The sequence below is a fragment of the Mauremys reevesii genome, linkage group 1, assembly GCF_016161935.1.
Source record: "Mauremys reevesii isolate NIE-2019 linkage group 1, ASM1616193v1, whole genome shotgun sequence".
Classification (NCBI taxonomy): Eukaryota; Metazoa; Chordata; order Testudines; family Geoemydidae; genus Mauremys; species Mauremys reevesii.
Genome location: NC_052623.1, coordinates 79,527,538 through 79,599,626, shown reverse-complemented (window position 1 = coordinate 79,599,626; position 72,089 = coordinate 79,527,538). Strand labels below are relative to the sequence as shown.

The window sequence follows — 72,089 nt, the reverse complement described above, 5'->3', positions numbered from 1 at the left end:
ATGCACTGGGGAGGTTTTAGTTGGGGGCTGAAGGTGATGGCTAGTGGCGTTCTGTTACTTTCTTTGTTAGGCCTGTCCTGGAGTAGGTGACTTCTGGGTACTCTTCTGGTTCTGTCAATCTGTTTCTTCACTTCAGCAGGTGGGTATTGTAGTTTTAAGAACACTTGATAGAGATCTTGTAGGTGTTTGTCTCTGTCTGAGGCATTGGAGCAAATGTGGTTGTATCTTAGAGCTTGGCTGTAGACAACAGATCATGTGATGTGGTCTGGATGAAAGCTGGAGGCATGTAGGAAAGTATAGCGGTTGGATGGATCATTACACAAAGTAAAAACTATTTTCCCATGCTAATTTTCCCCTACTGTTACTCATACCTTCTTATCAACTGTTGGAAATGGGCCATCCTGATTATCACTATAATTTTTTTTTCTCTTGCTGATAATAGCCCACCTTAATTGATTAGTCTTGTTATAGTTGGTAAGGCAACACCCATTTTTTCATGTTCTCTGTGTATATATATTTTCCTACTGAATCCGATGAAGTGGGTTTTAGACCATGAAAGCTTATGCTCAAATAAATTTGTTAGTCTCTAAGGTGCCACAAGTATTCCTCGTTCTTTTTGCTGATACAGACTAATACGGCTACCACTCTGAAACCTGTCACCATTTTAATGTTAAATTCCTTAGCTCCTCAGTAGACATTTGCAGACAGTTGCCAGCCAATAAACAGCTATCAGATGATAACTTTTTTCCAGAAGTGGACAGGAAGAGGTAACTGGCTTTCTGTGTCCTGTATTAAGGTTCATAACCTCATCTCTAACAAGCATTTCAAACAGGTCAACTTGGACTGTAATTTCAGCAGCACTACTCTGAAGTGAATGGCTTTTCTTCCAGTGGACGAGCTGCTTCTCATAGTAATGAAAGGTCAAGCTAATATTTCCATTCTCAGCTCTGTGTTCTTAGTCTTACATGCCCTCAATCTACAATATTGCCACAATTCTAACTTTGTTACTGCTATCTACCAAATCTGATTTGCTTTTCTTTCTCAGTTTTACCTTTTGACTTTTTTGCCTGTATCAGCACTCTTTCTTTTTCGATCTTTACTTTATCCATGATCTCTCTCTCTCTCATTTTTCCTGTGATAATGCATCCTGACATCCATTCATGACTGTTTTACAAAACAGACTTATTCACACTTCTGCGCATAAGTTCCTGCCCAACAACCATGTTCACCTGTGAGCAGTAATTTGCTGCAGAAAGATCACTGTTTTTTTGTTTTGATTTTTTTTCCACTGAGAGGTCCTTCAGGTTAACTAAAAGTTGCTATCTCAGAATATTTCACAAATTATTTTCAGTAGTCTTTTACATGTGTGTAACAAAGCTATATTTTAAACAGCTATAAATCTTGTTTTATGCATTTTCTCTTGCCTGTGATTTGCTGTGACGGGTTTTATCATAGTAGTTTTTTATCATAGAAGTGACTTGTAATAAAAAAATCTAATTGAGTGTCATCTCTTGGTAAGAGTTGACTTTTTATTCTTGTGTTGTAGCTAATGAAATATTTGTGTTCCAAACCTACAGGATAATTCATGCATGTAAGTAAACTGTTTATAATTAATGTATATGTTTTTCTATTCAACATTGGTACTCTGATTAATGTAAGTCTTTACAAATAGGGATAAACATTGTTCTTTCTTGTTTGCACCCATGCATCACCACCGAAGTTAGTGGAGATTCACAGGTATAAATGAAAGCAGAATTAAGCTCTTGATTACTATATTGTGATGTACAATGGTAATTAATATGGAATTTGACACATTTAGCTTTTGAATTCTCTCTCTTTCTCTTATACCTCTTTATTCCATTCAAAACATAGGGCCTTCACTACTGTCTTCTATCTTTGCCAATCTCCTGCTGCAATCTTAACGTCTTCACATGTCATTTTGACAGCTTTCAATTCTGTTTCTATTGTGCATTTCCATGTTATCTTTGGTCTAGCTCGTTTCCTTCTACACTGGGGGCTCCAGTCAACGCTTGTCTTGTTATGTTATTTGGGTCTTTCCCCCATGAATGTGCTAGTCATGTCCATTTTTGTTCTGTAATTTCCTGTTCTAGCCATTCCTGTTTCATCCTCCTCCAGAGTTCTTTGTTTGTGATTATTTCTGGCCATCTGATACTGAGGATTTGTCTGTTTATGAAAACTTGGAGTTTGATAGTAAGGTCTTGATAAGTCTCCAAGTTTTAGTGCTATGTAGTAAGTCTGACTTTACAATTCACAGGGGAAGAAATTCTTCCTTGTGCAGAGGGCACATTCAAGGCCATTGCACCACTTGCATCCCACTTGAGCCCTTTGCACTGGGGTGAATTTTACCACAGTGATTTAAAAAGCTAAAAATGCCATATACCATATTAATTTTGCTGGTATATCATGATAAGGAACTCTGAGAGCTTTTAAGCAGGACTTAAGTGGTACAGAGGCTTGTGTGGATTATTTGTATGTATGAATTTGGGCAACTAAACACATGCATAAATTATATAATATCTATTTCCTTCTTCCTGGGTATTTTGATTTTCTACTCAACAATTCCTCAAACCTCAGCACTCCAGACTCCAACACGTGCTTTTCATGCTTGCAAACTAGCATAACTACAGCATTGCTATCTTCAGCCATCTCCACTGGTTCCCTATTCACTTCTGCAGTGGTTTCATAACAGCCATTCTTCTTTTTTGCTTATAGACTATTTTTAGTGAAGCTATTAAAAAAAAGAGATGTGCTTTTTACTGTGGGATAATTAACATGCCTTAGTTGTATCACAATCAAAACATAGTGGAGACAAGGCACTTTAGTTTCACTGTGTGGTAAACTAGGTGAGATAAAGCAGAGTCCTGGCTGCAGTGCTCACATCACCTAATTAGATTGTAATAAACACTGCAAGTTCCTTGTCTCCACTTCAGATTTTACAGCAGATAACTATTACACCTTAGAAGCAGCAAAGAATCCTGTGGCACCTTATAGACTAACAGACGTTTTGCAGCATGGAGCTTTCGTGGGTGAATACCCACTTCTTCGGATGCAAGCAGTGGAAATTTCCAGGGGCAGGTGTATATATAAGCAAGCAAGAAGCAAGCTAGAGATAACGAGGTTAGATCAATCAGGGAGGATGAGGCCCTGTTCCAGCAGCTGAGGTGTGAAAACCAAGGGAGGAGAAACTGGTTCTGTAATTGGCAAGCCATTCACAGTCTTTGTTTAGTCCTGAGCTGATGGTGTTAAATTTGCAGATGAACTGGAGCTCAGCAGTTTCTCTTTAAAGTCTGGTCCTAAAGTTTTTTTGCTGTAGGATGGCCACCTTAAAATCTGCTATTGTGTGGCCAGGGAGGTTGAAGTGTTTTCCTACAGGTTTTTGTATATTGCCATTCCTAATGTCTGATTTGTGTCAGGATAAATGGACACAAATCAGACATTAGGAATGGCAATATACAAAAACCTGCTTAATCTTTGCTTAAATCAAAATGCATAGATTTAAGCAATACCATATATAACAACATTTTAATAACAATTTCAACACGTCTATAACTTTGCATACATTATCCATACAAACATACCTGTACATAGTGTGTACCACACAGTAACAGTAATGTTCAGTGAGTTATGAGTTTTCCAGTGATACATTACATGCCACCCTTTGGAGAAATATCATGACAACTGCATGCCAGTTGGCTTTCGGGTGCTCTTAAGGTCACAGCCCTCAAAGAGACAGGATACACACCTATGGTTTTTTTTCCCTATGTGTTTCCCTATTGATTTCACATCTCTTCATTAACATTTTGACTTTGTATGTAAATGAGAATCCATGGTGTTATCTTACAATGCTTAATTTGCATTCCTATAGTGATATGCCTTTCTTCCCTCCTGTCTGGAAGAAATGCCCTGTCGTTAATCTTTGCTGGTGACTACTACTTGATGCAGGCTCCAAGAATATATTTTCAGTATATATACATAACTCCTTAGATCGTATTTGTGCATACATTTCACAATGACATTAATGATTACTGTCAACCCAGCTTTCATTTAAAACGTCACATGACTTTCTTTGTTGAGCCAGATTGTAGATACCAGAATCAGGACATCCCTATAATCCCTTTGCCAGCTGGCATTAAGAGGTTCTTGGATCACACTTCTTTAAAATATTTCTCCTAAGTTTTGATCCTATTAAATGTCTAGTTTTCAGATGCATATAGAGATCTTTGTGTGGGATAAGCAATAGTTAGTGCAAATGTAGGCAAAGGTACTTTACAGTTTGTCCTTTAAGATAAAATGTTTACACCAATCTGAAAATGTGCTAGATGAAGACAATCCTTTTCTCTGGTTATATAATGCTAGACTGTCAACTCTGTGCCTCTTTATAAAGATTGTGATGGTTATCAGCAAAAGAGCTATGGCATTGTAAATATTACTTCAAATATTACTTGAAATAAATCTGTGAAGAAGTGTAGTTATGTGTGTTTAAAAGAGGCATATCCCTCAGTGCTCTGGTAAGCTAATGTACATTATAATCAGTCTACCTGGGAATAAAAACATGGAGATAAGAGGTATAATAAGCAAAGAAGAAATAAAGTCCCAATTTAAATGTTAGCATTGAATAGAAACAGCAGGGAATGAACAACTGAAGCTCTCACAAAGTTGAGGAGACTGACAAATTATAATATAGTATCCTTTACTTTGCTTAGGTAAAGGAAACATTCCCAGTAAGAATTGTGTTTTGGCCATTTGTAAGACCTGAAGAAAACTACTGGTTTTGTTTCCTAGAGGAATTCATTTTGGGTATTGTTTTTGGGATGAAGGGATATTACTGGTGTAATCTAGAGGTTCGATTATAGTAGAAGTCAATCAGTACAGATATTCAACTGAGTGTTATCACTAAGATATTTGAAATGCAACAACCTTCAAAGCTCAATTGTACCTGCCATTTTGCTCAGCGTATATGGCACAGGCACACACACACACACACACACACACACAGCCTTGTGGTCAGCTCATCTAGACACACAATAGCATATCTTCAGCATATGGATGAGAGTATATTATTATTTACTCAGTGTTGACAGTGTGTCATTCTGTAGCAAACACAGAGTTGATGTGGTCCCTGCCTCAAGGAGCACATAATCTTAAACACCTGCAACTATAATTTTTTGCCCTGTGAAACCTGAACATTTGTGTCTTGCCATGCAGGACAGCTTGAATGATATGGCCAAATAGACATGTTAGAGCTCCATCATCCTCTAATTTAGGACATTGAAGGACTTGCTTTGGGGAGATGTCATTAACAAATACTTGATGCTGCATCATGGGAGTCTTGCCACTGATTTAAGTGGTGCTAGATCAGAGCCAGTGAAGGTGATCACCCTTTCATAGCCCTAACTTGTTGATGGGATTCATCTGGAGATAATGCTGTTATGTTAAAAAATGCCCTTTCCATTGACATATGTTGGATGTGGTAGAAAAGTGTGCTTTTCCCATTTGCCTAGTCAATAGCACACTGAATTAGAATTCAGGAGGCCTGGTTTCTATTTCACTCTGCCATGGGTCTGCTGGGTGATGATGGGCAAGTCACCTCACCTCTCTGCATCAGTTTCCCTCAGTAAAATGTGGCTAATGATACTGACCTCCTTTGAAAAGCACCTTCAGATCTACCGATGAAAAGTGACATGTAAAAGCTAAGTACTATTATTATTATTTATTGATGCTGTGACTATTTTGCAATTCTTTACAACCTATCACAACTATCTAGCATAATTTTCAGTACAAAGAATAACAAGAAAAACTGTAGAATATTTTTGTTGTCATCTTTTTCAAGTGACAATTTGTAAAAAAAATTCAGTGTGTCACTAAATTATATAATTTTTGAATGGTTTGATAACTTGAATTTTTAGGGGATAAGGAAGTTAGTTAAGAATATTTTTTTGTCCAGCTTCAATGTCCACTGTTAGACCCATATATATATATATATATATATTCCTTTCTTTCTCATTTCTTTCCCCTTTCTCCATTCTCCTATTTTTAATCGATTTGGATTCCATGAATATTCTACTTTTAAAATAAGGCAGCTGCATATTAAAACACTTCCCCTTTATGTATCCAAGTGTGGTGCCTAATTTAAATGCATATAGTTTAACAAGAACACTATCAGAAATATACTGCTGGTAAAGAGCTGGTGTGTGGCTTGACATCACCGCACACAGAGAGTTGAAGAGGTGAGTGCCACAAATCAGTGGATTAGAAAGGATATAGTTACTGTCAAAAAGCTCTTATCAGTAAAGGATTACTGCAGTATGAAGAAGCCTGTATGCATTAAGAAACTGGCCATATGTGATACTGTGTCACATTCCCAGTAGGTGTAAACTGATTTACCTGCTGGAGATCTGGTCCATTATATGTAACATAGACTCAGTGAATTTTGAAAAAAATGATTTTTTCCCCATGTAATCAGAAGTCTCAGGCATGAAATTTTCTGTCTCAGTGCTAACTCAAGAATACAAGATTTTACAGTTCAAACAAGCATCAACAGCAATAAAACAGAAGCCTTTACCCTTGAGACTGTTGACTACAGGGATTAATTTTTTATTTTTTTTTTTACAAAAACCTCTCTCAAACTTCTGAAAAAAAGAGCTAAATGTAACAATGACAAAAGTTTAAATTATTTACAGCATCAAAGTATCTGAGTTTGGTTTGGTTTATGAATGCCGCTCCTTCCCACTAAAAAGATTTGTAACTACGCCCAACAGTAGAATACAGAGTAGCCGCACTTGAAAGTTAATTCCAGATATTACCAGTTCCAGTGATATTCTCCATTCTAATTACAGCCAATATTGCTCATACAGTTAGACTATTTCAAAATGAAATAAATCCTTTAAATGTAACGATGGAAGCCTAGAGGCTAAAGTGGAAGATTGGGAGTCGACAAACCTCAGCACTACTCCATCACCTGACTTTCGGGTGACATTGGACTAGTCACTTATGATCTGATTGTGCTACCCTTTTGACTACTGAGCAGGACCTTTCTTCACAAGTGGTCCTATTGACTTCAGAATTGAAATTTGATAAGGATATAGTCCTCAGGATGCAGAGGTGTGTTTCACTGTCCCCGTGAAAACCTGCCACATTGGTTCAATTTTGGAACCACGGAAAAATCCCCATTCTAACTGTTTAGTAGAACTTGATAGATGTTTGCACTAAATTCTCTGAATGTTCCACTTCACATGATCTTAGTTCCTACTAAGACTCCTTCATCTTTTCCAAATGATAGTACACAGTCAGAGCTCCTGATGGGCCACAGGTAAAATTCTTTCCACTACTTCTGCTGCTTTCCCATACCAAAATATCTTTTGTCTTAGGGGAAGACGCCATGTATTTATCTCACCTGTATATTGGCTAGTGTTCATTTCACAGCCCTTATTAATGAGCAATGACTCATACCCTTACTTTAGGAGGTAGGTAGGTATTATTTCTCCCAGTTTACAGAAGAGATAACTAAGAGGTTGTATAAGGTCACTCTGGCAAACCTGCTGATAAAATCTAGATATGGTAGATTCAGGTCTCATCCACTTAGCCATACTGCCTTTCTGTGACATCCTGTAGCCCATGTTCATTACTTTTATATGGTTATGATATATTTTATACAAAGTATGCCTTATGAGGTATCATTTGAAAACTAATAATCTGCTGAACATCATTGTTCTGTTAAAATGTACGTAACAACACTGTGTGTAAAGTTATGCAATTTTACTATATGTTTGTTACTAAAATATATTGTATTTCTGGGGAACACCCACAAAGGATGTGACCACAAGTATAGAAAACTATTAACTGCTGAAGCAACCATTCGCCAACAGGGGAGACTGTAAACAAACATGTCACCTCTGAGATGGCTCAGACTTCAGATACAAAGAAGGTGTAAGCAAGAAATTTACAATTTACTTAGAAGACATTTAGAATCTCACATACACAGGGGACTGGTTTGTCTACCCTCCAGCTGAGGGTATAACAAAAGTGAAATTGCAATCCACAAATTACCTCTTCCCCCCACATCTCTGCTCACAGCATCTATAATGCTTGAAAGGTACAGCACCAAAAGTAAAATCCCTGCAAGCTTCATGGAAACTTTTTAAAGACACCATAATAGAGGCTCAATTTAAAAGTATACCTCAAATTAAAAAAAAACATAGCAAGAGAACCAAAAAAGAGCCAACATGGCTAAACAACAAAGTAAAAGAAGCAGTGAGAGGCAAAAAAAGGCATTCTTTAAAAAGTGTGAGTTAAATCCTAATGAGGAAAATAGAAAGGAGCATAAACTCTGGCAAATGAAGTATAAAAATATCCAGTGAGGCCACTGGATGATTGAAATCTAAAGGAGTACTCAACAACGATAAGGCCATTGTGGAGAAACTAAATTCATTCTTTGCATTGGTCTTCACGGTTGAGGAGATGAAGGAGATTCCCAAACCTGAGCCATTCTTTTTAGCTGACAAATCTGAGGAACTGTCACAGATTGAGGTGTCATTGAGGAAGTTTTGGAACAAACTGATAAACTAAACAATAATAAGTCACCAGGACTATTTCGTATTTACCCAAGAGTTCTGAAGGAACTCAAACGTGAAATTTGTAGGACTACTATCTGTCGTCTGTAACGTATCATTTAAATCAGCTTCTGTATTAAATGACTGGAGGATAGCTAATGTGATGACAATTTTTAAAAAGAGCTCCAGAGATACCCCAGCAATTACAGGCCAGTAAGCCTGACTTCAGTACTGTGCAAACGTTGAAACTATAGTAAAAAACAAAATTGTCAGACACATAGATGAACATAATCTGTTGGGGAGGAGTCAACATGGTTTTTGTAAAGGGAAATCATGCCTCACCAATCTACTAGAATTCTTTGAGGAGGTCAACAAGCATGTGGACAAGAGGGATTCAGTGGATATAATGTATTTAGATTTTCAGAAAGCCTTTGACAAGGTCCCTCACCAATGCTTTTAAGCAAAGTGAGCAGTCATGGGATAAGAGGGAAGGTTCTCTCATGGACTGGTAACTGGTTAAAAGATTGGAAACAAAGGGTAGAAATAAATGGTTAGTTTTCAGAAGGGAGAGAGGTAAATAGTGGTGTCACCCAGGGGTCTGTACTGGGCCCAGTCCTATTCAACATATTCATAAATTATCTGGAAAAAAAGGGGTTAACAGTGGATATGGGGAAAGTGATTGATGTGACATATCTTGACTTTAGCAATGCTTTTGATATGATCTTCCACAGTATTCTTGCCAGCAAGTTAAAAAAGTATGGATTGGATGAATGGACTATAAGGTGGATAGAAAGATGGCTAGATTGTTGGGCTCAACGGGTAGCGATCAGTGGCTCAATGTCTAGTTGGCAGTGCCCCAGAAGTTGGTCCTGGGGCCGGTCTTGTTCAACATCTTTATCAATGATCGGGATGATGGGATTAATTGCACCTCAGCAAGATCTCAGATGACATTAAACTGCAGGGAGAGGTAGATATGCTGGAGGGTAGGGATAAGGTTTAGAGTGACCTAGACAAATTGGAGGACTGGGCCAAAAGAAATCTGATGGGGTTCAACAGGGACAAGTGCAGAGTCCTGCACTTAGGAAGGAAGAGCACCACAACAGGCTGGGGACCGACTCGCTAAGCAGCCATTCTGCAGAAAAGGACCTGGGGACTACAGTGGATGAGAAGCTGGATATGAGTCAGCAGTGTGCCCTCGTTGCCAAGAAGGCCAATGGCATATTGGGCTGTCTTAGTAGGAGCATTGCCAGCAGATCAAGGGAAGTGATTATTCCCCTATATTCGGCACTGGTGAGACCACACCAGGAATATTGCATCCAGTTTTGGTCCCCCCACTACAGAAGGGATGTGGACAAATTGGAGAGAGTCCAGCGAAGGGCAACAAAAATGATTAGGGGGCTGGGGCATATCACTTACGAGGAGAGGCTGAGGGAACTGGAGTTATTTAGTTGACAGAAAAGAAAAGTGAGGGGAGATTTGATAGCAGGCTTCACCTACCTGAAGGTTGGTTCCAAAAAGGATGCAGCTAGGCTGTTCTCAGTGGTGGCAGATGACGGAACAAGAAGCAATGGTCTCAGGTTGCAGTGGGGGAGGTCTATGTTGGATATTAGGAAACACTATTTTACTAGGAGGGTGCTGAAGCACTGGAATGGGTTACCTAGGGAGGTGGTGTGTAGCAGGGTGGTCCCCTGCTCCTGCCCTTTGGGGCTTAAAACTGCCCAGTAGAGGGCTGTGGCTGGGGCAAGAAGCCTGGACTGATTGGGGAAAGTAGGCTCAGCTGTGATCATGTCCCAATCAGTCCCAGCTGGCCCCTATAAGAGGCTGTGAGCCAGAAGCCCAGGGAGTCTCTCTCTAGCTGTAAAGGGAGAAGGGCCTGGCTGCAGGAAGCTAGACACAGGTTACCTGAGTGAAGCAGGGTTGGGGAAAGGCTGAGGAGCCTAGCATTGGGCTAAAAGGTACTGGGGGTTGCAGAGGGCAGCCCAGGGGTAGGCCAAAGCAGCAGGTCCAAACCCTCCTTGCCAGTGATGAGTAGGCTGATACTGCAGTCTGCCCCAGGGTGTGGGGCTAGACGATGACTGTCAGTAGCCTTATACTGAGGTGAGGTGGGAATAGTGAGTGGGGGTTCCCTGGGGAGAGGAGACCCTAAGACTGAGGGGATTACTGCTAGGGAGCAGCACCCCAGGTAAAAGGGGCACCGGGTCCTGGGAGGGACACAGGGGCCAGAGGACAGGTGGATCACCAGCCTTCAGAGGGCGCTCCGAAGCTGGAACGAGCTAATTCCCGGAAGTCACCAGCAGAAGGCACTGCAGGGATGAGTCCGCACGTCTACATGATGGAATCTCCATCCCCAGAGGTCTTTAAGGGCCGGCTTGAAAAAGCCTTGACTGGGATGATTTAGTTCATGTTGGTCCTGCTTTGAGAAGGGGATTTGACTAGATGACCTCCTGAAGACTCTTCCAACCCTAAGATTCTATGATTCTAACAGTGAGGTGGCAAAATTTGAAGATGATACAAAACTACTCATGATAGTTAAGTCCCAGGCAGACTGCGAAGAGCTACAAAAGGATCTCTCATAACTGGCTGACAGGACAACAAAATGGCAGATGAAATTCACTGTTGATAAATGGAAAGTAATGAACATTGGAAAACATAATTCTAACTATACATATAAAATGATGGAGTCTAAATTAGCTGTGACCGCTCAAGAAAGAGATCTTGGAGTCATTGTGGATAGTGCTCTGCAAAGATCCATTCAATCTGCAGCAGCAGTCAAGAAAGTGGACAGAATGTTGGGAATCATTAAGAAAGGGATAGATAATAAGACATAAAATATCATATTGCCTCCATATAAATCCATGGTACACCCACATCTTGAATATTGTGTTCAGATGTGGTCGCCCCATATCGAAAAAGATATATTGGACTTGGAAAAGGTTCAGAAAAGGGCAACAAAAATGATTTGGGGTTTGGAACAGCTGCCATATGAGGAGAGATTAATAAGACTGGGACTTTTCATCTTGGAAAAGAGACGACTAAGGGGGGATATGATAGAGGTCTATAATATCATTACTGGTGTGAAGAAAGTAAATAAGGAAATGTTTACTCCTTCTCAGAACACAATCACTAAGGGCCACCAAATGAAGTTAATAGGCAGCAGGTTTAAAACAAACAAATTGAAGTATTTTTTATCTGTCATCCTGTGGAACTCCTTGCCAGAGGAAGTTGTGAAGGCCAAGACTATAACAGGGTTAAAAAAAGAACTAGATAAATTCATGGAGGATAGGTCCATTAATAGCTATTAGCCAGGATGACCAGGGATGGTGTCCTTAGCCTCTGTTTGCCAGAAGCTGGGAATGGGCAACAGAGGATGGATCACTTGATGATTACCTGTTCTGTTCATTCCCTCTGCGGCACCTGGCATTGATCACTGTTAGAAGACAGGATACTGGGCTAGATGGACCTTTGGTCTGATCCAGTATGGCCGTTCTTATGCTTTTATTGTTTTTTAAAGAACAAAGGAAGATTTTGGAATCCAAGAGAGGGGTCCTAGACTGCTGTTAGCTTTTGGGTCAGAAAAAAAACAACTTTTTGTTTTGTTTTGTTTTCAAGATCACGTAGCCTGGTAAAGTTTAGGAATTAGCTTGCATTCTTATCTTTTTATTCTTTTGTAACCAATTCTGACTATCACTTATAATCATTTAAAATCTTTCTCTAATAAATTTGTTTTACTGTTTTATCTAAATGAGTGTGTTTGATTGAAGTGTTTGGGAAACCTCTACTGAGGTCAACAAGGCTGGTGCATATTCATTACCCATTGTTGGAATGATGGACTAATTATGAACTTGTACTGTCCAGTGGGCTACTGAACAGTAGAAGACACACATTTCTGGGGAGCAAGGTTGGGACTAAGGACTATGCAGGTGTTGTCCAGTATCTATTCATGGATGGCTGGGAGAGCATTCATGTATTCAGCCTGGAATGACTTTAAATACTAGTGGCTGGGAGTGAGCAGAGCCTGGAGGGGTGACAGTAAAACAGTGTAAAAGGCATCCCAGGCTGGAGAGCTAAGGGGACATGGCAGACCAGCAGTTCCAGTTGCACCATAGGGAATGTCACACTCGCAGAAGGAAAATATTATATCTTAGTGTTTAGACTATGCTTTCTATTCAATTGGGTCTAATTCTGCATACTCATCTTCACAAATGCTTCGAGGCCGACAGATGAATAAGCACTATGTAAACTCCAAGTGTTTGGAAGGTGCATAGCTCCTAGGATGGGAAGGTGTTCAGATAGCTAAAAACTGCATTGCAATGCATACAAACATGGAGGAAGAGCTGATGTCATTTTCTAACTTTTGAGTGTTGGTCTTTACAACCTTAATAATGACTTTTTAATGTAGATTATTTTTTTGTAGAGGATAAATAGCAACTATGCAGAAAGCTGTTCACACAATAATGAAAGGGAAATATAAAGCTGCATTGTTGCATGGCACAATGCTATTGGAAAATATAGCGACAAACTGTATTGAAGTAAAAGATAGTTGCATACAAAAAACTGTTATATCTCCAGGGCAAAATGAGAAGACAGACTAGGAATTGTTTATGCATATAAATAGAGACAGTAAAATGCCTAGAACACTGATCACATGGGATTTCAGTTATATGATACTGAAAAGAATGAGGGTTGTGGTGTAACTAAGAATGACAGCTTGTTTCATTTGACTGTTTGTAGTAAAGTTGGCAGAGTCAGAGGCTATTTGGAATACTAAGAAACAAAACAATAGGATACATGAGATAAAATGGTTCTAAGTTTACACTAGACTATGCTCATCAGACTATATTTGTTCCCTGTACAGTCCCCTAAGTCCCTGGGGAATCCATCCAAAAGGGAGGACAGACTGTATTTTTTGCCAAGATCCTACCCAAGTAGCTTCAATTTGTGCCTAGGACTGATCAGTGGAGGCTGTTTGAGAGACACTGAATCAACGCATCCAGGAGTACTGTGGACATAGTCCATTCTCAGCCAGTGTCACGCATTTTGGCAGCTCTGCTGACTAGTTCTAGACCTCCCAGAACAAGACACATTATGGGCACTCCTGCAACACCCCTTCAGACAGATTTTCTGTGGCGGAGGCCCTAATATTAACCATCAGAAACTGACATATCCTTTGACTGAACCAAATATCACATAAATGGGACTAATTTCTAAAATCATAACTGAATCTTTACTCAGGTTTCAATAGGCAGTTTTCTTGACTAATGGTATGTCTAAGGTATGGAGACTATACCAGCATAGCTAGGTTTCCATTGCTGCACCAGCATAACTAATGTATAGCCTACATTGACAAATGGTTTTTTTTTCCATTGGTGTGGGAACATCACCTCCTCGAGTGACAGACAAATTCTTTTATTTATACTTATAGGTATGGCTGCATCTATTACTGAGGTATAGATTGGCATAGGCAAGGTGCTCAGGGATACCGGTGTATATAAAAAGCAACTGTATATGCTTAGGCTACATTCAAAGTCAGTATCTTAACTGACATATTTTAGGAAATGAGAGAGAGAAGCAAAGGTGTCAGCTTTGCACCAAAACAAAAATAAAGTGATCTTGTTCTAAAACTTAGAAAACAGTCAGTAAGACAGTGGTTTGTGAATGATGTGATGTGTCGTGCAGAGAAATACAGATGATCAGTGGAGCATCTCAGTTCAGCTGGCAGCAGCCTAGAGGAGCGAAGTACCTGGCTGTGATAAGCAGCAAGCTTGTTTGTGTAGTTGTAGCTATGTTGGTCCCAGGATATTAGAGATACAAGATTGGTGAGGTAATACCCTTTATTGGACCAATTGCTGTTGCTGAAAGACACATAGAGTGACCAGACAGCAAATGTGAAAAATTGGGACAGGGGGTGGGGGGTAATAGGAGCCCATATAAAAAAAAAGCCCCAAATATCAGGACTGTCCCTATAAAATCAGGACATCTGGTCACCCTAGAGACACAAGCTTTCAAGCCACATAGAGCTGCTCTTCAGGTCACCTGAAGAAGTTAGAGACAGTCACTGTTCTAAAGAATAATAGAATCTTTAAAAAAAATAAATCATTCCTTATGGACTTGATCAAATGCCGCTTACATTCAACAGTCCTTGGTACACTTTCACTGTACAGTAGCTGGGTAACATTTGGAAAGAGACTTCACAACATATTGTGTCAAGCTGGCTCTGCATATGTTTATTAAAGCTGTTGTAAAATTCTTACTAAAATTTAGGTGAAAAAAACTGGCATGCATGTGCAGTAAACCCATTCTTCTCAATGAAATAGTTTTAAATTTCCTGTCTGAAAACCTATTACAGACTAATAGCCTGCAAAAATTCATTTTAAACCCTAAAGCATATGGGAATTATTGGAATTCCAAAAAGCATCGTAGGGCCTGATTTTGCTCTTACTTTACTTAGGCATTACACTAGTATAACTCCATTGACTTCAGTGGAATTACTTTTGATTTATACCACTGTAAGTGGTCCTAGACTCTGATTCTTCTTTGCCCTGCACTTTCTGAGGTCATCTACACTAGTTCAAAGGGTGTGTAATGAGCTACCAAATGCAGCAAACTGGTAGTGCGAAACACCACTTTGTACTGGGGTAGATGACTACATAAAGTGGGGCACAATTTAGAATCAGAGCCCTTTATTTTTTAAAATCTATAATTAAGACAGGCCAAAGCATGTCTTACTCTGGTGTGCATTTGCAAGCTGTTCTTTTAGCAGCAGCATTAGCTATATACTGACATTTTGTACTTCAGTAGTATATTAAGGAGAGACAAGATTTGTACTTGAAATATAATAGCTTTAGAACCCTTAAGCCATTTTGCAAGCATGCACTGACATCTGGTGGATGTTTACAATAGTAACCATAGTAAGAAAATGTGTACCCCACATGCTAGCATCTAATGATAAGGTACTTGCTTTATTTATCTCTGGGCAGATCCTGCCCTCCTGACAGAAATCTAATGGGAAGAGGCCTGAGAGGCAGAAAATTAGGTGAGGTTTCCTTGCACAGATTTTTTGTTGTGTTGAGTTTTGGACCTCCAAACCTGTAGTTATTCTGAGATCTTGTGAATTGTGCTGGAAGTATATGATCATATGCACAAAGTTCAGTGCCTCCACACCAGCCCCTGGGGCCTTTCTCCAGCTCTGGGCAATTTGGTTCCATGACTGCTGCCCCTAAAGGCCTCCTTTGAGTGTTTAGACTGGCATGGAGGGGGCTCTACTTAGGACTAAATACAGACTCTCCAAGCGCACCATATAGAACAGGGGTCAACAACCTGTGGCATGCAGCTCGCCAGGGTAAGCACCGTGGCAGGCTGGGCCAGTTTGTTTACCTGCAGCGTTGGCAGGTTTGGCGGACCACAGCTCCCCTGGCCGCGGTTCACCATCCTAGGCCAATGGGGGCGGCAGGAAGTGTCACGGGTGAGGGATGTGCTGGCCACAACTTCCTGCCACCCCCATTGGCCTGGGATGGTGAACCATGGCCAGTGGGAGCTGCGGTCCGCCGAACCTGCCAACGCGGCAGGTAAACAAACTGACCCAGCTCGCCAGGGTGCTTACCCTGGCAAGCTGCGTGCCACAGGTTGCCGACCCCTGTACTAAAATTAAGTGCTTCAACCTTAGCAAAATTAAACTTTTTTTGTTGTTGTTTAAAATCAGCATTTTCTAATGGAAAACGTCCATCAGAATTTTTTCAACCAACTGTAGTTATATAACCTTCACATCACAGCTAAGTTTAGAGTGCATTGTGGTTATTTTTCTCTCTTGAGAGACATCATCAAGTTAATGAATGAGACAGCTGAAACTGAGTTGCAAGTATGTTAGCCACTGTAATGAATTATTATGTGGTTCTTTACTCGATGAATTCTTTATTCAGGGTTGAACTGAGGAGGGGAAGTGGTAGGACTCTTAAGACAAGTGTCAGTTGCCAAGTTGTCATGTGGCACAACTGCCAGCACTCTTATATTAAGCCTGCTTTTTTCATGTCACTTTTCTGTAGAAACAACAAAGCCAATTCACAATAAACAAAACAATGAGACCTTGATTAAAATTGTATGTGTTACATGAACAAATTAGATTCATCCACCTAATGCCATTTCACACCACCAGTGACATTCAATGTGATTGTCCAAGAGAAGGCTTAAAAATGAGGTCAGTTGGTGTTAAAATTATTTCCCCCTGTGGCTGTGCATACTAAAGGCACCGTTATTAACGAGGGAGTGACTTTTGATTTCAGCTTCTATGTGAAATAGATTGTTTTATTTTTTGGTTCCTATACGTCAGTGTTTCTCAAACTTTTTCTTTGCACTCCCCCACACCCCACTCCCATATGCAATAAAAACTCCAGGGCCCAGCTGTGTCACAACAGATGGTTTTCTACATATAAAAGCCAGGGCTGGCGTTATGGAGCAGCAAGCAGAGCCATTGCCCGTGACCCCACGCCACAGTGGAGCCTGTGAAGCTAAATGGTGTGGGCTTCAACCCCAGTGGGGCTCCAGCTTGGGCTTTCTGCCCTGGGCCGCCCCAGCAACGCTAATGCCAGCCTTGTTTGGAGGCCCCTCTGAAACCTGCTCTCAGCCCTCAGAGGGTCACAAGCCGCCAACTGAGAACCACTGCTATAAAGGGACAATTGTTTGACAAATATGGGAAACGGATCTTTAGGTATTGTACCGAATATGCTAGTACTGCTGCAATGTGGGCTTTTATAGCAACTACAACTATATTTTGAATTAAGTGAAACTTTGACAAAACATTGGACAGATTTGACCACAACTGATTTCTGAAATCTAAAATCTAAAAACTGATTTCTAAAATATTTTGTTTTGTTTTGTTTTGCCAAGTTTGACAAGCTTGGATCCTACAAAATATATAGTTTTTAGATATGTTTAGAAATCTGTGGGGGTGGTGGATAAGTCATATTTCGGAAACAGTCATTGGGCCTGAGAGAGAGTGAGAATGATTCTGTAGCTTGGTGGTTACATTGGTTGGGGGACCCACCTGGGTCCAGTGCCCCTATTCCAATGACCATTTAAGTACTTAGCCACAGTGGCACAGCTTCAACAGCAGAGAATAAGGAAGCTCCACATTGCTGTGTCCCATAGCTCAGTGGTTAGGCCATTCGCTGCAGAGATAGTGTTCAAATCTTTTCTCCCTGGCAGGCAGAGAGAGAATTAAACCTGGGTCTCCCAAATATCAGGTGAGTGCTTTAACCACTGGCTAAACATTATAAGGTGGCAGCATCGCCACCACCACTGGCATTTCTTGCAAGAACTGTTTAGGCACCAAAGCCATCTGTCACAATTCCGAGCAACTGTACTTGTATTCCTCTTCCACAGTCCAATAAGGGCACCCACTTAAAGATTTCTGGCTCATAACCATCAACTTTCTTGGGTAAAGACCTGCATTTCTCTCCCTCCTGACCAGAGAATTTTTCAGGCTGCACAATTCCCTGCCTATTCTGTGATATTCCCAGCAAGCCAGATTGCCTAAGCCAGGGGTTGGCAACCTCTGGCACACGGCTCACCAGGGTAAGTACCCTGGCGAGCCGGGCCAGTTTGTTTACCTGCCGAGTCGGCAGGTTCGGCAGATCACGGCTCCCACTGTCCACGGTTCACAGTCCCAGGCCAATAGGGGCGGCAGAAAGCAGTGCGGGCAAGGGATGTGCTGGCCACGGCTTCCTGCTGCCCCCATTGGCCTGGGACAGCGAACCGCGGCCGGTGGTTGCCGACCTCTGGCCTAAACAGACCAGCCTCTGTTCTTTGCTTTCTTTCCAGAGATTAGGAACTCTGTAATTGCCTTCAGTTGCATGTTACCACACAGCTCTTTATAAACAAACACATGTATTTTTAAGATGAAAGATGAATTACAGAGAAAACATAAAAGCAGCAAAGAGTCCTGTGGCACCTTATAGACTAACAGACGTTTTGGAGCATGAGCTTTTGTGGGTGAATACCCACTTCGTCGGATGCTCACGAAAAGCTCACGCTCCAAAACGTCTGTTAGTTTATAAGGTGCCACAGGACTCTTTGCTGCTTTTACAGATCCAGACTAACACAGCTACCCCTCTGATACTAGAGAAAACATATTAAAGATAAATAACCTATACTCATGGTAAAAAGCTGACCTCAACTCCAACTCTGGGATCTTATAGGTGTCCGTCCTTCAAAACCCACTAATGGGTTTTTCCTGTAGTTACCAGTTAATAAATGTTTCAGATTCAGAACCAGAGCAACCACAAATAGTGCAGTCTTTCCTTTATACAACTTGGGCCGTGAACCTTGGCCTCATGTAACTGTTTATCAGCAGACAATAGACCAATTTTTAGGATGTAGCTTCAAAAAGCTGGGTTTTTGCATAACCAGAGGTGGGGAATTTGCATTTCCTTCTCCCTATATATTCCCCAGGAAAACAAGCTAGCACTTTTTGTTCCAAAGGTCCATTCCTGTCTGGCACATTGTTCAATATATTCCTTTGAACCCCCAGGTCTCACATCTGTCACATCTCTCCATTCAAAAGGATACATGCTATCCTGGCCCACAATAATAGCTAAACCATTAATTTAATATAATGGACCCCCAAAATAGTTAATTTAACTTGTTATTGTCTCCCATGGATGTGGCAGAAAATTGTCATATATGTAATAACACCTAGCTCAGGAAGAGGGGTTCAAAGTTGTGTATTATAAGCAGAAATATATGCCTTCCTGCAGCCCAGACTTAGGTGCATAACTCCATGAGAGGGGCAGAACTTAAACACACCCCTCTCATCAGAATCTCCCATTGGCTGGTGTAGCCTTTCTAACAGGAGTGACTAAACTTATTGATCCTCTGAGCTACATATCTCAATATTCAGAAGTTCGAGACCCGGGGCTGAAGCCCTGAGGAACCCGCTCCACCCTCAGTCCCTGAGGAACCCTGCCCAGTCCGTCCAAAGCCAATGCATGTGGGATATCCCCCTTCCTCCAATTTTTGCCAAGCTTCGCTGGCTCAGTCACATGGTGTCACCGGGCCCCATCCCTAAAGTTGGGAGTTGCAGCCATAGGGAGAGGCAGCAGCAAACAGCTGGGAGCTGCAGGGAGAGCTGATGCTTTTGCTGTTGCCTCTCCCTGTGGAACTAAAACAGCAGCCCCTCCCTGCAGTTCCCAGCTGTTTGCCACTGCCTTTCCTGCTGGGAGGGGCTGCTGAGGGTAAGAGGTGGGGCACACTTGGGGGTGGGGGGCATGACTCAAGCTGTTGGGGGTGCACAAACCTTTAAATTCTGCCCTCCCCACTCTCAACAGGCACCAGTCATCACTGGTAGAAGGCTCGAGCTCCTCCCTGCCCCCAGTCTGGTAGGCAGAGAATCGGGAGGATGGGTGGGTGGGGACTCTGCAAGCTGCACTTTAACTGTAAAAGAGCCGCTTGTGGCTCATGAGCTGCATTTTGGCCACTCCTGCTTTATAATATTGATGGGTTGGTATTACCAAAGGTACCTTAAACCACAGTCACCTCTACCAAAGGTTCATACTCCCTAACAGCTACAATATTAGAATTAGTGGGAGAGAGAATCAATATTAGAAATATCATTAGGTTTCTAAGATCACATGAAGAACAATAGCAATGACCACAACATTCACAGATATCAATCATCATTTTATTAACAATTTCATTAAGCAGATGAACAAAGCCAAAGCTACTGAGACATACACAGAGTAAGACACAAACTATAAGATGTCTAGCTTCAATGATTTCATACTCACAACCTCAAGGATACCATAGAGATGGGTATATCTTTCAACAGGCGGTCATTTGTGGAGGACCTCCTGATGGATTCTTCCTTCCTTATTCATGCTGGGGAACCTCTTTTATCCTGTGTTACACTCACACCTATAACCCTTATGGATATGCATGAGGATTCCAAGCTCCTTTTTCCTTATCTGGACTTCCACACTCCATAAATGTTGGGGTTCTTGGCTTTTCATAGGCTATCCTCTTAGCTCCCCTTATCTTCATTAACATTTACATCAACAAAACCCCATGGTAATTTACGGTCATCACAGAATTTCCCATGTTGTTTCAATCCAGCATTTTGCAGTGGTGATGGGCACATTGTGGCGTGTCTTCACAAACATCTCCAATTAGCACATCTTTTACAATAATCTTGCAACTTTACTGGTACAGGGTTAATCCTGGGTCAACTAGTCATGTCATCTTTCTTCAGACCTAAGGCCCATTATGGTTACGTTGAAATTTGACAGGCCTTGTGGGCCTCCACAGGTCCCGTGGGCCTTGTTTTACAACATATCCCATTCTTACTTATATACCTAAAACACTCTTACCAATAATATATGCTTAACAATCCTATACTATCCTATGTATTCTTACATTTATACCTACAGTTTAAATCTATTAAATATACATTCATTACATATGGATTAACCACAACAATAGATACCATAATTAACTGATTATATAAAATAATTAGCTACACCAGTTTAGGTGGCTCCGGGTCTAGAGTGGATCCCATTCTTAAGTGCCCCATTCATTGCACAGGGAGCCTTTGTGCCTAACTCAGGCTTTCTGGTCCAATTGGTGTTTCAGTGATGTTCTCGGCACCTAAAAATTAGACACGGCAACATTTAATATTACAATGCGTGAGCCCTTTGTGGTGCTGGACTCGAGTTTGATCTGCATTGAAGTTGAGGAGTTTGATCCCCAGTGATAATCATGGTCCCTGTATGCATTTGCAGGCGGGTTTTGAAGAAATTTTCTAAAGGTGAAGACTTATGAATTAGTTCCCTTGTGGTCAGTTGTAGCAGATAGATTAAGTATTGTTTATTAATCAAACTGAGCTATAGTCTCACCCGATTAGTTGTATCACCATATACGAGGGGGACATGGATCATCATTCACATCACACTCCCCGTCAGTAGCCAGCCCGGGCCAGGGAAGCTAATTATTCAACCAGCAGTGAGGACTGGTGAGGAGTCCTGGTCACATGCCACCTGAGGCACATTGTGCATATGCTAAGAAGACCACATAAAACAAGCACAGGGGATGTTTTTGCTGTAGCGGTTCTCACAATACATCAGTTTCCAGTGATCACAAATCTATCCCTCTATCCAAGTATTGCATTAATTTGGTTAACGTATTCCCTGTCTTTGCATCTGGATCCTTTCATCTTATTCAAGGTGTATAGGACCTACAGGACTTGATTTCAGGTGATTCTAGGACTGTACTTATAACAGGGCCTGCATTCCTTGTTTAACAAACAGATTGGTAGATAATCCATTGTGGCTTCAGTGATTATTATTAACTGCTGCCTATTTGGACTGTGTATGATTATTATTTTTCTCTGCATTAGCATGCATTTGCAGGATCTAAACTTATATTAACAAGTCCTGTGACTACTATAACTGGTTACAATGCAGAAACTTTTATGTCCACAAGAGAGAGCTCTTGTAAAATTATATAATGTAGCTTTAAAAAAGGAGCACAGTTTTCATATAGATAATGAAAAAAAATAAGTTTCAGCAATTAGTGTTTAATTTAATTATAGTATTTCACTTTTAAACTCTTTATGTAGAATTGATACATTATTTTTGTTTGATTGAATTCAATAACAAGTAAATAACTTGCAGAATCTAATTTCTTAAATACGGACAAAGTTTTGGCATCTGATTTTATTTCTATTTAATAGTTCCTAAATGATTTTTAGTGATAGAGAAGTGACCCTTGCAAATAACTATGTGTCAATCCAACATGAGATGGAGTGAACAGGCATCATCAATCTTTGTAAAATATATCAGCTTTGTAAAGGAATTTAGTATTTATCTTGGCTCCTCCTGATGTCCTTTAGTCATGCCTATGTCAAAGTTAAAATCAAGACTCACAATTTGTCAGACCACTCTGTTTTTATTAGCAAAGCGCTCCGCCAATAACATTCAGATAATGTGAGTGGCCATGCAAGACCCAAACAGTCTTATTTATACAGATGAAAGAGCGGGAATCAAACAAAGGGACAAAGGAGAAAACAGCAAAATTCACCTGGGGCATAGCATGCATATCCTACTTCCTTACTAACTCCTATCGATCTAAGGCAAATGCTTCACCAATTGCCCTTAAACGGTGCAAATTGTTCTATGTTAATGTCTGTTTTCCTGACACCTGGACTCCAGCATTCCAGCGACTTTCCTTAAAGGTACAGACAGCATTTCTTTAATCCTATCTATTTTGTAACATAATTCATTCTACTTTCACACCTATTAGATACGAACTTGTGCTGGGGTTGGAGACATAAGCGGCGAGTTATATGGGCCCATGCTGCCTGTGTTCCACCAATATTCAGGAACGTGGGCCAGGCTTCACCAGTGCTTGGGCTTATAGTTTCAGAGTCATTCTATCCATAGGACGGACCAGGGCAACTGCTTGGGGGGCGGAGGCAATGCCTCAGGGGGATGCAGGGTCCAGGGCATCCTGGGGGGCTAGCAGGGGACCTGGCACTGGCAGCAGTGAGCCACCTGGCCCCAGGCCACCCCACTCCGCTCCACTCCCCACTCCACCCCTTCCCCCAAGTCCCTGCCTTGACTCTTCCTGCCCCTGCTCCACCCCTCCCCCATTCCACCCCTTCCTCAAGCCCCCACTCCTGCTCTGCCCTCACCCTGCCCCCATTCCACCCCTTCCCCCTAGCCGCCACCTCTTTCCAGCTTCCACCACCGAGTGACGCCAGGAGCTGGGGGAGTGGGGTGGGCTGGGGCCAAGTCGCTCACTTCTGCTGGTGCCAGGCCACCCCTAACCCCCCAAGCTGCCCTGACCCTGTGTCCCCCTGAAGCACAGGACCCCTCCAAAGGGACCCTGCTTGGACCTGTTCTGGGCACCACCAAAAATTATACAAACCTAGCGCCCATGGTTGGGGATGATGCGGAACTGCACTGCATGGTGCAAGCTCTGGGAAACATTGTTGCATAGGTACAGTAGGGACAAAGGAACACGGGCAGTGGACCTGCACCAGCTTTTTCTTAAGAGGGTGCAGCATACATTGCTTATCATGGCTGGCCAACTCTGCTACCCAGCACAGAGGGGTTTGGTTTTTTTTCCTCTATAGTTCTATCTCCTGCTCTCTCCAATCCTTTTGGACTGGCTAGAACGTTTCAGACATCAGTGGGGTGCATTCCTTGATATCATGTGAATAAAATGACTGTATTTGTGGCAAGCTCCACATTCCCTCTTTTCTCCCCTTTGCACACTCAGGCAAAGGCCAGCCACGTTCTGTGTGAAAGCAATTCATAAAGAGGATTTAAAACTACTTTTGGAAGTCCAAAATACCCCTAAAGTGTTTACAGCTGGATGTGTTGTGCACAGTTCTGAGATCAGTGAAAACGAGCACCACTTGTGCACACATCCACTAATGCTTCTGTAACTGGGACTTGGGAGTGTAGCCACTGATTTCCCTGCAGAGTTTCCACAGCTGTTGGCAAGCACTCAGGAAATATTTCTGAATTAGGAGTCACCTTCCAGCAGCATCCCCAAATTTCTGTTCCTGCAGAACACAAGGGAACCAGTTCTGATCCCTTCAGAAATCCAGCAGCTGTTCAAAGCTTCCCTTGATGACTTCCTGCAGGAAGAAGAGAAACACAGACAGCAGTTTCTCCATGAAAATATTCTGTATTCTGTCCACATATCTATTCAAGTGACACCATCATAGGACCTAATCACATCAGTCACGCCATCAGGGGCTCGTTCACCTGCACATCTACCAACGTGATATATGCTATCATGTGCCAGCAATGCCCCTCTGCCATGTACATTGGCCAAGCCAGACAGTCTCTGAGCAAAAGAATAAATGGACACAAATCTGACATCAGGAATCATAACATTCAAAAACCAGTGGGAGAACACTTCAACCTCTCTAACCACTCAGTGACAGACTTGAAGATGGCAATTTTGCAACAAAAAAACTTCAAAAACAGACTCAAAAGAGAGATGGCTGAACTCAAATTAATATGCAAATTAGATACAATTAACTTAGGTTTAAACAGAGACTGGGAATGGTTGGGTCATTACACTAATTGAATCTATTTCCCCATGTTAAGTTCTCCTCACACCTTCTATGGGTCATCTCGATTATCACCTCAAAGGTTTTTTTTCTCCTGCTGCTGATAGTTCATCTCAATTGATTGGCCTCTTAATTGGTATGCATACTTCCACCTTTTCATGTTCTCTGTATGTATAAATACCTTCTGTTTGTGTGTTCCATTCTATGCATCCGAAGAAGTGAGCTGTAGCCCATGAAAGCTTATGCTCAAATAAATTTGTTAGTCTCTAAGGTGCCACAAGTACTCCTATTCTTTTTGTACTAAGGTGGGACAAGGTATATCTGAAGGTTAGAGCAACTGCCCTAGAGTCAGGACTTTTGTGTCACATTCCTGTCCCTGCCATTAAGTAGCTTTATAACTGTGGACAGTCACTTCACTTGTTTTTATGTCTCAATGTACCCATCTGTTAAGCGGATGTAATAATAATATTTCAGAAAGTGGTTTAAAATCATTATATGGCAGATGCTACTGCAGCTCAAAATATAGGGTGATATGGCATGGCATGTCTAAATCATGCAACATAACAATATAAACCAAATTTACTATATTTATTTTGTCTGTGGGCAGAGTTTTCACCCTGCCCAACGAGAGAGTGGGCATAGTGGAGATAGTGAGCCATCAGGACACCAGTTATGTCTTCCTGATCCTGAGCTATTTGGGTCTGGTGCAAGTTAGAGTGAAAGAGTTCTAACTTATGCCAGTGGAGAACTGAATGTATTAGAGCTGTACTAGAGCCAATAAAACTCTGATAAGCCACATTCAACAGAGCTCTCTCCACCAGCATTCTGCCAGTGGAGAGATCCCCTGCACTGGGGGAATTCTTCAGTGGCCATATTCTGCTACTTTAAATCCTCTTTATGCTTACAGAGCTCAAAACAACCTCATTGACGGAGATAATCTGGCCTTCTATATTTACGTACAATTCTCTTTACTTCTGATGCATGTGCTATATTCATTTTGACTCCCAATGATTTTTGACTCCCAGTGAAGTCAAAGGCAGGACTCCAGTGATTTCAAGAGGTGTAGGATCTTGCCTGTTATGTGTTAATTTCTAATCTTTAATTGAAAATTCTATCACCTGCTACATTTTGTATTTATTTAAAAAAATCTGTGTTTTTAAAAATATTTTCATTTTTAATGTCATTACTTTCCCATACTTTCCCAATGTACTTGTCTTGAACTGAATGTGCCAGATGGTATCTAAAATCTAAGCGTCTTTTCTGTAAATTCCCAATTTTAAAGTTGCAATAATATGATAAATATTGAATTAAAATAACAACCTTTCATAGTCACAAAAATAGCTCACCTTTCTAATCTCATTATTTTCTCTCATTCTTCCTCTAAATCTAATAGCTTTCCATCGTTGAGTTGCATTTTTTAAAATATCTATGACTCATTAACTGAAAAACAAGCCCCCCACCACCACTTTGATTCATTAGAAGTGGTGCCTTTCATCGACTGTTCGGTGGCCCAAGATAAGTTAGATTAAAAAGGATTCCTGCTTCTGTCTAGACAGGGGTGATTCTGGGGTATTGCTCTGACTCTCTGGATTAACAAAGAATGTGGTCTGTACTCTGTTCACATTTGATGTAATACAGAGAACGATTTTGCACTTTTATGCTGTAGATTCAGTTCTGCAGATCATTGTACATCTATAGACACAGCATCCCCAATTTAGCAAGGTACTTAATTGGGTGCCTTACTTTAAATGTGTGAGCAATCCTATTGATTTCAGTGTGAATACTCATTTACTTAGACTTATACATGTGCTGAATCAGGGCCTTAACTCTTGGAACATATAGAAGTAGAACAAAGTCTTTACCTTTGTTTTGTTCTTTGAAATGAAGATTCTCCAGGCACATTCTTTACAAAACAAGACAAAACACTATATATAGGACTCTAAATCCCGAGTGTAGGTATTATATCCCCCAGCTTATAACTAACATGATTATTTCTGTATCTCAGACACATATTTCAAAACTTTCAGTCTCAGTTTAGGTGACTCCTCTAATGCTAATTAGCTGGCAAGTAAGGGGAATGTGATATTAAGGAGACTCTATAATGATCAAGAAGAGGAAAAGACAGATATACATAATTTATCCGGGCCAAAAATTCCAAATCTGTGTACAGACATTTAGGCATCTAAATACGTGTTTATGCAATTAAACAGTGGGCTGATTTTCAAAGGTGCTGAAAACCTGCAGCTCTTAATGAAATCAAGGGGAACTCTGTGTACTTAGCATCTCTGTAAAAGAGGTCACTTTTTAAAGTGCTTAGCTACAGATTTAGATACCATTGTTTTGCACTCCAGTTTGGCTATTTTGAACACATAGGCCTGCTCCTCTTGACGTCACTGGTAAAAGCCCCCATTGCTCTTCCAAGCTTGTTCTTCATGATGATATTAACTCTTCAGTTAATTCAGACTGATATATATACTCCAGTTCAGCAAAGCACTTAACCATGTGCTTTAATCCATCCCTATCCAGCAAAGCATGTGTTTAAGTCCTAGTAAGGTAAGCATTCACCCTCTGAAAATCAGGCCCCTTTAAGGTGCCTCAGGTTGGGTACCCAGGGCCGGCTCCAGACCCCAGCGCGCCAAGCGCGTGCTTGGGGCGGCGTCCCGCAGGACAGCGGCAGGCGGCTCCTGGTCCCGCGGCGCTGGTGGACTTCCCGCAGACGTGCCTGCGGAGGGGCCGCTGGTCCCGCGGCTCCGGTGGAGCATCCGCAGGCATGCCTGCGGGAGGTCCACCAGAGCCGCGGGACCAGTGGACCCTCCGCAGGCATGTCTGTGAGAGGTCCACCGGCGCCGCGGGACCGGCGACTGGCAGAGCGCCCCCCATGGCGTGCCACCCTGCTTGGGGTGGCAGAAATCCTAGAGCCGCCCCTGTGGGTACCCAAAATCATTAGCCACTTTTGAAAATCTTGGCCAACATCTTCAGATACAGGAGGTCCCAAGACAGCATTTCAATTTTAGCACCATTTCAGGTTACTGGTAAGGCAGGTGTGTCTACTATGTTTAGGTGCCCACCAGACGGAACAATTTTGAAATACTACTTTTCTTTTAAAATTTACAACCTAACATTCCCACTTTACTGTTTCAGGAAACATCGACTTTTTCAATTTGTAAAGGCACATTGTTTAATGCAACTGGTTAATGATGCCTCAGTATCAAATATTTAAATATTTTTAAATGTACTTGTTCAATATGCATTTCGTGAACATTTGAAAATAGATATCATCCTGTGAGATTTCCCCTGAACATCCTCCAGCTTGCACACCTTATAGTTTCATCCAATTTATTATCTGGAATTCAGATGAAAATATAGAATTTTGAATGTACAGGAAATTGCATATATAATTTGCAATATCTTTGGAAACTATGCAAATAACAAAACCAGAGATGCATATGCAGCAAAAGCCTGGAACCATCACTCAAAAACTTAGGGCAAGCTCGATCCTAGTTTTTTGACTTGCTTCTTTCCTGAGAATGAACCAAATCCAAATCCTGGCTCTGAATAGCAAGACTTTTGAGAAACTTTGGTTCCAGATTCAGTTCTAAGCTGTATGACATGGGCACATCTCTAATAAAAACACTCTCTTTAAATGGAATCACCATTTATTAACAGTCCAGAACAATTCTTAGTTCTCCTCACCTCTTCTCAATGGTTGGATATCAACTCCTCCCTACAATTAGAACTGGTAATTTGAGTTAGACATCATCTTGCAGAAAAGATCTTTTACTAGGTTATTTTGTACATACTCTTGTAAACTGAGGATTATCTCTTGTTTAGTCTCATTTTAAATGACTCAAGTTATAGTACTTCCACTACATCCATTAAGATGTTTCTATCTAATTAATATATTCTCACACTTTGGAAAGTTGTCCTGATTTTCAATCTATATTGCCCAGTTTTATGCCCCTCCTCCTAGTTTTCCCTTTGAATCACCCTCAACAATTCAAGAATAAGAAACTCTAACAAGTACTCCTTGTTCTTCTTGTGGTACCTCTGTTACTAACACAATGTTATAATACATTGCAAACATGACCTCCAGACAAGTGGTAAATACACATGGTGCAAAGGAAGTCCATAAGGTCAGAAGCAGAGTGGAAAGTGAGTCCCATTGTGGCTTCTGTAATTTTGGGACTACTGTAAATTTGTAGCTGCTGCACTCTGCTCTCCCAGTCAGAGGGGATTAGATGATGGATTTGAGTGGTTAACTACAACCTTTCATCACTTGCCCACCTCATTCCAGAAGGACTCCTCCACAGAGTGCAAATGCTATCGATTACCTGCGAGGTCTTCTTAGATCATATTCCCTCATACCCTATCCCATCTTCCAGTTTTGCAGCAGAACTTCAGGAGTTTTATTTACACAGTGATATGGGGATCTGAGGGAAGAATTTTCTAGATGACCTTCCTTCCTATAGATTGCCTCAAATTCAAGCATCCAGGAGCCATTTCTCCTAGACTATAAAACCGGTTAAGTGCTGTTTCAATGTTTGTCGTTTCTTTGGTTTACTGTCTAAACAGCATGAAAACAATATGCCAAGGGGGTGTGAGTGAATGTTTAAGTTACACATCAGGCATAAGTTTGTCAGTAAGTGGGAAAGCAATGTAAATTACACCAATCTGCTGTTATAGGGAGATGAAATTCTGCCCTAGTCTGAGAGTATTACATTAATTCAGTTTGCATTTGCTGACTCCAGGATGCATTTGGCTGAACCTCATTCAAAGTCTGTAACTGCAGGGAGGAAACAGTAAAGCCTGAGTCTCTGATTCAGAGCATTTTGAACCTGTAATATTATGCCGGCACTTACATGTGCATTCTCCAGTACAAAAACTTTGTATATTAGATGTATACATCAGTGGTCTTGATTTTATTGACCATGTATAATTTTGGCCATTTTAATAAGCATCAAAACCTTATCTGAACTATGCTTCCTACACCTCCTGTTGATTTTATATTTTGATATGAGTACTATGAGTCAATGCCCATGAGAAAGTTTGAGTAAGATAACTACTTAGTGAGAAGTAATTCCTTGGAGCAACTCAAAATGTAGTAGTTTCAAAGGCCAGGCATATTTTTTCCACACAGTTAACACAAAAATCATATTTTAATGGATATGCCTTAAGCACGTGTGCACATTATTTAAAGATTCTTTTGGTGAAGGCATAGCTAAGCAAACTTTCTTATGTGGTTTACTTTTATCTTCCCTACCAGCTCTCATAAGAACAGGGAGTTTTTGTACTGCAGAGAATGGTGTATTGGTATGAGCCAGAATGAAATTTATCAGATTATCTGCCAGAATTCCCTCAGAAATGCTCTATCAGTCAGGTTTCACTTTTAGCAGATTCTTAATGCTGTTTATGGTGAGCACTGGGCACAGCTGAGGAGCGAGATACATACAAGATGAATGTTAAATTGAGGTTACTGTTCTGTGTGTACCTGTTCTTACATTGTACTGATACTGAATGAGGTGGTGTGAAACTATCCTTGCTATCATGCTGTCCACTGCCAGAGTGTCCAAATAACTAATCTCCATGATGGTTCTCATAGGGGTGCCTTGGAAGAGTGCTTTATCCTAGGCCCTGAGTACAGAGGCACCCTCCCATTAGCTTGAAGGGGTGCTTGGTGCTGGGATACTGTCAATGTAGCTCTGAGCCACAGGTCTTTCCAATGTATTTAATATTCTGCTTGCTTCTTAATATGCTGTCTGCTATTTCCCCAAATGCATTGTCTTTTTGCCGAGGTGCTCCAGGCCTGGAAACCCAGAAGCTCTTTATGATGGAATGGGTGGAGAGGCAGATACCTTGAGGGTGAGGACATAAACATTTTGTCAGCTAGACTTTCAATTTTCATTTTGCTCTGTTTGTTTTCCTCTCATCCCCACTGTTTACATTCAACCCGGACCCTGCTCTGTGGCCTGTACCTGGGCCTAGTCTTTGTTCTACCTTGCCTCTTGCCCATGCATTTTCTACAGCCAGGCCACTCAGCTTGTAATTGCTAATTTCCTTCTTGTCTGTTGAGTGTCTGTATGCATGTAGCTCTCATGGTCATATGCAAATGAATCATTTACATAAGTATTAAAAGATTAGACATGTTGGACCAATATAGGCATAGGCACCAGAGGTATTTGCATATTTGCTTTTCAAAATTACACATTATTGATCACCTTCTCGTCATTAAGCCCCTTGCTGAATTGAGTGGCTAAGACACAGTAGCATGACAGGGTCTGTGCAATGATGATTGTGCTGTGGTCACTTTGATTTGTGCCGCTTGCTATTGTCTGAGGCCTGAGGAGCAATTGTATATTGGCTTTACAGGACTATCATGCAGATTTCTGACAAGGCAGATGTGTGCAATTCCTGTGCTCTGAGTAACAAATGGCTTCTTTGTAAGAATGGAAGGAGAGAGACAAAGAAACTGAGGATATGTGACAGTATTGCCCAGTGGACTGATTGAATCTTTAGAGGTAAATTGGAGACCTCATGCATTTTATGATATATCAATTAATAATAAATGATGTTTGATTTCTGGTTCCCATAGCCATTATACCCCCTACCTCCCTGCCCCGAAAAAAAATCAGGGACCCTATTTTGGCCTTATTACTTGCCTATTGCTCACATACTCTCAACCCTTGAACAATCTACCCAGCCTTCCCTTCAGAGGTATCTGGCAGACAGCAGATTTGTAAAAGGATCAATTCTGCTGACAATTAATTTAACAGCAGTTTTGTAAGTGGGTATAACTGGATTTTCAACAAAGTCCCTTGACCAGTGTGTCTGTTTGCAAGCAGATGCTATGCTTGGGTGTTTGGCAGTGCTTGACTTGGGGGCTGTTAGTTGGCAAGTGTCAGATATCTCAAATAAATATTCACTTTTCCACCTAATTTTAGCTCAGTCCTTTCTGGTCAGATACACAATTTCTGATATCACCAGGGGGTCAGTAGGTTTTCTGGAGCCCTCCTTTCTCTTTACCTAAGGAAGCTAGTGCTCTGCTTGAATTCTGCCATGATATAAACTAGCATAATAATTTTAAACAGATAGGGTGTTGAATTGATTTATTATGAACTGCGGAATGTGGAATAGAGATCTCTGCAGGTGCTATCCCAGCATATTTTCTCTGTGACTTTAACAATACAAGCATGTAAATCTGGATTGCTCATCTTCAGCTTTGAAAGTTTCCCTGATTTTAGAAGTACACACTAAGCATTCCAATCTCTGCTTTTCATCCTTGGAGATCTTGGGATCGCAAAGAGCTTTTAATGTTGAGTGCTCTACTTACTTCCAGTTACCTTTTTCATCTAAGTAAATTCACAAGATTTCACACTTTTTCTCTATCACTTTAAAAGTCCAGTTAGGTGAGATGGGTGGCATGTGACAATAATTGAGCATCTCAAAAAAAAAAAGATGCTATTTTCTAATATTGATCAATGCACTTAATTAGAATAAGAAAAAAAACAGTATTTTCCATAGAGCCAGTCAGTTTCTCTTTCTCTTCTTCCCTCCTGCCTAGTTTCCTCCTACAGATTTAAAGAAACATTACAGATCTCATTATAATGAGAGCTTAATGTGAGCTTGGAAGCATAAGGTGCTCAGTACCCACTAAGAGATCCTCAGTCTCTGGCAGGACCAGCCCTTTCTATCAGCAATACATTTTGTTCAATATACAGCTCTTAGTAGATATTAGGCTGAAGCTTCATCATCACCACTAGTGCCACAATGGTATTTAATTTTTCACAAGAAATAAACAGCCTGCTTTAAATACTTTTAAATGCTGTTAATCATACTTGAAGTCCCTAATTACACATGATAATTTACTAATGTTTTAAACATAATGTATTTATGGAAGATAATTAATTTCTCTGCATGTAAGTAAATTTAATCTTATTAATATTATAAAGACAAATTAGAATGCCATATTTCTTCATTATTTAAACACATAACCTCAGAATGGAAATAACCCCTCAAGAAATTACAAACCAAATGTTTTCTAAATAGAAAACCATCATCATTGGTATACTGTCTTGCAGGGTTATTATCATGCTCTCTCATCCTGATTAAGTGTGACTATTAATTCTGAAAAGGCTAGTTGCTGATCCCTGTGTTTTGAGTAACCCTAGCTCACTGCCATTTTTTCTCCATTCCACTCTCTGTTTTCATTTAAAAACTAATGACGATGTTGATGATAGAACCAACCTGTTGCCACTTCACAGTCTTTGAGAAGAGGACTTTCACCTCATTTCCTCATCTTACTTATGTATTTATTTTTCGTCTCTCCCCGTGGGATATCAACTGTAAAGTAATGAAATGGATGGTGTCATTGTGCTATGATACAGTGTCATTAACATGTTTGACTGCAAATTCCCATGACTCTGCACCACTGTTCCATTTCTATGCAAACAATAATGGATAGGCACTGGGACCATTGTGAAAACCGGGGACACAACTTGTAGGATAACACATTGGCTGGAAGTTAACACAAGTCACTATCTTTATCTTCCTGTGTTTCACATTATCACTTGTAGCCTGTGCTCTATGCCCTGAGGAAAGGAATTTGGAAATTTTAAAAGGGATATAAAACCTTATGCTTCAGGGGATAAACTAAACCTAACTGTGGAAGTTATGAAGAAATTTCCCCTATGGGCAAGTTATTCCGCTGCTGTCCATTGTAGGTTTCTTACTCTTCCTATAAAGTATCTGGTATTGACTCTTCTCAGAAACAGATTACTGTATAAAATTACTCTAGATTGGAAGAATGGAAAGATGGCAGAGAGTCACCTGTGCTGTTCCTTTACTCTCAGAATTCACAAAATCAAAATTAACTTTCCATGAGCATTTACCAACTTTTCACTCAAAATCACTTTTTTGGCCAACAGTGCTAGAGTATATTTGTGGAAAGCAAATATCAAATAAGGATGTAAGCCTGCTAAAAGCACATTCACCTAAATATTCATATTGTATTCATCCAATTGTAAATAAAATTGAGCCAATTCAATGATATCAATTTTATAAATAAAGCAGGAGTCTGATGCTGCACATTGTGCACCTCCAGTAGGACTTTATTAATTTCTGGGATCAAGAATGTAGATACCCAACTTATTTCAGCACATGTGAACTTTCTAGGTCTTGGCACTGAGCCCAACAGGCTTATCTACATCCAGTTCATCTCCCTTTGTCCATGTTGTTCTTCTTGTCCGCAAACTGGACCATGATCTAATTACAGTTTCAGGTTATTGTCCTCCTGCATAAAGTTCTTCTTTTCTCCTGCTGGAGAGCCTTATCTTCCTAGATGGCCTTATTCCTCTCCATGAAGGATCTTGTTCCATTCTTGGAGGGCTTTGTTCTCCTCATCAAGGGCTTTCTTCTCCTTTTGAAGGGCCTTGTTCTCTTCATGGAGGGCCCTGTTCTCCTCACAAAGGGCAATTTTTTCCTCCTGGAGGGCTTTCCCCTGATTCTGAAGGGCCTTTTCCTCTTCCTGAAGGGCTATCTCATCCTTCTGGAGAGCCTTAATCTGTGCTTGGAAGGCCTTGTTCTCTTCCCATAGGGCCACAGTCTCTTCCTGAAGTGCTTTTTCCTCCATTTCGAAGGCTATTTCCTGTTCTTGGAGAGCCTTGATTTCTTCCCAAAGGGCGTTGTTCTGTTTTCGGAGGGCCTTTTCCTGCTTCTCAAGAACCTTTTTCTCTTCAAAGTAATCCATTTTCCTCTCCTGGAGGATCTTGTTGTCCTCAGAAAGGGCTTGGTTCTCTGCTCGAAGGGCTTGATTATCTTTGTGGAAGACCTTGTTCTCCACACGGAAAGCCTTGTTCTCTTCCCGGAGGACATGATTCTCCTCTTGAAGCAACTGGTTCTCCTTCCAGAGAGCTTGATTAAGCTGCATCTGGTGGGAGGAAGGGTGCAGCAGAGGGAAACAGCTGCTCGTGCCATCATTGAGTTCAAGCATTTTGTCACTTAGCTATACCCTCCAAAGGGTGGGCTGTAGTCTGAACTTTGTTTAGCTTGTTTTATCATCAGATTGAAAATGGAGGTGAAGTCTCAGTAAGCATCTCTGAAGAAGAAGGTCATGAAACACAGAATTAAACATGTAGCATTTAGTTATGGAGTCCAAAGCACAGTAATGGTAAACCTGATTTTCATACCTGACAAATATGGTATATTCTCTTTCAGTAAACGTATATGAGTAAAATTATTTTAGGAGAATAAATTAATTATCTGTTTATTGGGAGTGGGGGAGCTACCACTGTTTGTATAGTGTTTTGATCATTTAAGACCAGATTTTCCTCTGTGACACCAATGTAAGTCCAGAGTAATTCCCCTGAAGTAACAGATTTACACAGATCTAGCTTTAATTTCTGAAATTTGAAGAAACTGACTTTGAATTAAGCTCATCTTTGTTTTTTTTATGCACAAGTTCATATTCCAGTTTTTGAATGACATATAAACCTTTGTGTATTAGAACAACAATTATACAATACCGAAGTAAATAAACTTCATGTCCTATTGCATAAATAAGTTCTGCATTGTGCCTTTAAAATACCATTGTTTGTAACTCACTAATAAATGGCATTGTCATTAAGCAATCACAACACAGACTTTCAAATACATTAAGTTATTAACTTTCCTAATTAAAAGATATGATGTCTGATTCTTATTTCACTTTAGTTTAAAATTGATATAAGTCTCCTGAGTTAAACACAGTCATTTTCAGTTCACTCCAGTGTATGTAAAATAAAACTCAGGCCACATTTTAGACACTAGTGATAAACATATGACACCAATAACAGTGCTTAATTTGTGCCGTGGCTTGCCAGAGCTGAGTCCCAGCACCTCTCTTCTTGGCAGTTCATAGCCCTGGCCCCTCTAGGCTTGCTGCATTAGTTATGAATGTATAAAAAAAAATAGCTTGAGCCCCAGCACCAGCTCTGGCTCCTCCTTCATTATAAATTAAGTGCTTAGATTAATTTCAGTTTTGTCCATTTGAAAAATCCAAAATTTTAAGAAACTTGTTTTATTACTGAATTTCTTGTGATTGCCATTTCAATTAAACACAGAAACTCAAGAGAATCAAAGGAAATGCGTATCTAATCTCTGCCAGAGATTAGCCTGTGGTGCTTGGAATGGAATCCAAATGTCCTCACATATCAAGGCTATTCTGACTGAGATATTTGGTTCAGGACACCTAATCTCTACCCATGTGACAGGTAGGGTCCACAATGTAGTCTCAAAAGGACAGAAGGCAGAGCTGTTTCCATCAATGTCCCAGAACTGCGGCATGTTCTCCCTAGATTTATACCACAGTATAGTCTTTCAAGTGAGATTCAAGACGTTTTTGTTTCCATACTAGCTGTATTTTTTTAAAGAGTTACATATGTTTTGTTTCACATATGTTTGCTTATATGTGTCTTATGCATTTCCTGTTCCTTTTCCCTGGTTACCATGTTGCTTTTTTCTTGATATTACTGTACTTATTTATTATATCATGTTGCCTTTTGGGTATGGGACACCTCACAAATAAATATGTATTAACTAATACATTCCAATTATTATTATTTAATTTGTGAAGGTACCACCAAAAACATAAAATAACAGATTCACAGCTGGTAAATTAAATTAGTGGAGCCACACCAGCAGTTCACACCAGCTGAATATCTGGCCCAAAATTTATAACAAATTTTAGACAGCATACATTACTTACCAATGTACTGTTCTTGATTCAGCTGCCATCTGATGTCATCTGGTGACAAGCACTCAAACAGTAATGATGGGTTATCGATAGTGGTGTCATTTCATAATGGATAACATTAGTGACACAATAATAAGTGACCCTGGTAATCACTGACATTGGTGGCCTTTAGGGTGGGGATGAAAATGTGTAGAGGTCAGGAATCTGAAGTAGGAAGCCACATTGCTTGTATTTTTCAGCCATTCTTCACGTTTATTTCTTCATTATATTGACCTTAAATGTTTTGGCTGACTGGCTGCCTGTGTGGCTGCAGAGCTGAAATATAGAGTGATATGACAACAGTTCCTTCAAAGACCCAGAAGATGGGATTTTTCTCTATCATTCCATAGTATCCATTGTTTCCTATGGAGTTATTCCAGATTTATACCAGTGTAACAAAGAAAATAATTTAGTTCTATATAGACCTTTATACTTTAATTATTAGGCTAGTATTAATATTTTCAAGTTTACAGATGTGAACAAAATAAAGCAAATACTTATGTTAAACTGGTATTGAATAATAAAAGATGTGGTAGTAGTGTACTTGCCATCTTCACTGTTCATACCTATAACCTCCTCGCCTTTCACGATCACCACGTGCACCCTCCCAGCATTCCATGATAATAATTCTTGTCCTATTTACATACCAGTATGAACTTTTAGTAATTCCACTTCTTTAATGGAGCTCTATCAGATTCACACTAGTATTAACTGACAGCAGAATCCAGCCCATTGCCTGCAAACTTTTGGTGGCAAATGAACATTATACAGCAACTGCAGAATAAATCAGTTCCTAATATCTGTCATCTGACTGAGGCAATTAGTATTTTTTCAGACACAATGCCTTTACTGGGAATATATATCTCTTGATATAGATATAGATCCACAGCAAATCATCATGACTGAAAAAATACTGATATCTGTATATATTTATATATCTATATCTATATTTATCTCTCTCTATATAAAGAGGGGTGTATGACACTTTCAAGTCCAATGAGTTTAAAATGAGATTAGGGATTCTGTTTTGAATCAGCAACATACACATCACATCATCTCTTTGTGCTGTCGCTCAGCTCCATTCTTCATATTACCAGGTAGGGGACTGAAATATGTCACATAAAATGACAAATAATCCCTGGAAATTGATATACACCATGCTCATTGAAGTTTTCAAGGATGATCGGCTCTATGAATCCTTAAATCCCCTGTCTGATCATGCAAAGGAAACAGGTAGGCAGAGCATATGGGCAATGTTCAAATCCAAAATATCAAACAAGCTGAACTTTAGGGTTCACTTCTCTCCTCCCACCCCTTCCCTTTGCTTTCTTTCTCTAACTGATCAGGCATAACTTAATATTTCCATCATTATCTGTAAAATAAGTCTGAATATTTACAGCCCAACTGATTTGCTGCTTCTTCTCTCTGCTATTCGCTTCTTTATTGCAGATGCATCTCCCACAGCAAACCTATATTCTGAAGGTAAATAAGTACCAAACAATGAACAGTTCTAAATATTCCATTTAAGAATGTCTGGCTTAAAGAAACACATATCTATTTTGAAATGCAGCCCCCCTCCTTCCCTAACCCCAGAGCATCTACATCAGGAAGATGCTGGCTGCTTCCATGTGTGACAAAAGAAAAAAATGTCTGTGCGCCAGAATCTTTTTTCCAGGAGACAATGAGAGGAGGATTAGTCTGACCTTGGAAAGGAAAGAACTCTAAGGGCCAGATCCTCTGCTGGGATAAAGTAGTGTAACACCACTAAATTCCATACCAGTTTCTAGAGCACTATGTTCCCTAAGCCCAGTCAAAGAAGTGTGGAGATGACTAAACTCGTCTTCAGAAAGAAGAACATTCTGAGTTAGATTTCTCATCATTTCTAAGCTGAATTTCCAACTGAAATCAGTGGGAAATTCTCCTTAAAAATTGGCGGTCTGATGTGGATCACTCAGGCTTCCAGTGCCCACCCCCGAGCATATTAGAAATGGGAGGGAGATAAGATAGATCTGATGGAGGAAAGAACTAATGTGAACATGCTTAATTTTACTACTGTAAGTGATCCCATCAGTGGACACAATGGGTGAAATCAATGGAACTATTCTGTAGCAACTTAAGTATGTTCGTGCTTGCAGGATTGAGGCTTTAAGAATAGCGTTCCCATTGGCGGTTGCATGGAACACTCCAGCTGGGTCTGATTCATTGAGGTCTAGGATTCAGATGGGACATATATGTAAATTCAATGTAATTGTGAACATAATCATATAGTAAGTAAATGAAGGCTTCCAATGTAACTTAAATATTTAGAAAACAAGGTTACAAAAGAGTTAACTTGGCCAGCAAAGGGGAGTTGAACATGCTTAAAGAAATGTACTTTATTACTTTGGTTCTCAGTCAGGGGTCTGAGACCCCTATGGGGTCCGCGAGCAGGTGTCAGGGATCCGCCAAAATAGACAGTAGGGCTGGGGTTAGAGTTTCTGGGGCCCAGGGCAGAAAGCCCAAGCACTGCTGTGCAGGGCTGAAGCCAAAATGTGAGCCTCTTAGCTTTGCAGGGCCCTCTGTGACATTGTGCCTGGGCAATTTCCCTGCTTTCTACCCCCTAATGCCAGTCCTGGCTTTTAATCTACTGGATAGGCAGAAAAACAGTTGTTGTGGCACAAGTGGGCTGTGGAGTTTTTATAGCATGTTGTGTGGGCCTCAAAAAGAAAAAGGGTTCAGAACCCTTGCTATATTGTAAAAGAGTGTTATACTAAGTTTGGAATCGTACGAGTTCCAGAACTTTTTTTTATGCGCACTGACTGATTTTTAGGTAAATCTGAGTTCAGTCTGAAACCTAAAATCCTCACTAGCATATTTGGCCCGTCTGGTGTTTTTACTGTTTTGATGATTTTCTGCTTATGTGGCTTGTTTTTTAGGTCAGTCAAACACACCATTTTCTCTTCCCAGTGGTTAAGAAATTTATGTTGTTGCTTCCAAGAGACTGAAAACCTGGACTAAGACAGATCTTTACTCTACCTGCCATAGATTAGCTGGGTACCACAGAGAGCAAAAGTTGATGGTATCGTACATCTGTGCATTCAACGTTTAGTGGCACTTAGCCACAAGTCTGTTTTCTGCATGACCAACTGACTAATTACCGTACTTGGCCTTTTCCAGTCTCTTCAATTAATGCAATGCACAATTGCACAGAGCAGCAGAGTCACCCATACAGAACAGAATCTGGGCCAGAATTAGGCTCTAAGTCCCAAAAGCACCTGTTACAAATACAAAGAGTCCAGATGGTCTGGTCTTTGTGGGAAAGTGTCAAGGATTGACTTATCTGTCTTTCTTACTTTTGGTTTAAGGTCATAAACACGATCCTTTAGAAGCAGAAAGCCAAACAAATTCAGAGAAAAAAACCCACCAACTAGGATTCATGGAGAAAACCCTCAATTTTTTTATCTAAATCTTTATAGTCCAGTGAAGCTCATTGTTATCACTTTGTAAGTGTTGAAATGGGATCTGCCTATGATTATAAGGGAGGCTTCGCATTATTAGATAGATTTATGTAAACATAACTGTAAATCATAAAACTGTGAATTATTTAGTGATTATAAATTCCAAATTTTATAAATTTAAACTTAAGGCTCCAATAAACTATTTTATTCTGGTTTTGTTAGAAACACTAGAAAATACAACATATTGGTCTGTTTTATATCTGCTTTTTATGATTATCATTTATTTCAAGTTACAACAGTAGTATTATTGAATGTAGATTTCCTTTCCAGTAAAGAACTGCTGCATGTCATTTTGTTTTCTGTAAAAACAGAAAAAAAATATAGTCAGAAAAACACTTTTGAAAATAGTGCATTCTTAATAAATATGATTTTCAGTTATATCGTTTCATATTAATTGCGGATGTGCGTCCCTTATTACCTACGCAGCCGCTTCAGTTGCAGGAAGCAATACAGGACCTAATGATGTGAAGCCAGCCCTTGGAAGCCATAGGAACACCCCCAGCAACAGATGGTAGCAGTGGCACAGACCTATTTGCATCCTGGGAGTGTGTACATAATCCCACCTACAATGAAAGATCCACCCCCTTAACTGAGGGAAGGGGCCAGAGAGACCAGAAAACAACTGATTCCAGGGGAGAAAAAAAGAGAATACTGTGACAAGAGCAAAGGTCATATTTTCAAAATAAGGAGACTGGATGGGAATAGTGAGCAGACAACCTTCCTTCTCCTGGTCTGGTGGATGGTTATCTTTGCCAGTGCCAGGAGGAGATTGATGATAAGGTCTTGCAACTTTGTGGGTCCACAGATAAGGTGTGCATAAATGAGGAAATGTGAGGAAAAGTGCAGCTAGGACCTCATCTGAAAATTCAGAAGTAACCAGAAGAGGGGCTGCAACCAGGTACACTCCAGGTAAATGTGTGCCAATGTCTCTCTCTCTAGCCACAGAAGTGGCAAGTGCAAGAGAAGGAATTCTGTCAACTGCACAAATGCACCTGTGGTCACAGCTAATATCCCTGGCAGGCTGTGGGACCGGAGTGGAGTAAAAAGTTGACCCTCTGGGAATAGCAGTGGAACAGGAGTGACACCATAATCAGACTGTTTTCTATAGCAGTGGTTCTCAAAGCTGGTCCGCCATTTGTTCAGGGAAAGCCCCTGGTGGGCTGGGCTGGTTTGTTTATCTGCCAATGGGAGCCGCGATTGGTGGAACCTGAGGATGCAGCAGGTAAACAAACAGGCCCGGCCCACCAGGGTGCTTACCTTGACAAGCCGCATGCCAGTGGTTGCTGACCCCTGCAAGGTGGCCTCCCTTTAACATTTTATCCTGATGTTTAGGGTAGTCCCACAAGATGTGGGAGACCCCAGTTCAGTTCCATAATATTCTGTTATGGACGTTTTTCAATATCTCCTGTTGAAGCTGTTCCACTTTGTATTAAATAGCTGAAAAATAATTGGACCAGCAAAAGAGCAAGAATGACCCTAGAGTGCAGTGGTTAGAGCTCTAACCTGAAAGATGGGGAACACATGTTCATGGTAGGGAGAAGAGAGTTCAATTGGTGCCTCCCACATTCCATGTCAGTTCCCTAACCACTGAGCTGAAGGTTATAAGAGAGGCTGCTGTCTCCTCATTGTCACAGTCTTTTATAGAACATTCCAGGGTAAGTATAAAGAAGGATTTGACATTGAAAGTGGAACACAGTTATCCCTGCACCCTCTCTCAGTTGTTAGCTGGAAGTATCCTATTACTGTATCTTGCCTCAGGATCAATCCTTAGTAAGAGAGTGGGACCCCTTGCTCAAAGAGACACTTGCAATAATGCTTTCCGAAAAATATACATAACACTCCCAGAAATAAATCAGCAGTTTATTATACTTAAAGCGGATGGAAAGTCCTTGAGTTGGTTCCTACTGTGCCAAATCAACACAACATGTCATGAATATTTTCCTCTACATACTCAAAGTCAATGGGACCAGCATCAGAACAAGTGTATACACAGATAACTGCACACTTTGCAAATAAATCTCCAGATCATATTCAGTCTTCAGGTCTACTGAATATAGATTTGGTTGTATAACAGTATAGAATCATAGCATCATAGAATATCAGGGTTGGAAGAGACCTCAGGAGGGCATCTAGTCCAACTCCCTGCTCAAAGCAGGACCAATTCCCAACTAAATCATCCCAGTCAGGGCTTTGCCAAGTCTGACATTTAAAACCTCTAAGGGAGGAGATTCCACCACCTTCCTGGGTAACTCAATCCAGTGCTTCACCACCCTCCTAGTGAAAAAGTTTTTCCTAATATCCAACCTAAACCTCCCCAACTGCAACTTGAGACCATTACTCCTTGTTCTGTCATCTGCTACCACTGAGAGCAGTCTAGATCCATCCTCTTTGAACCCCCTTTCAGGTAGATGAAAGCAGGTATCAAATCCCCCCTCATTCTTCTCTTCTGAAGACTAAACAATCCCAGTTCCTTCAGCCTCTCCTCATAAGTCATGTGCTCCAGCCTGCTAATTATTTTTGTTGCCCTCCGCTGGACTCTTTCCAATTTTTCCACATCCTCCTTATACTCCTGGTCTACACTATGATTTTAGGTTGAATTTAGCAGCGTTACCTCAATTTAAGCCTGGACTCGTCCACACAATGAAGCCCTTTTTTTTTACTTAAAGGGCTCTTTAAATCGATTTCTTTACTTGACCTCCGATGAGGGGATTAGCGCTGAAATCAGCCTTGCCGGGTCAAATTTGGGGTAGTATGGACACAATTCAAAGGTATTGGCCTTTGGGAGCTATCCCAGAGTGCGCCATTGTGACCGCTCTGGACAGCACTCTCAACTCAGATGCACTGGCCAGGTAGACAGGAAAAGGACCGTGAACTTTTGAATCTCATTTCCTGTTTGGCAAGCGTGGCAAGGTGCAGGTGAGTGCAGATCTCATCAGCAGAGGTGACCATGATGGAGTCCCAGGATCGCAAAAGAGCTCCAGCATGGACTGAATGGGAGGTAGGGGATCTGCTCACCATATGGGGAGATGAATCCGCGCTAGCTGAACTCCATTCCAGTAAACAAAATGCCAAAACATTAGAAAAAGTCTCTAAGGGCATGAAGGACAGAGGCCATAACAAGGACACACAGCAGTGCTGCATGAAAATTAAGGAGCTAAGGCAAGCCTACATAAAAACCAGAGAGACAAATAGCCGCTCCGGATCAGAGCCCCGAACATGCCGCTTCTATGATGAGCTGCATGCCATGCTAGGGGGTGCAGCCACCACTACCCCAACCATGTCCTTTGAATCCATCAATGGAGAATCACGCAACAGGGAAGCGCATTTTGGGGATGAGGACGATGATGATGAAGAGATTGAAGGTAGCTCACAGCAAGGAAGTGGAGAAACTGGTTTCCCCAACAGCCAAGATATGTTTTTCAACCTGGACCTAGTAACCCCCGAACCCAGCCAAGCCATGCTCCCGGACTCTGAAAGTGGAGAAGGGACCTCTGGTGAGTATACATTTGTAAATATTACACATGGTTTAAAAGCAAGCGTGTTTAATGATTAATTTGCCCTGGCATTCGTGGCCAGTACCGCTACTGGAAAAGTCTGTTAACGTGTATGGGGATGGAGCGGAAATTGTCCAGGGACAGCTCCATAAAGCTCTCTTGGATGTAGTCCCAAAGCCTTTGCAAAAGGTTTCTGGGAAGGGCGGCCTTATTCCGTCCACCATGGTAGGACACTTTACCATGCCAGGCCAGCAGCACATAGCCGGGAATCATTGCATAACAAAGCATGGCAGTGTATGGTGCTGGTGTTTGCTGGCATTCAAACAACATCCGTTCTTTATCTCGCTGTGTTATCCTCAGGAGAGTGATATCATTCATGGTCACCTGGTTGAATAGGGTGCTTTTATTAAGGGGACGTTCACAGGTGCCCATTCCTGCTTGGCTGTTTGGCTGTGGCTGAACAGAAATGTTCCTCACTGTTAGCCATACGGTGAGGGGATGGGTGAAGCATGAGTGATCTCTCTCACCAAACCGGCAGGCCCTCAATAGAAGAGGCAAAATGCGACCTTGTAACAAAAGCACATGTGCTGTGTAATGTGAACAGAAAGGTTTAACGTGAAAGCATGTACCCATTGTTCTCTTTGTAACTACCACTCTCCCTTTTCCTCCACCAGCTGCAAATGTTTCTCCTTTGCAGAGGCTAGTGAAAATTAGAAGGCAAAAAAAATGCACTCGGGATGAAATGTTCTCTGAGCTCCTGCTGTCCTCCCACACTGACAAAGCACAGCAGAATGTGTGGAGGCAGACAATGTCAGAGTGCAGGAAAGCACAATATGAACGCAAGGAGAGGTGGTGGGCTGAAGAGAGTAAGTGGCGGGCTGAAGATGATAGGTGGTGTCAGCTTGCTGACAGAAGGCAAGAGTCGATGCTCAGGCTGCTGGAAGATCAAACTCATATGCTCCAGCATACAGTTGAGCTGCAGGAAAGGCAGCAAGAGCACAGACCGCCGCTACAGCCCCTGTGTAACCAACAGCCAACAAGTTCCATAGCCTCCTCACCCAGACACCCAAGAACGTGGTGGGGGAGCCTCCAGCCACCCAGCCACTCCACCCCAGACGATTGCCCAAGCAACAGAAGGCTGGCCTTCAATAAGTTTTAAAGTTTTTAAGTTTTAAAGTGCAGTGTGGCCTTGTCCTTCCCTCCTCCCCAACCCCACCTGGTGCTTCCTTCCTCCTCCACCCCTCCCCGGGAAACCTTGGCAGTTTTCCCCCTATTTGTGTGATGAATTAATAAGGAATGCATGAATGTGAAGCAACAATGACTTTATTGACTCTGCAAGCGGTGATCAAAGGGGGGAGGGGAGGGTGGCTACCTTACAGGGAAATAGAGTGAACCAAGGGTGTGGGGGGGTCATTAAGGAGAAACAAACAGAACTTTCACACCGTAGCCTGGCCAGTCATTAAACTGGTTTTCAAAGCTTCTCTGATGTGCACCACGCCCTCCTGTACTCTACTAACCGCCCTGGTGTCTGGCTGTGCATAATCAGCAGCCAGGCGATTTGCCTCAACCTTCCACCCCACAGTAAACATCTCCCCCTTATTCTCAGAGATATTGTGGAGCGCACAGCAAGCAGTAATAACAATGGCAATATTGGTTTCACTGAGGTCTATCTGAGTCAGTAAACTGCGCCAGCGAGCTTTTAAACATCCAAATGCACATTCTACCACCATTCTGCACTTGCTCAGCCTATAGCTGAACATCTCCTGACTACTGTCCAGGCTGCCTGTGTATGGCTTCATGAGCCATGGCTTTAAGGGGTAGGCTGGGTCCCCAAGGATAACTATAGGCATTTCAACATCCCCAATGGTTATTTTCTGGTCTGGGAAGAAAGTCCCTTCCTGCAGCTTTTGAAACAGACCAGAGTTCCTGAAGACGCGAGCGTCATATACCTTTCCCGGAAATCCCACGTTGATGTTCGTGAAACGTCCCTTGTGATCCACCAGTGCTTGCAACAGCTCTGAAAACTACCCCTTTCAGTTTCTGTACTCGCTGGCTTGGTGCTCCGGTGCCAAGATAGGGATATGGGTTCCGTCTATCACCCCACCACAGTTAGGGAATCCCATTGCAGCAAAGCCATCCACTATGACCTGCGCATTTCCCAGAGTCACACTCACTACCCTTGATATCAGCAGCTCTTTGATTGTGTTGGATACTTGCATCACAGCAGCCCCCACAGTAGATCTACTCACTCCAAATTGATGCCCGACTGACCGGTAGCTGTCTGGCATTGCAAGGTTCCACAGAGCTATCATCACTCACTTGTGAACTGTGAGGGCTGCTCTCATCTTGGTATTCTGGCACTTCAGGGCAGGGGAAAGCAAGTCACAAAGTTCCATGAAAGTGCCCTTACGCATGTGAAAGTTTTGCAGCCACTGGGAATCGTCCCAGGCCTGCAACCCTATGCAGTCCCACCAGTCTGTGCTTGTTTCCCGGGCCCAGAATCGGTGTTCCACAGCATGAACCTGCCCCATTAACACCATGATGTGCACACTGCCAGGACCCGTACTTTGCGAGAAGTCTAAGTCCATGTCTATGTCCTCATCACTCTCGTCACCGCGCTGCCGTCGCCTCCTCACCTGCTTTTGTTTTGGCAGGTTCTGGTTCTGCATATACTCCAAGATAATGCACATGGTGTTTACAGTGCTCATAATTGCTGTGGTGAGCTGAGCGGACTCCATGATCCCAGTGCTGTGGCATCTGGGCTGAAAAAAAGGTGTGAAACGATTGTCTGCTCTGACAGAGGGAGGGGCAACTGATGACATGGCTTACAGGGAATTAAAGTCCACAGAGGGGGTGGTTTTGCATCAAGGAGAAACACAAACAACTGTCACACAGAATGGCCCCCTCAAGGATCAAACTCAAAACCCTGGGTTTAGCAGGCCGTTGATTTCACGGAGGGAGGGAGGAAGGAAGCAAATGAATACAAACAAATAAGGTCTATTTCTTGTTTTGATCCACTCCATCTATCTTTTACATCTTTAGGGTGGCAGCAGATGGTGCAGTTTGACTGCTAGCCATTGTCATCTCCTGGGTGCTTGGCAGAAGATAGGAATGACCTGGCTGAGTCGCTCCCATGTCTGCCCAGGTGCCCCGACTGACCTCACTGAGGTTGGTTAAAAGAGTACCCAGGAATACAATGATGACTGCTGCCAAAAGGCAATGAGCTGCTGCTGTGTAGCAATGCTGTCCCACGTCTGCCAGCACCCAGGAGACTTACGGTGACGGTCAGCTGTGCGGGCTCCATGCTTGCCGTGGTATGGCGTCTGCACAGGTAACTCAGGAAAAAAGGCGCGAAACGATTGTCTGCTGTTGCTTTCACGGAGGGAGGGAGGGAGGGAAGGGGGGCCTGATGACATGTACCCAGAATCACTTGCAACACTGTTTTTGCCCCATCAGTCATTGGGATCTCAACCCAGAATTCCAATGGGCGGCAGAGACTGCGGGAACTGTGGGATAGCTACCCACAGCTACCCACGGTGCAACACTCCGAAAGTTGACACTAGCCTCGGTACTGTGGACGCAGTCCGCCAACTTAATGTACTTAGAGCATTTTTTGTGGGGACATGCACAATCGACTGTATAAAAATGATTTCTGAAAAACCAACTTCTATAAATTCGACCTAATTTCATAGTGTCGACATACCCGTAGTGTGGGGCCCAAAACTGGACACAGTACTCCAGATGAGGCCTCACCAGTGCTGAATAGAGGGAACTTATCATGTCCCTTGATCTGCTGGCAATGCCCCAACTTATACAGCCCAAAATGTCATTAGCCTTCTTGGCCACAAGGGCACACTGTCAACTCTGTGATAAACTCAGGACAGACAGCTGCAAGGGAGGGGTAGGAATCAGTCCCAGAGGGTTAAAAGGCCCTCCTCCTTATCAACTGGGAGGCAACTACAGGTCAATCAGGTTCAGCTGAGAAAGGGTTACCAAGGTAGCAATTAGAATCAGCTGAGGGGGAGCTACCTGAGGTTAATTAGGATGAGCTGATTCCAACTTAGGGCTGCCTGGGACCTTTTTAAACCCTTCCCTGGGAGGAAGGACCGGGCAGAACAGAGAGAGAAGGAGCCCTGCTGCCAGGAGTGTTGGAGCAGCAAGACAGCGAGCGTCACCAGGAGGAGAGGCAGTACTCTCTCCCACAAGGGAGTAAAAATACTCTAAACAGGACTGGTGGAGATACGGGGAGCAGACTTCCCCTGTGTCCCAAGGGGGACCGCATTGCCCAAGCCTGTCTCACCAGGGCTAAAAGCAGCAGAGGCTGGGGAGACTGAGAAGGTGCCTTGCCACAACTCATATCCAGCTTCTCGTCCACTGTAACCCCTAGGTCGTTTTCTGCAGCACTGCTGCCTAGCCATTCAGTCCCTAGTCTGTAGCAGCATGGGATTCTTCAGTCCTAAGTGTAGGACTCTGCACTTGTCCTTGTTGAACCTCATCAGGTTTCTTTTGGCCCAATCCTCCAATTTGTCTAGGTCCCTCAGTATGCTATCCCTACCCTCCAGTGTATCTACCACTCCTCACAGTTTAGTGTCATCTGTAAACTTGCTGAGAGTGCAGTCTATGCCATCCTCCAGATCATTAATGAAGATATTGAACAAAACCGGCCCCAGGACTCATCCCTGGGGCTCTCTGCTTGATACCAGCTGCCAACTAGACATGGAGCCATTGATCACTACCCGTTGAGCCTGACAATCTAGCCAGATTTCTAGCCACCTTATAGTCCATTCATCCAGCCCATACTTCTTTAACTTGCCAGCAAGAATACTGTGGGAGACCGTATCAAAAGCTTTGCTAAAGTCAAGGAATAATACATCCACTGCTTTGCCCTCATCCATAGACCCAGTTATCTCCTCATTGAAGGCAATTAGGTTAGTCAGGCATGACTTGCCTTTGGTGAATCCATGCTGACTGTTCCTGATCGCTTTCCTCTCCTCTAAGTGCTTCAAATTGATTCCTTGAGGACCTGATCCATACTTTTTCCAGGGACTGAAGTGACGCTGACTGGCCTGTAGTTCCCCGGATCCTCCTTCTTCCCTTTTTTAAAGATGGGCACTACATTAGCCTTTTTCCAGTCATTCGGGACCTCCCCCAATCACCATGAGTTTTCAAAGATAATGGCCAATGGCTCTGCAATCACATCCGCCAACTCCTTTAGCACCCTCAGATGCACCACATCCTATCCCATGGATTTGTGCTCGTCCAGCTTTTCTAAATAGTCCTGAACCACTTCTTTCTCCAAAGAGGGCTGGTCCCTTCCTCCCCATGCTGTGCTGCCCAGTGCAGCACTCTGGGAGCTGAACTTGTTTGTGAAGACAGAGGCAAAAAAAGCATTGAGTACATTAGCTTTTTCCACATCCTTTGTTACTGGGTTGCCTCCCTCATTCAGTAAGGGGCCCACACTTTCCTTGACCTTCTTCTTGTTGCGAACATACCTGAAGAATCCCTTCTTGTTACTCTCAACATCTCTTACTAGCTGCAATTCTAAGTGTGATTTGTCCTTCCTGATTTCACTCCTGCATGCCCGAGCAATATTTTTATACTTCTCCCTGGTCATTTGTCCAATCTTCCACTTCATGTAAGCTTCTTTTTTTGTGTTTAAGATCAGCAAGGATTTCACCGTTAAGCCAAGCTGGTCACCTGCCATATTTACTATTCTTTCTACACATTGGGATGGTTTGTTCCTTCAACCTCAGTGAGGATTATTTAAAATACAGCCAGCTCTCCTGGACTCCTTTCCCCCTCATGTTATTCTCCCAGGGGATCCTGCCCATCAGTTCCCTGAGGAAGTCAAAGTCTGCTTTTCTGAAGTCCAGGGTCTGAATTCTGCCGCTCTCCTTTCTTTATAAGTCTTTATTTATAAAATGACTTATAAACTGTGTGAGTCATAAATTACTGTGTAGTATATTAATTATACTCCTTAAACATAGGCTGTTTTCACCCTCTTGGTTGGGTTGACGTGCTTTTCCTAGGTGTATTATTTAATTTGCCAAGTTAACTTACTTTATCTGATATCTTTGGCAGTTTTTGCAGTTGCTTTCCCCTGAGGTGTAACTGAGTCTGTAACTTTGACAGTGTGCTGAGGGGTGTCTTTGTTTGCTGTAGAGCTACCTATATGTAGCAACAGAAGCAGGAAGACAACAGTAAGAAAACTGAGTTTTGGAGAGGGAAGTTAGAGTGGCAAACCCTGAGGTGAGATTTGGCTTTGCTGACTTGCAGAGCATGTGTACATAACAATTACTTAGCTGCTAATTTGAGCTTCTGTGTGTCCTTTGTTCTGTTCGGTTTAGCAGGAACAGCAGACTAAGACCACAGGATTGTAATAATAGTCCCTAGAATTGGAATTTCTCCATCATGCCCCTGAGGAGCTGTTTAAAAATACATTTCTTTCAAACCATTATTCTTAAAGGGGACATTATATAAGCAGACTTATTTGTGAAAGAGTTTTAGGAAGATTGATATCAATGACTCTATTAAATAAGGTTACATTACACTCTATAATTCGTAGCCCAGTCATGACAGCCCAAAGTGGAGTAAGCAAGTCAGCCATGTATCTGAGCCATAAGTTATTAAATATACTGAATAAGGCCGTCATTTGTGTCTTGAGCACAGCTGTGTAACAAAGTGGATTACATTTAGAGTAGCTCAGCTGAGGTATCCTGATCTGGATATTCTGTGTTGTAATGTTCACCAATCTTCAATGGGGATGTATCTCCTTTCTCCAGTTCCTTTTCACAATGTACAACTTCTGCCTGTTTAGAATATTTACACAATGCTCTTATTTATAATGTCTATTGCATTCAGATTTTGAGACTGGGCACCTTTCTGGGAATACTGTTGTGTGTTGTGTGGCAAATTGCCAGTACTGTTATGCTGGGTCTCATGCTTTCTCTTCTTTGGGGAAGGTTCAGGGCACCATTGCTTGTCTCTGAACCGGTATTTTTTAATTACCGCACTAGTGTCCTTGAGGAGTGGAGTGGAGAGGGAGGGACCTGGGCCCGCCCTCTTCTCCAGGTCCCAACCCAGGGGCCCTGAGGTTAGTGGTGAACCACTTGAATTGGTGGTTCCTTCCCCTGGGCTACTTCCCTCTCCTGCCCTTCAGCTTGTGGAGAGGCTTCTTGCCTTCCTTCTACACAAGCCAGGTGCCCCTTACCTAGGGTTTTCAGACTTCTCAGCCCACCGCAGCACTCTTTCAAACTTTCCTCTTGTCTCTCTTCAAAACTGTTCTCTGCTTCAACTCCTTCAAACCACTCTCTGCTTCACCCAAACCTTCCTGCTCCAACCCCCACACTGTCTGGCTGAAGCAGGGGGGTTTATATCATGTGACTGACTGCTGGTGCTCTAATTGGCTTCAGGTGCTCTAATTGGCTTCAGGTGCTCTAGTTAATCTATAGCAAACCTTCCTCCCCTTGCAGGGAATAAGGCTCCCTGCTAACACTCTCCTGCTGCCCTCTGGCCATGCTGTATCACAGTTGTCATACCTTATTCCTACAGTCTTCCTTTTTTTGCTACCCATGCAGCAAGTTTGCTGTTGCAGCTGCTCAGATTTTTGAAATGTTTTTGACCTTTTTGTTCAACCTCATTACACTGAAATTTCAAACTTCATATTCCCATTGTTATTTTCTAGAGGTGGCTGAAATTCTTGACTGTTTTAGATTCCTTCTTCTGCTCTGAAGTTAGTCCTGATTGCATGTGCTTTATCTTTTGTGATGTAATTGCTGGTGAAATTGACTTGGGGCAGAATTTTCAAAAGCACCTAAGTGATTTGGTAACCTAAATTGGAATTTCAGAAGTTACATATGCACTTAACATCAAGAGCATGAGACTTGGGCTCCCAAGTGCCTAAATCACTTTTTTAAAAATGGGCATAGGCTCCTAAGTCACTGTGGCATTTTGAAAATTCCTCCCCTTGCTATTCACTCTTATTGAAAAGTTTAAATGCAAAATAAAGCTGCCAAAAATGGCATATCCATTTTGGCTGTTCTGATTGTCTTTATAAATACTTCCCCCCCCTTGTTCTTTTATGTCACTTTTCTTTTCATTTGAAAATTTGTGTTTGATTTCTAGATAATCAAAAATAACATTTTCTTTTGTTCTTTAGTTTCTCATAAAAAAAACATGCACAAGTTCTGTGGATATTTTTTTGAAGACTGCTACCTATCCAAAAAATTCTTGCCAACAGTATTTGTGATCGTTCAACTGTACAGAACATTTAATGAATGAAATATTTAACTTGCGTCATCTTGTGAATTCATAGTTTGCAAAATTATGATTATACGTAGGCTACCACTAGCTCCTAGGCAGAAGACAGTTAATTATAATCAATCTGCTAGTTGCACGTGTGTGTAAGGATTTATGGATTTAGGTTTTGTTTAAACTTTCTCAAAGTTATAGTTAAATACATAAGGTTTGATTCACCAGAGCATTACTCCAATTTTACACTGGTGTAACTCTATAAGTTGAGGGTGGAAAAGGTATGCAGACCCAGTGAAGAACTACTGCTTACCTTATACAGAATAACCAAGTCTTGCTGCTGTGGACATTATTCCTAGGAGTTATTACAGGGAGGTAATTGAAGTAATTTTGGGTCTGATGCTGACCAACTACTCAGCACGTAGCAACTAATCTGTACACTTCAGAGGATGGTATGTGTGTGGGGGTGGGTTTCTCCATTTACATTTCTACTTTGAAGCTCCAAAGGAATATTATCATCATTTATCTCAACACCTCTGACTTCTCACCAAGGACTGTTGGAAAACATTTGGGCATACTCAGTAGGTTTCATGGCTTTTTCTATTCTATGATATACTTTCCAATCAACCTCTGTATCCAAAGGCATTACGCTCTCTTTCCTTGGAAACCTAGTATTTTAAGAGGAGATATACTGATGGCATTAATAGCTGGTCCAGAATAGGCCACATCTGATTATCAAGATTGATTTATAATATTATCTAGATGCCATGAAGTGATTAGACCAAAAATAGATCTATTACCAGTTGAAAATGGTATACACTTGCTGATATGTCATATTTTTCAGGAAGAATATTAATCACCAGGATGACACCATATATGGCTAATTAGTTATTTTGGAGTCATTTTTCCTCCTTATATATAACCTACTTAATATAGCCCGAACATAAAAAATAGGTTATCTAGTAATACATTCATTACCTCTTTTCTTAAGGGAATACTTGAGAATGCATCCCGAAGTCTTATAGAAATCTTTAACAGAATATAATTTGTTGGGAGATTATTTAACATACTTAATTTAGGAAGCAGGGCAACAGTAGTTCACAATAAATCTTTATTTTACACAACTTGTTGGGCCTGATTTTTGCTCATTAACAATGGTTTTACACCACTGTAACTTCAATAATTTCAGTTATTCTTGATTCTCATCAGCATCAGGTTCTGTAAAATCCAAGAGCTGGAGCTTCTGGGCCAGATTCCTGTCTGAGTTATATCTGTGTAAATATAAAGGGTTGGTCTTTGCAGATAATAGAACTGCACCAGTGTAACTGAGGCCAGAATACGGTCCTTAAACATATATCACTGAGAGTGGAATTTGTCCCATTTAAAATATTGTACCTATTTTCACCTCCAGAGACAGTGATGTAAAAATACAGTGGAAAAATTAAAATGGTCCACCGGAGGAAGAGGATAAAAACAGTGTGTGATCCTATATAGGTTTTCACGTTCTGTTCAATTTGGATATGGACACATAAACTTGAATATATTGCCAAACCTTATCTGAATCACTTGAGACAGCAAAACAAAATGTCAGTCTCATGAACAAAGTCTCCTTTGAAGTGGTCGAACAAGGCATAAGCACAGAAGGGGGAAAGCTCAGGATAATATGGTTACTGCCAGATTATCTTTTATTTATTTATTTATTTATTTATTTTTAATGAGCAATTGCTGTCATTCCCCTGTCTGCTGGTGTTAATGGTTCTGGCAGCATCAGACAAGAGCTAGGTGTGCTGTTAACTACTCCCAAGTCTGCCCATAAGCTGGCTCTTCAGGAGCTGCTACCCTTGCATCCATTTCTTCTGTACTTCAAGATAGGGGCAGAGAATTCCCCGCAGTGGCTTCCTTTCCCACACACTTTTGGTGTGAGGAAGGAACCCTAACAGGAAAAACAGACACAGCTGGTCTGGATGGATAGGACCCATGTGTGGCAGGGAAGTTCTCATCTGTAGTATTTTAGGCTTTTCCTGTATGTCTTGCTGATCTCCAGTCCTAGCATCAATTATAGCATCTGGGGACAGGACCCTCTGGCTCAAGCCTTTGATTAAGAACCTGAATAAGGCTTTAGGGTCCAGGCCTCCCTTTGCTACTACTTCTCAGAGCATGAGAAGTACCTTTCCCATGGGATGGATGGTCTAGTAAATATCTCGATCTGTGTAAGACCATAAGATCTTAACCTGATTTTTTTATACACTCAAGCTAATTATAAATAGTACAAAGCCATATCTAACCTTAATTAGAAAAGAGCTAGATATGACACAACTGTGTGATCACAGAAAACAAAGCTGTCTCTCGGCTTCAGTTTTTCAATTGCTCAGCCTGCCAGGTATCTTGACACTTTGTCAAGAATGATTCAGCTCAGCATATGAAACCCAGCCCACGAATTCCTATCCTCAATGTGTCAATTTTCCCTTTTTTGTACCCTGGAAAGTATTTGATGTAAGATGCATGACTGTACTCATTATCGTATCAGCCAGGAAAGCAGCCAAGACATTAGCATCTTCAACAGAAAGTTGTACAGGTGTTTACAGTATTGGTATAGCTCAGTAACTCTGGTCCCACCCTGTCTGGAAAGAAACTATAACATACAATGCATATCTGCTTTCCTAGTCAAACCATTTCAGTTCTTGTCTCCTACAGCTTAGCATTTCAAACTTTTCTTTAAGATTGTGGAGGTATCAACTAATAATGCATATCCTTTATTTTTAGTAATAGCTCTCCTCTCACATCTTGTTGTTCTTCATTCCCTCACTTAAAAATTCAACAAAGGTCAGTTTCTCTCTTTGTAGTGATTTTAGAAGGATTTCACTTTGATTCCATATCTCTCTATAACTTGCAGTATAACAACTATAAATTCTTGACAGCTGGAGCCCACTCTCAGCATAGATGTTGTGGATGTCACTGTAAGTATTCACATACCTACAGAGATCTGGCTAATTTAACAGTATTTTCACACCTAGTACATGCCAAATAGCAAAAATCCTATAATATGGAACTATTCTTGACACATTACAATGCAGATATTACCCAAGCACTAACCGATAATAGATCTTATTGCATAGTGATATTGATATTGAATTAGAAGCTATTTAGATTTATTTGAATGAATAACATTACAAATGTACTGAAAAATGTAGATTATAATCATAAAGAAAAAGATGGTCTCACTGCCATTGTTTTCTGAAACAGCACACAACATTCTTTGTAATACTTGTATTTCCTTCTGAACAACTATTTCACATCAGTACAAGTATAATTATTGTGTAGTTCTGTATATGTAGTGAGCTGATTATTCTTGGCTATCCTTGTACCACAAATGCCTTTTTTTTTGAGAAATACAATGAAAAAAATTGAAGTTCTCTGAATAATGATGAAGAGCAGTAATTACAGGGTTATGTAAATACTAGCGATGCTTTAATGTTTACAAGTCCCCCCTCCCCCCTTTACATTACCACAGAATACATGAAGTAGGCTTGGATGCTGGAGCATTTAAATCTTACTACCATTACAGTGGGTCACTACACCATTTGTACCCAAGGTTTCCACTTATTTATCTCTGGCCTTTACAGCAGACATAAAATCCTGTTGCAAAATTATGTATACCTGGGAATATGGCTCTCATTAAGTGATAGAAATTTCTAAGTTCTAATATTATTTATGCATCACAAAACACATTTATTTTAATTTTCTAAGAGAGTGAGTTAGGCATAAGAACCTTGGCCAAGATTTCAAAAATGACTTTTTAAAAGTGAGTTTAGGTACCTTGATTTTTGGCTACTAAACTTGAGATGCCTTAAAAAGGGAAGATATTCCGAGGTTGAATGTTAAAAGATTCTGAAAATCAATTTTTTAAAAAATTATCTCATGTTGGGCACCCAAATCTTGGCTTTTGTTTTCAAGCTCCAGTGAACAAAAAAATCCCACAAAAATGCAAGAGTCTAATTCCCATGGTGCTTTGCACCTTGGATATTTATTTACTCCTGTGCAAAGTGTATACACAAATGTGAATAGTTAGCAGATCAGAATGGTAGAATTGTACAGTAAATGACTATCTAATGTGCCAGCAGTAGAGAATCATGACTTATAAAATGCTATTGAAATAAATGAGAGCTTTGGGGGCTCAGCATCTCTGAAATTTGGGTCACTTGCATTTTAGCAGTTACCAAGAGACTATTTTACAGCACTTAAGTAAACATTTGTTGTCAGTGACCTGTCACATGAAGCAAAGTTTATACTGGAGATGGGAAAACAATGAAGAAGAGAGTGATTACTGCAGAGTCTTGGCAATTTCTTCACCTGAATTAAAGTGGAATGAAAAGATATTATGGTTTGAGAAGAATCAAGAATGTGTGACATTGTAGTTATCTATGTATTTCTTCGCTGTCCTTCAGGACTTCACCTGAGTAATCATCCAAGATTTGTGCTACAGTGATTCAGATGTTATTTTTATAGATGGGAAGACTGCGTCAAACCTCGGGTTCTACAAAGATGTGAACATTGATATTCAAAGTTATTACAAGTGTCTCTGAGACCTCAATCCACTGATTCACGGATCTACTGTCACGTGGAATTTGCAGGTCCTGAAGTGCAGTTTAGCAAAGCTCTTGCACTTGTTGCCTCTGGTCTGCAATTAACTTACTTTAGAGCTATTACCATTGAAGCAGTCTTTGTTACAATATGGCCTTGGTGGCTTTCAGTTTAATGGGCATGATCTTCCATTGGTTTGAATCTTGTGTAGTCATTTATACCTATGCAAAGTGGATGTTAAACATCACCAAATCACAACTGGAGTAGTTTACATTCACTTTGCACATGTGTTAATCACTATTCAAAGGTACAAAGCAGAGGAGAACCAGGCCCCAAAGGCCATATTCAACCTTGGTACGACTCCATTGAAGTCAATGAAATTATTGTAAGGATGAGTTTGCATACTTATCCCTGGAAAAGAACAGTTTTATGAGGTCTAGACTGACTTTGTCTCAGCTCCTATTGATTCTCTCTCAAGTGCATTCACTATGTCTTTCTTAGCTATATGTAGAGAAGATTAAAAATCAATCTTTTAAACCTTTGTACTGCTACCTGAAATGCACCTGTCACTAGCAGTTTTGAATGGAACATTTTCTACTAAAGGATATATCTGATTAATTAGTTCATGTTTATCCAGAATTTTGAGAGGCGGGGCCAAACCTTGGTTTCACCTATGCAGTTTAATTCCAAAGTAGCTCTTTTGGAAATATCAATGAGGAAAGGGAAGGCACAAACAGAAACATTCACTGGAAGCCAGGCCAAATACAAGGTTCATTCCAGGGGAAGTGGGGGAGGAAAAGGGAGAGAAGAAATTCTCTCCTAGAGCCACCCTGAGGTTACTTCAGTCAAATGGCTCCATAAGTGCTTACGTGCCATGCCTGAGAGTAGGACAGGGAAGGACAGAGGATCCATATAGCAGCCTTCCCCTAGCTCAGCCCAGGGCTACTTCCGACCTGCTTTCTGAACAATGCAATACAATTTTTCTCCCTCCTCCTTGTAACAATCTTTTATGTACTTGTCAGCGGTGATTTCCTCCTAGAACTATAAAATAAACAGATTAATAAAACACATGCAGTATTACATTCACTGCTAAGCATGTAAACATGTCAAGAACACTTTTTAACCACTTGATTCTGGGAAACTGTCACAAGAGAGTGCATCAGCAACTTTGTTGGAAGCTCCTGAAATGTGTTGAATTTCAAAATCAAAGTCTTGGAGAGCTACACTCCATCAGAGAAGTTTTTTGTTGTTTCCCTTGTTAGTATGAAGCCACTTTAGCACAGCATGGTCAGTTTGTAGCTGGAACCGCCGTCCCCAAACGTATGGGCGTAGCTTTTCCAGGGCATACACAATGGCATAACATTCTTTCTCACTGATGGACCAATGGCTTTCCCTCTCAGACAGTTTCTTGCTGAGAAACATGACAGGATGGAAGTTGTGATCCGGTCCTTCCTGCATTAGAACTGCTCCTACCCCATGGTCAGATGCATCGGTGGTTACTAGGAAGGGTTTGTCAAAGTCCGGGGCCCTTAACACAGGGTCAGACATGAGCGTTGCCTTAAGCTGGGTAAAGGCTTTCTGACACTCATCAGTCCACTTAACTGCATTTGGCTGTGTTTTTCTGGTCAGATCAGTTAGTGGGGCAGTGATTTGGCTGTAGTGTGGTACAAGTCGCCTGTAATATCCGGCCAAGCCTAAGAAGAATTGGACTTGTTTCTTTGACCGTGGGACAGGCCACTGTTGGATAGCCTCCACCTTGGCCTGTAGGGGGTTTATGGTTCCTCGACCCACCTGGTGACCCAAGGTAAGTCACTCTGTTTTGGCCTATTTGACACTTTTTGGCCTTAACAGTTAGTTCTGCCCGCCTGATGCGCTCAAAGCCCGTTTCCAGGTGTTCTAGGTGTTTGGGCCAGGAATCAGAAAAAATGGCCACATCATCGAGGTATGCAACTGCACATTCTCCCAATCCTGCTAGTAGACCATCTACCAGCCTTTGGAAGGTGGCAGGTGCATTCTTCAGTCCGAACAGAAGCACATAAAATTCATACACCCCTGCATGGGTGATGAAGGCAGATTTTTCTTTGGCGGGTTCATCTAGTGGTACTTGCCAGTACCCCTTGGTTAAATCTAACGTAGAGATGTACTGGGCACGTCCCAGTTTCTCCAATAGCTCATCGGTGCACGGCATTGGGTAGTTGTCGGGGCGAGTTACAGCATTTAGCTTTCGGTAGTCCACACAAAAGCGTATTTCCCCATCTGGTTTGGGAACTAGAACCACTGGCGATGCCCATGCACTGGTAGAGGGGTGGATGATACCCATTTCCAGCATGTTTTCAATCTCCCATTTAATAGCAACTTGGGCATGAGGTGACACCCGGTAGGGTGGGGTTCTAATCGGGTGAGCATTACCTGTGTCAATGGTGTGGTACGTTTGCTCAGTCCGTCCTGGGTTGGCTGAGAACAAAGGGCCAAAGTGAGTGCACAGCTCCTTGATCTGTTGCCGCTGTAGATGTTCCAGGGTTGTGGAGAGGGTCACCTCTTCCACACCACCATTTCTTTTCCCTTCATAGTAGACACCTTCAGGCCACTCAGCGTCATCTCCTCCCTGGGCTGTAAACTGACAGACCTGTAATTCTCTGGGGTAAAAGGGCTTTAAAGAGTTAACATGGTACACTTTAGGTTTTAAGGAGGAATTAGGAAATGCTATGAGGTAGTTAACAGCTCCCAGGCGCTCCTGGACCGTGAATGGTCCTTCCCATGATGCTTCCATCTTATGGGCCTGTAGCGCCTTCAAGACCATGACCTGGTCTCCTACCTTGAAGGAACGCTCTCTGGTATGTCTATCATACCAGACCTTTTGCTCTGCTTGAGCATCCTTTAGGTTCTCTTTAGCAAGGGCCAAAGAGTGTCGGAGGGTGTTTTGTAGGTTGCTTACAAAGTCCAGAATGTTAGTTCCTGGAGAAGGCGTAAACCCCTCCCATTGTTGCTTCACCAACTGTAATGGCCCCGTAACCTCATGGCCATACACAAGCTCGAATGGTGAGAATCCTAAACTGGGATGTGGTACAGCCCTGTAGGCAAACAGCAACTGCTGCAACACTAGATCCCAATTATTGGAATGTTCATTAACGAATTTACGGATCATGGCCCCCAAAGTTCCATTAAACCTCTCCACCAGGCCATTGGTTTGGTGGTGGTACGGGGTGGCAACCAAATGATGCACCCCATGAGCTTCCCACAGGTCTTTCATGGTCCCTGATAGGAAATTTGTTCCCAAATCTTTAAGAATGTCGGAGGGCCAACCTACCCTGGCAAAAATGGCAGTTAAGGCCTGGCACACAGTTTTAGCCCTGGTGTTGCCTAGAGCTACTGCTTCCGGCCATCTGGTAGCAAAGTCCACAAAAGTCAGTATGTACTGCTTTCCTCTGGGGGGTCTTCTTTGGGAAAGGACCCATAATATCCACAGCTACTTGCTGAAATGGGACCTCAATTATGGGAAGTGGCTGGAGAGGGGCCTTGACCTGGTCTTGAGGCTTTCCTACCTTTTGGCATACCTCACAAGACCGGACATACTTGGCAACGTCCTTGCCCATCCCCTCCCAGTCGAAGGACCTTCCCAACCTGTCCTTGCTTCTGTTCACCCCAGAATGGCCACTGGGATGATCATGGGCTAAGCTTAAGAGCTTTTCCCGGTACTTAGTTGGAACCACCAACCGTTTGTGAGGATGCCAGCCTTCCTGGTGTCCACCAGAAAGAAGTTCCTTATATAAAAGTCCTTGTTCTACAACAAACCGGGATTGGTTAGAAGAGCTGAGAGGCGGTGGGTTGCTCCGTGCTACTGCCCAAGCTTTCTTAAGGCTGTCATCGGCTTCCTGCTCAGTCTGGAACTGTTCCCTTGAGGTTGGAGACACCAGTTCCTCCATAGACTGTGGACTTGGGCTTGATCCCTCTGGAAGCGATGTAGGTGATGAGGTTGTTTCCGTTGACTGTGGACCGCTCTCCGCTGGTGCACTAGGTGTTATTTCAGGCTCCGGCTGAGCCTATTGGGTAGGGTTGTCTGCTGCTTCTGCCAGTTCAGGCCCATTGGCGCCCTCTGGCGGTGGAGTTGCAAGTGCTGGCATCAGTGCTGGCACTGGTTCTGCCGTTGGTTGTTTGTCCAGTTCCGGTCCTGGGACTGGATGTATTATGGCTGCTGTAGTTGTTGGCATGAGATCTGGTCCCACCACCTCTGTCTGGGTCTCTGGTAACACAGACGGGGCCTTGGTGGATGGCTCAGGAACAGGGATGTGAGTGGAAGTTCGTTTGGCCTGGCTGCGGGTGACCACTCCCCCCCTCTTGGCCAGCTGCACATGGTTGGCCAAGTCTTCCCCTAGTAGCATGGGGATGGAATAATTGTCATAGATAGCAAAAGTCCACTTTCCTGACCAGCCCTTGTACTGGACAGGCAATTCAGCTGTAGGTAAGCTTGCCGATTTTGACATGAATGGAGAAATTTTGATTTTGAACTCTGGGTTGATGAATTTTGGGTCGACTAAGGACTGGTGGATAACTGACACGCTTGCCGCAGTGTCTCTCCACGCAGTAATCTTCTTCCCGCCCACTCTCAAGGTTTCCCTGCGGTTTGGGGGTATGTGAGAGATATCTGGGCCTAGGGATCCTTGGTGGGATGCTGGGGTAATGGACTGTACTCAATTTAGGCTCTTGGGGCATTTGGCCTTTATATGTCCCAGTTCATTACATTTAAAACATCGCCCAGCTGACAGGTCACTGATCCGAGGTGGATTACTGGAGACTGGTGAGGTAAAAGAATAGGTAGTTTGCGGCTGTCCTTGGGTTGTGGGTGTGGGCTTGATTGGCCCTCGATGGTAGGGTTTAGTGTTGGTGTGTACCCTGTGAGATTCGCTGCCCTTGACAGTAGCTTTCGTGGTTTCTGCCACTGCCATCCATTTGGCTCCAATCTCCCCTGCCTCAGTGAGAGTTTTTGGTTTTCCATTTTGTATGTAGCGTCGAATGTTCTCAGGAACACCATCCAAGAATTGCTCCATCAGTATCATGGACGAGGTTTAGTTCGTCCATGGTGTTAACATTGGCTCCTGACAACCAGGAAAAATACTGCTTTTCAAGATAGTAGGCGTGTTTTGGAAATGACACCTCTGGTTTCCATTTCTGGGCTCTGAAACGCTGATGGGCGTGATCAGGGGTTATGCCCATTCTGTATCTGGCCTTGGTTAGGAACAGTTTATAGTCATTCATTTTGTCCTTAGGCATTTCAGCTGCCACCTGTGATAAGTCACTGCAGAGCTGTGACCGCAGCTCTACCATGTACTGGTTTTCAGGGATGCTGTACCCAATGCAGGCCCTTTCAAAGTTTTCTAAGAAGGCCTCAACATCATCACCTGTCCTGTAGGTGGGGAATTTTTTCCGAGCAGAATGATCAGTAGGTGGAAGAGGGGTTGGATTGGTTGGATCATTCTGCTTAGCCTTTTCTAATTCCAGAGCCTGCTGGTGGGCCTCCCTCTGGAGCTCCAGCTCCCTCCTGTGGTCAGCCTCTTGTTTCTGCAGCTCCCTCTTGTGGTCAGCCTCTTTGGCTTTTTCTTTTAATTCCATCTCCTTGACTTTTATCTGTAATTCCTGTTCTTTTAATTGCAGTTCTCTTTGTCTTGTTTCCAGTTTAGATGTGTCCTTGGCACTCATTGTTTCTGTTTTCTGGTGTTGGCCACACCCCTCTGCAGTCAGTGAATTTTCTGGGTGGCTTGGTGATGCTGGCCACACCCCTCTGCAGTCAAGGAATGTATTGTGTTGCTTGCTTCAGTTCCTAACCCTGTCTATCATTAACTAAACAAAGAGAAATCAAATATTTTGTTTTACAAATTGTGTTCTGTGGGAGTGACTGTTCACAGCCACTGACTGTGCTTTTGACCGAGAAAGAAAAAAAAAATTTCCCCCCTCCACCCAAGAGTAAGACAAACCGGTTTAACCAGTGTCTCTCGCCCTTGCTAAGTAGCTCTCAGTATGGGGTCTCCTTTAACAAAGCCTTGCCAGAAAACCCTCATTCCCTCCAGCCAAAGTAGCTGAAAATCTCCTTCTAGCAAAACCTTGCCAGAAACTGAATACTTCTAACCCCCTCCTCTTCTCTCAGGTTGCTTTCCTGCTCTAGAAGAAGAGAATAGCTCTTTTCAGCTTAGCCCAGCTGAAAAAACTCCTTCTAACAATCCTTTGTTAGAAAAACCTTGTCTGTTTGCCTTCGAGGTATTTTTCCCTCCTAACCTGCAGTCCTGCTTTAGGAGAAGAGAATAGCAATGGCTCTCTGGTTCAGAAAAATCCATCACCACTGCCCACCATGTCATAGGTCTCACCCCCACTTAGAGCTGTTGGGTTCCAAAATGGGGACCTGCATAGACTCCCCTAAACTAAAATCCTAGTTTAGATCTGGTAAAAGCTGCCACCACCCAATAATGTACATGTATTGGGACACAGTCCTTCCCCAAAATCCTTGGGGATCCAAAGAGCCCCATATCCATGGAGTTCTTACACCTAGGAGAAATAAACCATTCCCCCCTGCTTCCTCTCCCCTCCCTTTTCCTAGGAGAGATACCGGGATCCAACTACAGAGGGATGCCTTCCTTTTCCCTCCTCCCCTTTCCCTGAGAATTCACCCAAGGAAAGATCAACCAAGTCCTTAACAGAAAAGATTTATTAAAGAATAAAAAGAAAGTAACTTGTCTCTGTAGTACTAAGATGGAACAATACACAGAGTCTAAACTTATCAATCTCTGGAGAGAATCCCCCCTCCTTTCTTTCTCAGTAAAAGCAATAACAGTACAGAATTAAAGAAATTCTATAGCAAAACACAGAATTGCAAATACAGAAATAAAAGTATAAGAATACTAGTTCCTTGCTAATACTCACTAGCTTGAATAGAAGAATTTATTGCAGAAACCTGGGAGGACTTGATTAAGATGTCTGGACTCTCTTAACTCCCAAGAGAGACTCTCTAAAAACAAAGAACAGAAAAAAAAACTTCCCTCCACAGGGATTTGAAATTATCTTGTCCCTGATTGGTCCTCTGGTCAGGTGTCCGCAGGTACTGCTTGTTAACCCTTTACAGGTCGAAAAAAAACCTTAACCCTTAACTAACTGTTTATGACAGTACTTGAAAACTGTTATCATGCCCCCTCTCAGTCTTCTCTTCTCCAGACTCAACAAACCCATTTTTTTTCAATTTTCCCTCATAGGTCATATTTTCCAGACCTTTAATTATTTTTTGTTGCTCATCTCTGATCTTTCTCCAATTTGTTCACATCTTTCCTGCAATTTAGTGCCCAGAACTGGACATAATACTCCAGTTGAGGCCTAATCAGTGTGGAGTAGAGTGGAAGAATTACTTCTCGTGTCTTGCTTAAAATACTCCTGCTAATCCATCCCAGAATGATGTTTGCTTTTTTTGCAACAGTGTTACACTGTTGAGTCAGTTAGCTTGTGATCCACTATGACCCCCAGATCCCTTTCCACAGTACTCCTTTCTAGGCAGTCATTTCCCATTTTGTATGTGTGCAACTGAATGTTCCTTCCTAAGTGTAGTACTTTGCATTTGTCCTTGCTGAATTTCATCCTATTTACTTCAGACCATTTCTCCAGTTTGTCCAGATCATTTTGAATTTTAATCCTATCTTCCAAAGCAATTGCAACCCCTCACAGCTTGGTATTGTTCGCAAACTTTATAAGTGTACTCTCTATGCCATTATCTAAATTATTGATGCCACAATGCCAAAATGTTCAGGAAGAAATACAATCAGAAAAATCTTCTTAAAGAAGAAAAGAAAATGCATAAAATGTGAGTTATTTCCAAATAAATCTGTGAAACACAGTGGAATACAAAGCCAAATTGTATGTACAATTATTTTGTATGGGCAGTCGAGCAAGTTTTAAAGGTTTGTTGGCAATTGCTTGTTTAATGAGGCATGGAACTCTGGACACACACACAAAATTTCCTATAGCTAATCCCCACTTGCACGAGTAACCTGAATTGCTTGTATGAAAGTATTTTCATTTATTTACATTTATGCAATCACACTCTAGTGCAAAATCCGTTATGTGAAAATGTAGCTCACTGTGACCACAAGCCAGGACTCAGCCAAGAAGACAAGAAAGACAGTTTATTTCCTGTTAAGGAGTGTAAAGATAATTTCAGAGGAAATATAGGAAGTAATACAAAATAGCACATGTAAACTAAAAATTAATCTGATTGATCTAAAGCAGGGGTCGGCAACCTCTGGCACGTGGCTCGCCAAGGTAAGCACTCTGGAGGGTCAGGCCAGTTTGTTTACCTGCCGTTTCAACAGGTTCGGCGGACCGTGACTGCCACTGTCCACGGTTCGCCGTCCCAGGCCAATGGGGGTGGTGGGAAGCCGCGGCCAGCACATCCCTTGGCCTGCAGCGCTTCCCACCACCCCCATTGGCCTGGGATGGTGAACCGCGGCCAGTGGGAGCTGCGGTCCGCCGAACCTGCTGACACGGCAGGTAAACAAACTGGCCCGGCTCGCCAGGGTGCTTACCCTGGCAAGCCACATGCCAGAGGTTGCCGACCCCTGATCTAAAGCTTATGCAATTGAATATCTTTAAAACATATTCCTATAGCATGCCACCATCTCTAGAATATCCTCTGTTACTAGGAAGGACTTTTCTGTCAGCCAGCTGTCTTCTTCCTCCTTGGCCAGTTATTCCTGTCTCCTTCCTCTTTAGCCAGTTATTACTGCTGCCACAGCTTTCCACTTTTGTGGCAGATGCCAATGTGCTTTGCCTATGTTCCTCAGGCTACTGGATGCTTTAGGATGAAAGGGGAACAGACCCCATCTACCAGACAGATTTCTATCAGAAACCTGTCTGTTTCTCTGCCAACTCACCAGGCACGCCACTGGAAAACCTGGGTTTCTATAGCTCAGGCCACATTCCTGCCGCGTGGAAGGTCACAGAACAGGGGACTGCAGGTCCAAGGCAGTCCTTCAGTGCCAGGATTTCCATGCTTCCTGCTGTGCAGCTGAGAGCCCAAAATGTAACCTGATCTTGGCTCTTGCCTGAGCAGTAGGGAGTCTGGATGTCCTGGGAATTCCAAAATGAAAATTTGTTGTGATTTCCAGTTCACAAGACAGTCTGAAAAAAAATGTTTTGTTTTGTTCCAACTTGAAATGAAAACATTTCAAAATACTGAAATGTCATCTTGCCATTTTGGCCAGTCCTAGTCATAAGAGTAGCCTGTGGTTTATACATGGATGGATGGATGGTGATTAGGTACATAAGTACTTCTGCTAGAATCATGGCGTCAAACTTAAAAATGAGAAGCTTAAGTGGCTGGAGATCCCACTAGTCTCTGAAGAGACTTTAGACATACTTTAGTCCAAACTTGCACCCTTCTTGGAGTTTGGCTTTATTGGCAACTCAAATTAAAACAAGAAAACCTAAATCTCAGCGCATGATTCCTGTCTCAGCTTACTTGTCTAATGTTTTCCTCTGCAAAGACTTCTGTCCCAGAAACCATTTTACTCTGCCTAGAGTAACATGCTTATTTCTTAGATGTAGTTAATGAGCTCAACCTGCCCCCCCAAAAATGGTGGGAATTAGCATGTCTAAGCAAGATTCCAGCATCCACTAAGAGGTGGATGTGACAGGCAGTACCCCTATATTCACCCATGTTACAGGACTATTGATTAATTTTGTACGAAGTATGCCTTGAGGTATCATTTGAAAACTCATATAGTTTGCTGATCATCATTATCCTGGTAAAATATGTGTGGGAATGTAAAATTATAGGCTTCCTCTGTATGGTATCACTAGACATATTCTAAATGCGGGGGGGAAAGCCACAAAGCAGCTCCCCAGAGAAAAATGCCTCAGCCAGGTGTCAGCAAAATCAAATTGATCATCACATGGTTAAGTGGCCATTCTTTGGCAGAAAAGAGGATGTGGGTGAAAATCTACATCTTGACAAATAAAACAGCTGGAAGTTGTTGTCCACAACAACTTTGTCTCCTCAACTTCAGCTGGAGATGATTCTTGAAGAAGAGAAAGAACAATAAGAGGAGAGGGGAGGCACCCCAAAGCATTCCTCCCTTTTTCTCTATCCATGGCATCCACAACACCTGAAGAGCAAAGGAAATAGCTTTGGTCTGGGGGAGGGCTCCTGGCTGACATGAATTCATCCAGTATGGCTGCTGTAACATGGTGAGAGAGACTTTTGCTTTGAATTCACTTAGCTTGTTAAGTTAGGTATGAGTGGTGTTTTATTTTTATTTTCTTGTAACCAATTCTGACGTTTATGCCTCATTACTTGTAGTCACTTAGAATGTATCTTTCTGTAATTAAAAAAAAAACAGAAAAACTTGTTTTATCTAAACCAATGTGTTTGGATTGAAGTGTCTGGGGAAAGTCCATTTGAGACAACAAGATTGGTGCATATCATTTTCTTAATGGACTTCATATGAGCTGGTATTGTCCAGGAGAGGGCCGGGTAGTACAAGATGTACACTTCTGGGAGAAAGTCTGGAACTGGGAATGTGCTGGTGTTGCCCTGCTGTGTAATTCATGAGTGGCTGGCTGTTGCATTCATACTATAGCTGAGAGTAACTTACATGCTGGAGGCTGTGCTGATCAGACTAGGAGTGATAGCTTACACAGTGAAGCAGTGTAAGGAGCATCCCAAGTTGGAGAACTGAGGAGACACAGCTGTTCATTACCTGGGGTACTGTAACAGTGGGTCATGAGAAGAATTCACCACCCTATTACGTACAGGGAAAGAGTGAATTAGAGTGGAGAGAATTAGTTGGGGGCTAGAATGGTGAGGACAGAATAAGCTAAACTGCCACACCATATTTTTAAACCTAGTCAGAAAAAGTGACCCCAGAAAGAGCCTGCAAATACCCAAATTAACAATATTGTTTCTATCAGCTCTGATCAGGTTTTTTCCATGGAAAATTATGACTTTACATCAAATGTTCAAATACAAAATATAAATCCAAAAACTGAAATATTTCATTTTGAAAATACTGCAGTGGTGCATCATAGAATTCTTGTAAGGGGTCTCACACTCTCATTTTACTTTAAAGGCCAGGGTCCCTAGTCAGACTACATCTCCCATCATGCACCGTACTCTCTCTTCGCAAGGGGAGGATGTGGTGCATCCTGAAAGATGTAATCAGCCTGGAAGCCTGGCCTACAGAGGAGAATGGGGGCATGAGGCATTGCAGCAGTATTTCCAAATGGAAATAATTTGGTTTTCGGCCAAAATATTTTTCATTTTGGGGTGTTTGATTTTTTGATTAAAAATTTAAAAAATCAATGGAAAACAAACACTTTTTCTGTAGAAAATAAGTTGAAAGTCCAATTTTCCATCAAAAAAGTCTTAATGGAAAGTTTTCAACCAGACCTAGTTTCTACAAATTTCATCTTCATGCTTCCCCTGCTCACCTTTTGGAAACAAGAAAAAAAAATAATTCACAGGGAAAGTTCATATTTGTTTTTAATGGTTTAATGAGGAAAAAATATGACCACTTGGAAAAGCGTATTTTAATGAAGCACAAAATATATTTTATGATATACACTAAATGCATGAAAGATTAGATTAAAAAATGAGAATATTACTGTGACTGAGGTGCCTACATGAGCCGCTTGAGAATGCCACACTCAGGCCAGATGGCAAGAAATAGGGCAGACAATCCCCAAAAATATTGGTTTATTCTATAATTAGATGCACCAAGCCAGTAACAAAATAGCTTCTGACAGAGCCGCCTGGGGGAGGGGGGCAAGTGGGACAATTTGCCCCAGGCCCCGGGCCCAGCAGGGGTCCCCATGAGAGTTTTTCGGGGCCTCTGGAGCGGGGTCCTTCACTCACTCCGGGGGCCCTGGAAAACTCATGCGGGCCCCGGGCCCCCAGAGCTTCTTCCGCTCTAGGTCTTCGGCAGCGGGGGGTCCTTCCGCCCCAGGGCGGAAGGACCCCCCGCAGCCGAATTACCACCGAAAACCTGGCACTTCGGCGGTGGGTCCTGCTTCGGCGGTAATTTGGCGGCAGGGGGCCCCGCCGCGGGTCTTCGGGGCACTTCAGCAGTGGGTCCCAAAGCGGAAGGACCCCCCGCCACCGAATTACTGCCGAAGCGGGGGGCCCCCTGCTACCAAAGACCCCCGGCCCCCTGAATCCTCTGGGCGGCCCTGGCTTCTGTAATACCACACTGGTTAACAAGAAGCAAACAGAGTCCCCTTTAATCATACCAGCCCTTTGCTCCCATCTAGACAGCCAAGCGAGCAGTTACTGAAAACCTGATTCACCGTATGTGAGGTTCACAAATCCCAAAAGACTGGACAATTATCCCCAGGTCATTATGAGTCTCAGATATTACCAAATAATCATGCTGATGCCAATCCTTTAGTAACTAAAAACTAAAGGTTTAATACTAAAAGGGAAAAGAAAGAAAGAAGAGAGTTGCAAATGGTTAAAAGATCAATATACATACAAATATGTGTAAGGTGCGCAGGTCAGTTTCATAGCAGAGATGGTGAGGCTGCAGATTTGTAAATGTCTTTCTGGAATCAATTTAAAGGGTTATAGTCCAATAGGCAGGCCACATGTAGGGGCTGTTTAAGTCTTTCCATGCATTTTCCATGGTATTCCAAATATTTATTTGGAAGATCTCCATCTTACAACTTATATTTTCCCTTTTTAAAGTTTAAAGTTTAAGCAGACTAGAGATGAAAGGATAAACTACCTGGCTTTGATGAAAGCAAGCCAACATTTTGTGATCTCTATTCAGTGGGTCCCTTCTCAGACAATACCTTTAGCCAAGATAGTTCACTATGTGGAATTGCAGGTTTCAAAGAAAGTTGAGGGCAATAATGTTATTGCACCACAAGTCCCATCTAAATGATAATAATCTCTTTTGATCTGAGTCAATAGACTACAGTAATGAAGCATAATAAGATATGAACAGGATTTAGCATCTAGAAGCTAATTGAATCCCATCGTTAGATTTCTAATAGGATGCTGGTAAACATAGACACATTTTGCACTTATTCTTTGATTCTCTAACAATACAGGCAAACAGGTTAAAGATTCTACTCTACTTAACATTGCTTTGATAGCTATCTACAAGGAATGGCCCTGTTTAATATTGCAATTTGATATGTTCTTAAGGGTTGTTTACAGGTCACCCAGCTTGCTGATTGTTAACCTTCACCGGCCCAGCATTACAATTACTGAAAGTGAAAGATATGAAAAATGTAAATGGTACTGTTTATAAACAGGTTTTTTAGACTACATATGAGAAAATGTTCATTATCTGGTGGTACTTTCCAAAGCCTTGTCTACACTTAAAAGCTACACTGACAAATCCTCCTAGAATAGATATAGGACAGGGATCGGCAACATTTGGCACGTTTCCCACCAGGGAAATCCGCTGGTGGGCCGAGACAGTTTGTTTACCTGCATTGTCCACAGATTTGGACAAACACAGCACCCACTGGCCGTGGTTCACTGTTCCATGCCAATGGGGGCTCTGGGAAGAAATGGCCAGCACATCCCTCAGCCCATGCCGCTTCCTGCAGCCCCCATTCATAGAATCATAGAATATCAGAGTTGGAAGGGACCTCAGGAGGGCATCTAGTCCAACCCCCTGCTCAAAGCAGGACCAATCCGCAACCAGATCATCCCAGCCAGGGCATTGTCAAGCCTGATCTTAAAAACCTCTAAGGAAGGAGATTCCATCACCTCCCTAGGTAACCCAATCCAGTGCTTCACCGCCCTCCTAGTTAAAATTTTTTTTTCTAATATCCAACCTAAACCTCCCCGACTGCAACTTGAGACCATTACTCCTTGTTCTATCACCTGCTACCACTGAGAACACTCTAGATCCATCCTCTTTGGAACCCCTTTTCAGGTAGTTGAAAGCAGCCATCAAATCTCCCCTCATTCTTCTCTTTTGCAGACTACACAATTCCAGTTCCCTCAGCCTCTCCTCATAAGTCATGTGCTCCAGGCCCTAATGAATTTTGTTGCCCTCCACTGGACTCTTTCCAATTTTTCCACGTCCTTCTTCTAGTGTGGGGTCCAAAACTGGACACAGTATTCCAGATGAGGCCTCACCAATGTCACAAAGAGGGGAATGATCACGTCCCTCAGTCTGCTGGCAATGCCCCTACTTATACAACCAAAAATGCCAGTAGCCTTCTTGGCAACAAGGGCACACTGTCAACTCATATCCAGATTCTCATCCATTGTAACCATTGTAGGTCAGGGGTCGGCAACCTCTGGCATGCGGCTCACCAGGGTAAGCACCCTGGCAGGCCAGGCCAGTTTGTTTACCTGCCACATCGGCAGGTTCAGCCGACTGTGGCTCCCACTGGCCGCGGTTTGCAGTCCCAGGCAACGGGGGCAGTGGGAAATGCCGTGGGACGTACTGGCCGCAGCTTCCTGCCGCCCCCATTGGCCTGAGATGGCGAACCATGGCCAGTGGAAGCTGCGATCGGCTGAACCTACAGACGCCACAGGTAAACAAACCAGTCTGGCCCGCCAGCGGATTTCCCTGACAGGCTGTGTGCCAAAGGTTGCCGGTTCCTGATATAGGATCTAGCAATAGTAGAGTGCTTTGACCAGTAGAGCTTATACCAGTTCCCCAAATGAAATAAGCTGTACAGGCAAAAACAGTTTTTTGCTGATCTAAGTGGATCTATACCAGAGCATTGGTGATGTAAAATACTCATTGAAAATTATAGCATTAACTGACATTACTATACTGGCAAAAGATTCTAGTGTAGACTGGCCTAATTTATAGAGTGAGTGGGAAACTGGTTAATAGTCCCTGGATTAAAAACACCAAGAACAGTATTTCATAAAACCTCCTCAATTCTAGACAAAAATTAAGAGAACCAGGTGGAGCAATATTACTGTATAACAATTTAAGCTGTAAATTATTGACTATGACATTAAAAGAGAGATTTCCAAATCTACCAGTTATTTAAATTTAGAGGAAGAGTAAATAGAGATTTAATTCAGTCGGTTAATTTTAGTCGCTCATAAATGGAAAATACATTTCGGTGTACAGAAATAGAAAGGTACAAGGACCACTGTTACCATATTTCAGGCTCCCAAAAAAGGACACTGCCAGAGGGGGATGGAGGGAGAAGGAGGAGCTGGAAGGGGGGTATAGTTGGGGGATTTCTAGAGGGGCCTACTTGGGATGTGTGTGAGATGGAGGAGTGTGTGTACTGTGGGGGGATATCTGGGAGTCAGCACCTCCCTGAAGCCTTTCCTCCTCTCCAGGGCTGGGTGCTGGGGCCTGGTGGCGGGAGCCAGCAGGTGCAGCTGCAGGGGAGGGACCAATCAGGGCTCGGAGACAGCTCTTTCTGAGCTGCAATGTTCGCGCCGCAAAAATCTCAGACTTTGAAAAATCCATCTGGGCAGAGGATCAAAAAGAGGTCATGTTTGGGAAACCCCGGACCTATGGTAACCCTTAACAAGGACTGAAGTGAGTAATAAAGAGAGACAATATATTTAGTGAAAAGTTTCAGCAGTTTGCTCACCAGGGGAGAATTCATAAATTAATAATCTAGAATCCTTACATTTGAATATAATTTGCAATTACAGAGAGAAAATAAAGGCAGATATTTCTAGACTCACAAATAAGTGCCTGCACCATTCCAAATGGAATTAGTGACAAAGCTACCATGGAAATAATGGTGCAGGTTCATGCCTGGTATAAGGAGAAAATCTTGCACTGATTCCAAACATAATTTAGCTGAGTCTGGGGAATTTCTTTGGGTCTTCCCAGACCATGGAGCTGCTCTGTAGCTGCTAATCCAGCCTAAACAGCCACTTCCTGC

General features: G+C 42.1%; 1 protein-coding gene and 1 long non-coding RNA gene across 2 annotated transcripts; both read right to left on the bottom strand.

The window, feature by feature from the left end:
• Positions 1–31,730: 31,730 nt before the first annotated feature.
• On the bottom strand, positions 31,731–32,979 carry LOC120398209. Its single transcript, XR_005594247.1, has 2 exons — positions 32,884–32,979; positions 31,731–32,207 (listed from the first exon to the last, which is right to left on the bottom strand). It is a non-coding gene; the product is annotated as an uncharacterized LOC120398209 (long non-coding RNA).
• Positions 32,980–33,723: 744 nt separating this feature from the next.
• Positions 33,724–37,888, bottom strand: LOC120387388 (coiled-coil domain-containing protein 70-like). The gene is made up of 3 exons (XM_039508082.1): positions 37,804–37,888; positions 36,380–36,682; positions 33,724–34,732 (listed from the first exon to the last, which is right to left on the bottom strand). The coding sequence occupies exon 3, from the start codon at positions 34,625–34,627 to the stop codon at positions 33,983–33,985; it is 645 nt and encodes a 214-aa protein (XP_039364016.1). The 5' UTR covers positions 34,628–34,732; positions 36,380–36,682; positions 37,804–37,888; the 3' UTR covers positions 33,724–33,982.
• Between the last annotated feature and the right edge of the window lie 34,201 nt (positions 37,889–72,089).

What these genes read in the sequence shown, in the direction of transcription:
- LOC120387388 (XM_039508082.1), bottom strand. Translation starts at nt 34,627, where the DNA reads ATGCTTGAACTCAATGATGGCACGAGCAGCTGTTTCCCTCTGCTGCAC.